At 49.8% G+C, this 54,083-nt stretch overlaps 3 protein-coding genes and 2 long non-coding RNA genes across 5 annotated transcripts; 3 read left to right on the top strand and 2 right to left on the bottom strand.

The window, feature by feature from the left end:
• The first annotated feature begins 1,534 nt into the window (after positions 1-1,534).
• On the top strand, positions 1,535-2,147 carry LOC309622334. Its single transcript, XR_014240720.1, has 2 exons — positions 1,535-1,610; positions 1,803-2,147. It is a non-coding gene; the product is annotated as an uncharacterized lncRNA (long non-coding RNA).
• A 15,545-nt stretch (positions 2,148-17,692) lies between these two features.
• On the top strand, positions 17,693-19,440 carry LOC309622333 (uncharacterized protein). Its single transcript, XM_082409438.1, has 3 exons — positions 17,693-18,455; positions 18,776-18,904; positions 19,096-19,440. Exons 1-3 carry the CDS (start codon positions 18,184-18,186, stop codon positions 19,205-19,207), a joined length of 513 nt encoding a protein of 170 aa, XP_082265564.1. The 5' UTR covers positions 17,693-18,183; the 3' UTR covers positions 19,208-19,440.
• Positions 19,441-34,986: 15,546 nt separating this feature from the next.
• On the top strand, positions 34,987-36,734 carry LOC309622332 (uncharacterized protein). The gene is made up of 3 exons (XM_082409437.1): positions 34,987-35,749; positions 36,070-36,198; positions 36,390-36,734. Exons 1-3 carry the CDS (start codon positions 35,478-35,480, stop codon positions 36,499-36,501), a joined length of 513 nt encoding a protein of 170 aa, XP_082265563.1. The 5' UTR covers positions 34,987-35,477; the 3' UTR covers positions 36,502-36,734.
• Positions 36,735-40,444: 3,710 nt separating this feature from the next.
• LOC309622331 lies at positions 40,445-43,326 on the bottom strand. The gene is made up of 2 exons (XR_014240719.1): positions 42,559-43,326; positions 40,445-41,011 (listed from the first exon to the last, which is right to left on the bottom strand). It is a non-coding gene; the product is annotated as an uncharacterized lncRNA (long non-coding RNA).
• Positions 43,327-43,345: 19 nt separating this feature from the next.
• Positions 43,346-53,975, bottom strand: LOC309622330 (GRB2-associated-binding protein 3-like; the record flags this gene model as incomplete). Its single annotated transcript, XM_082409436.1, has 4 exons — positions 53,720-53,975; positions 52,622-52,724; positions 44,778-44,894; positions 43,346-43,462 (listed from the first exon to the last, which is right to left on the bottom strand). The coding sequence occupies exons 1-4, from the start codon at positions 53,827-53,829 to the stop codon at positions 43,346-43,348; spliced, it is 447 nt and encodes a 148-aa protein (XP_082265562.1). The 5' UTR covers positions 53,830-53,975.
• Positions 53,976-54,083: the final 108 nt, after the last annotated feature.

Below are 54,083 nucleotides of genomic sequence, written 5' to 3'. Positions count from 1 at the left end.
GCCCGTGTCACCTCCTGGCCCTGGGACGCGAGGGGCCGGGCCGGCCCAGGGGGGACCCTGTGAGGCCTTGGCTGGCGCATCTCTCAGGACAGCTGACGTGGATCAGCTCTCCGGCAGGAAAGATGCTGTTTCTGGGTTCGGTCAGGTAAGTCAGTGGCTCCCCGCTAAGAGTACGCACGGGAACCTAGCCCGGGTTAGCTGAGCAGCGCTGGCCTATGGCCTGAGGCGTCCAGTCCCTCCCCCTCCCCCAGCTCACCCATGGAAGCCCTAACCCCCCCCACGGGATGGACTCTGGAGGCGGGCCTTTGGGAGGTAATAGGGCCTGGACGAGGTCATGCGGGTGGCACCTCCATGATGGGGTCAGTGAAGACGCCCACCAGCCCTGACCTCCCCCGCTCGGCGGAGACCCCGCTGCTTGGAGGTCCTACGCTTTCCTTGCTGTTTTGCGGTTTACTCTGGGCTTTACCGGGGGGCAGGGTCGGAGGGCTATGGGGGTGCGTGGGTGGCCCTTATTGCCTGGAGCAGATGGTTTGGGAGACGGGGCAAGGCCTCGGGAACGAAAGGCGGCGTTCCCGGCTCGGTGGTGACTCCGTGGGCACTCGGCGCCCGCCCCACGCGCCCGGCCCCGGACAGGAGGGGCCGGTCTGCGCAGGCGCATCCGGGGCACCCGAAAGGAGCGGGGCTTCACGCCGGAGCTGAGTCTGTGCAGCCCGACGGGGCCTCCGGGGCGGCCTGCGGGGGGCAGGGTGGCAGCCAATCCGGAGCCGGGAGGCGTCGTCAGGGGTGTCTGCGCAGGCGCCCTGGGCGTCCCGGGGCCGAAGGGGCGGGGCCGCGTGAGGCGCGCAGGCTCCTCCTCGGCTCTCAGAGGGACGCGCGGCGGCCATGCAGGCCCCGGGGGACGGCAGCGCGGCAGGCGCAGGGGGCCGAGGTGGCCAGCAAAGCTCCGGGACTCCTGGTTGCCAGAGAAGATCAGGTAGCCCTGAAGGCGAGGGTGGTCCCCGGCGCCCGGAAGCCCGGCGTGGGCCTGGCCGGGAGGAGGAGCAGCGATGAGAGGCCCTGCTGCAGGCCGTCAGGGTGGGCGGGCGTCACGTGCCCTAAGACGTGGTGGAGGTGCAGCGCTCGTGGCTGACAGGCCTGGAAGAAGACAGCTGGTGCTGTATCCTTTCCGTGGAGCCTCCCTGGGGCTGGGGCAGCGCTGCGGTGGCCGGGTACGTGGCGGCCGCCTGCGGAGGGGGCGGAGGGGACGGAGGGGAGCGCAGGGCGCAGTCAGGGGCAGCAGGGCGGGCAGCCTGGCAGGAAAGGGGATTGTCAATGCCTGAGGAGCCTGGAGCCTGGAGGGTGGGGAAGGGACCGAAGGGTTAGGGAGGCGGGCTCCGGGCGGGGTCTCATCCTGGGGTAAAAACGGGCCTCTGGAGGTGTGGGCAAGCCCGAGATACCAGCAGATTCAGTAGCGGGTGGTGCCTTAACCACGTCTCCCCCAGCAACCTCACAGTGCCTTTCCGATCCCTCCTGGAGGCAACACGGCCCACAGAGGCTCTGATCGCAGGTGCCCAGCGTGACCCAGGCGTGATTCGGGAGGAATATACAGTGGATGGCAGTGCCCTAACTATGTGAGTTCTAGGAAGAGTCTGCCGTGGGCGGGGGTCGGTGGCAGGTGCTGGGATCTGATCTCTGTCTTAAGAGTGCTGTGATGGGGCCGCCCATATACGGGCTTGGTATAAGGAGGGGGCTGGGGGCTGGTGCCCTGGACCTACGTGAGCGATCTCCCCTTTAACCTGATTTCCCTTTTCCCTCACTTGTAGTAGATGGACTGCTGAAGACCTTGATCTCTTCCGAATTTCCATCGACTCCATCTTCGATCAGCTTTCCCGGGTGATTGGGAATATTCAGCACCTTTGGCTCCCGCCTCCCTAAAGGCTACGCGAAGGAAAGGGGGCTGAGGGCTAACCTTGTGTCCCCTACTAGGCAAGGCTTAGGGAATTCAAACTTGAGTAATCACCACTTTGTTATTTGGGTTTAATGTTTTGCCAGTACTGGCCCTTGGTATCTCTTGGTTCACTTGTTTGGTTTCCCTGCGGCTCGAGGAGTGGGATGCTTCAATGTGTATTACTGCAGAAAATAAAACTAGGCTACTGTTTTGTGTCACAGTTTCTTTTCAGCTGATGCATTTCTGGATTTTTTATCTTTGTCCTCGTGTTGGAGGGAAGGTTCTGGAATTCAGATATTCCAGTAGTACAAGGTAATTGAAGACAGTTTAGGAAAATGAAAATCAAGCCCGATGTTCAGCACTAACTACTGTCAACATTTTAGAACTATTTTTTGAGTTGTACTTGCACGCTAAATGTATAACGGTATGCGATGTAGAAGTCATCAAGTTTAGCATTCAATTTTTTCCTGACTTTTTTTCATTTAACATACTAGCTTCTCCACATTCTAAAAACTCTTCAAAAATATGTTATTGAGTGAAGGTATATAAGATGCATCATAATGTAATCATTGAACATTTACGTTGTTTTCAGTTTTTTCATCGCTACGGTTAACGATTCAATGGAATTCATGTATGTAATTCTTTCCATGAATGGTTATTTCCTTAAAGTATATTCCAAAAGTTAGAAATATTGATCTAAATGTTTACTTTTCTATTTCTTTTTTGAGACTCTTGATCACAGGGAATTCCCTGTCAGTCCAGTGGTTAGGACACCGTGCTTCCACTGCAGGGGGCACGGGTTCGATCCCTGGTTGGGGAACTAAGATCCTGTAAGCCACGCGGCATGGAAAAAAAAGAGAGAGAGAGAGAGAGAGAGAGAGAGAGGAAACAGACTGTCTTTAAAAAAAAAAAACAAAGACTCTATCACAATTTCTCTTCAGAAAATACACCTACTACCAGATTTCTGGTTTCCTAACATCCTTGTCACAATTGGCTTGGTTTCCTACTAAAATTGAAAACTTGGTTTGCACAAGAATAGAAAAGCCCTAGGCACAGTAAAATAGCAGTGTTGTGGCTGACTGGACTTGTTTCAGATCAGTGCAGAAAAGTGCTGGTACAAGAACAATTAGTTGAGCGTTTGGGCAGGCGGAGTTAGCTCCCTCTGATATCCTTTACCCTGTGATCGTGCTAAACTCACTGACTGGTTCTCCTCACTCTTGTACATTGCATTCGGTTTTCTACATAGACAATCACGTTGTCTGCAGAGAAAATTTTGCTTCTTCCTTTCCGATTGGGATGTCTTTTATCAATTGATCTGTCTCCTCATAACGGGCTGGAGTTTTCTGAATCTTAGCATACCCTTTTCCTTGGGTGCTGGGTATTTTTTTTCCTAAGTATCTTCCAGAACTTCAAAAAAATCTAATATTGTTAACTTACTTGGAAACAGTTTGATCCTTTTGAGTCTTGCCTTGAGACTTTATGGGTGGGAGCAGAGCAGCTTTTAGTTTTCCACACTACTGAGACAAGATCCCTCTGAGTACTGTATATGATGTCACCCGAATTCGGAGTTTGGACTAGCGGACCCTCCGCCCTTGGGCACGGTTCTCCCCCTGTGCCGCTGTGTCCTCTCCGGTCCTCCACCCGCCAGCTCCGGCTGCCTGCGCTCTGCGATCCACCCCCGAGACCTGGGGAGGCGGCTGGACTCGGTCCGGACAGTCCGTGTAGACAGCAAGCTGGGGCAGCTGCACGGCTCACCTCTTCGGGGTCTCAGCTCCCAGAGGTCACTGAGGGTCCTCCCTCGCCTGAGGCCCAGTTTCTTCACAGCCTGTGTTTCATATCTTTTGGCTGCATTTAGGGGATTCTTGCCAGCCAGTGGCGGGGAGATCCGGTCCCTGTTCCTGCACGTGCGTGAGCGGAGTCTGCCGGGACAGAACCCAGAGAGCTCTGGCCGCGTGGGCTGGAGGGAGGGGGACGCTGGTGCTGGGGATGGTGGCGGTGGGCATGGCGATGACGGTGATGAAGGAGCATCTCCCCCGCCGGCACGCAGCAGCTCTGGTGGCTACAGTTATCCTGCCTTTCAAAATATAAGTCAGATCACGTCTCCCCTGCCTAAGTCCCGTCACGGGCTCCATTCTCACCCAGAACATAAGCCAGAGGCCCTTGTAACGGCCAGCAAGCCCCCACACTCTAATCTGTGAATCCCCCATCGCCCCTCTCACCTCCTCTGCTCTCTCTTGCTCACTCCACGCCAGCCACGCTGGCCTCTTGCCTGTGCCCTCAACATTCCGGGTTTTCTACTGACTTAGGGCTTCTGCACAGTCTGTTCTCCCTGCCTTGAATGTGCTCTCCAATACTGCGCCTGGCTGACTCTCTCATCTCCTGCGAGTCGGCCCGGGTCTCATCTTCTCACCCTACTTCTTCCTGCGGCCACCAACAGCGCAGCGTGCAGCCAATCCTCTTCATGCTGTTCTTTTCCACACCACTCATCACCTTCTCTAATACAGTAGAATTTACAAGTTGACTTTTTATTTCCTGCCTCTTCCCCATAGAGATAACCACTATTCTGACTCCTACCACCGTAGAGTATGAAAGTGAATTAAAAGTCTCATGTTGAAGACCTAAACAATGGAAATGATTTAACATTTCAAGACAGATATGAAACAGTTAGGATGCAATTGTTCATACAAAGGTAAGCAAAAGATAAAACTCATGGAAATGGAGGTTTCGACCATGAAACCAAGACCAAAACAACAGTGCTGGACAGAAGCCAAATGGCTCTGATAAGGCAGAGGGGACGCGTGCCATGGATCGTTCTGCCTTCCCCATGGAGCTCCCCCAGGAACCGATGTCTGTACGCGGCGGCAGAGTGGGGTCAGGTTCGTTCCCATCCCCGTGGAGCTCCAGTGACCTGGCAGCCTTGACTGTCCCCGCGGCTCTCCAGCCCCCCTCTGCCGTCGGTGAAGTGCCCGTGGCGGGGAGTGTGCGTCTCGGCTCTGCTGTCTCCCGTCGGGCCCCCTGCTCCAGCCTCCACCACTGCCACTCGCTCTCAGTTGCAGAAAATAAAAACTAAATTTATAACAACAAATGACAATTAAAATAAGGAAATGATAACGATAAATGCAATTTAAGATCAAGGAAAATAAAGAAGTAGAAAGCTGGCAACTTAGGGAGCTGTCTGCTGAAGTAAAGAGGCCAGAGCACGAGGGGCCTGGGGCTCAGAGACCTTTAGGTCAGGTTTCCCGGCCCCTGCTTCTGAGGTTAGCCCTGTGGGCCGACCTGCTCTCCTTTAGGTCAAGGGCTCGGTCTGGAGTGTGTGTCAGGAAAAAGCGTTCATGGTAATCAGCCTCGTACTTGACCAGGGGGAGGAATTTCACGTGGCTTCTCCTCCTTCCTCTCAGCACCAGGACTCCCGTTGGCTGTAGGGTCTCTGCTTTTGGCCTGTTTTCCCCAGACCTGAGCCCCTGCTATTCTGGTGGTCTCTGCCTCACATCGTGGCCTAGAGATGCTGCTGACCTGGCAGCCAGGGCAACTGGGAGTCTCAGCCATAGGGAAAAGGGAGGCGGTGGCACAAGAGACCCCCTCTGGGGAGAAGCAAGCTGGGCGCTGTTGCTTTTTAATGTCACTAATGACAAAGGTGGTGTTATACGTGGTATCTGGCAGAGCCGGTAACTTTACTGCCAATGATCGGAGCTAGTTGCTGACCCAGGTGTCAAGATGTGGTTTGGCTGAGCAGGAGCGGCGCTGCTTACAGCCACCCGCTCACCTGTTTGCAGCGAAGCAACATGGATGCAGGTCATGCCATGGGAGTCAGGTGAAGTCTGTTGTACTTGAAAATGGCAGTGAAGTCTACTTCCGCTTATTCAGGTTTCAGAATGCGTCCCGTAGTTTTTCAGATGTCGTCACTTAAATAAGAGGGCACTTAGGTCACGATTCCTCTCCTTGTAAGACTTTTATTAGTGCCAGACATGAAATAGTAAAGGCATAGTGAATTGTGAAACATCTGCACGGTTGTGGATACAAAGGTGGTTTGAACGGGGCCCGAGGAGGAGGCCTTGAGAGGGGGGAGGCCAGGCCTAAGGGGAGCCATCAGTCTCGACCCGGACCCAACGGCCACGACTCAGCTGCTGTTTGCTGCGTGGTGAAGTGGCCTGGACACTGAGTCCCCAGGGTCACACCATGCGCTTGTAGCCAGGCTGTGTGCTGGGCCTCAGGGCTCCTCCCTCCCCGAGGAAAGCTTAACTCCCAACGTTCCTGGGCCTGTGGACTTAGGCTTGAGACCCTTCGGTCCCCCTTTCTGCATGACAAAACCCCTGATCTGGAAGTATTTCCTAATGAAAGGAGACGGAAGGAAACGGAGCAAAAAGGAGCTACAGAAAATAATGCGAGATTAATTGCTGCACTGTCCTGTTGATTCCCAGATCTTCTAGAAAGGTGTACTCTGCGCAGTGTACAGACATGCCATGTGTACTTGACTTGGAGTGGTATCTGGGATCATTTCTGGTAAAAAAAAAAAACACACAAAAATCCCTCAGACCCCATCAGAATCATAGCCCTCCATTACACGTGGATTACCTCTGCCGGAAAACAAGATTTGGCCGGCATCGTTGTGATTTACGGTGCCTTTCCCAGGAGCATATGCTGCCGTCAGCTCAAAACTATCTGTATTTTGTGTCCCTGAATCATCATGCCTTTGTGTAGCTATCCATTGGCAGTGTTATCAAAGCAAGGCATAATCCCATACACCCTGGGAATCCCATACACCCAAGACATAATCCTATACGCCCTGGCGAAGTCATATTTTTTTAAATCCCTAATCACTTCCAAACAAGTCACACTGCTCGAGTGTCTATTGTTTCGTGCAGTAAGCATGTCCCTGGAAACGTTTTGTAGAAACAGATTTTTGTTTTTTGGTCAACTGGATGACATTTCACTGCCGACAAAATTTCAGCTGCCTTTACTATTCCAATCTATCCTCAATCTGCTGAGGTACTTGACACTTGGACGAACAGTTTTTCTGCACTGGCCTTTGTCAGGCAATCAGTGACCTAAACACAGGTGGCCCACACATAGGGAAGCCACCATCTATGGGAACTGGCAGTCCGTAGCCCTGGATTCCTGCCTGAGGCTCTGTGACTCCTTGCAAGTCACAGAAGGAAGAAGGCAGCTCCTTACAGGCTCTGGCCGGGGAGCAGGCCGTGGGCTCAGGGAGCCCTCTCGTGGCTCCATCCAGGCTCACTAAGGACTCTTAACTCAGTCCAAGCCCTTGGCAATTGCCCCCCGTCTTGCTCTGGGAAGAAAATGATGTCACCAGACCGTGCTGCTTTGAACACCAAAATTACTTCTTTTCTGGTCTGAAAAACCAAGATTTTGGCACTTACCTTCGGAGCAGTTCGAGACCCTGAAACCCTGCAGCAAAGCTTACAGTTGCCCTGCCTAACCCTGGCTGCCGCAGACCTGCCCGCCTACGTGATCCGTCCCCGTATATGAGACACCGTGGCCGAACAGTGGGCCAGAACCTGCCGACTACCCAGTTGTTCAGATTTGTCTTCTGGCTGCAGGTGCTCAGAAGGATCAGGTAGGGGCATTAAGTAAAACTCCGTGCCCAATCGAGCCTGTCGTCTGGGTCCCCTGAACCCCAGTGCCCCAGGAAGGAAGGGGTGACAAGATGCCCTCATTGCATGGTGGGAACGTGTGCACGCTCCAGAGCTAGTCACCACTAAAGCAGAAGGGAAACATTAGCCGGGAAACCCGAGACTTGAAGTCACCGGTTTTCGGTTGGTTGGTTTGTTGTTGTTGTTTGGGTCATAACAATCACTCAGAAGCTTGAGTCCAGCACAGTGTGGCCAGGGATAGCTTTCCCCGGGGTGGCAAAGGTTCTTCTGCCAGCACTAGCCAGCTCATGGGACACACATGGCAAGGGGACCACGTGAACCAAGCATGGATTTCACACTGATTGTCGGGAGGTGTCTCTAATGGTAACTGCTGATTACGCTAGAGTGCCCCGTTTGGACACCACACAAAGAAACCCTGGCTCGACAGGCATACCTTTCAAGTGGAAAAGCACCTGCTCAAAATCCTATGAAAGGGAGAGGAGATGATGAGTCATCCCGTGTCTGCACGTGTCTCCCACGCGTCTCCGAAGTTACCCTAAGTGACTGAGGCAGCAGTAGACGGCGGAAGGAGCCGGACTCGCTGTCTCACTCCATGAGTCATCCTGGGCCAAGCGTTCCCTTCTCTGGTTCTTGGTATTGTTTTCCTCGAAGTGGGAGCAGTGATCGCCGCCAAGCCTAGCTTCCGAGGTCTTTGAGGGGAAGAGATGAGACGGTGCGTGTGAAAGCATGCCGGGAAAAGGCCAACAGCAAAGGGACACCCGGCCACAGGCGGCTGCTTAAGCACAACGATGTCCCTAGAGCCACCGGGGGTCATCTGATCTGCTCATGCCGGACCTCGGGACTCAATGCTCCTGTCACTGGCATTGTCTTCCTGCCACCATCCCTAGGCTTGGTGTCTTGCACTGTGTCCTCAGGGGTGGGGACAAGATGGTGTCCAGGCGCGTCTCTCCTCGGATCATTCATGATTCCAGCGGAAGCACAGGACAGAGGTCGAGACTTCAGGCGCTGGAGTCAAAAGATGTCATCCCGTTGGCTCCAATCTGCACGTCAAAGGCTCCACTGGAGAAGATTTCTGACGCCTCTTTTGCTTTGGTGGCTCCCACCCTGCCGGGATGGAGCTGTCTACGTCCCGGCGCACCGGCCTGAGGCTCGGCAGGGGCGAGCGCGGCCGCTGACGAGGGCCGGCCCCGCTCAGAGCCCCTGCCCGCAGCCCAGCGCCGTCACGCTTTGGACTGCCTCTCGTCCGTCCACTCCTGCTTTGTGCTCTGCAGAGCTTGCGTCTTCTGCTCGTCCACTTGCACGTAGTCTACTCTCTGCTCCTCTGAGAAGAGGAGTTTCTGAAGGGGGAGAACAGAAAGCTTTCGTTACATCCAATTTAAAAATTCGGCACAATGTCAGTCAGTCTCTGGTGGCTTACAGTGTCGAGTATTGGCTGGCCCTCCCTCCTGGGTCGTCACTTGCAGAAGTGTCACGCTGCGTGTGAATGTGCGTGAATCTCTCCTCACCTCTGCTCCCTTCAACTTGGCCCTAGCCAGCTGACTCGCCTTGACCAGTATAACGTGAGTGGGGTGACGGGTGCCCCTCCTAAAGAGAAGAGAGGCGTCCTGCGATCCTGCACTCTCCCTTTTTCCCCTGCCAGGACGCCGGCCGGCATGCCTCACGTGGGGACCGTGACGGACTGTCCCACAGGCGACAACTGAGAAGCCTTTGCGGTCGAAAGCCGCAGAGATTCGGGGCTTGTCTTCACTGCACAGCCGACCAGAACTGGCTAATGCACCGTCTGTGCTTCTCTGTCTATCCCGCTGACCAGCTTTGCTGGACTATCATTTTAGGTTTGTGGAATGAAACGAAAGGTAAAGGGCAAGTGGGAGCTCATTCAGCAAAAGGGAAGGGAAGCCTCCCAGACTCTTCTTTTCTCCACACACACAAAATGAAATTACACTGTATATTCTGTTCAGCAAGTGATTTTTCTCATCAAACAATAATACACTGGTAGCGCAGTCTAGACTACGACCATCCCTTGCTAAGAAATATTTAGCCGTTGTCCACTGCTTACCAGCCACTCATTCCATGGCTTCCCCTGTGCAGTGAGTGACAACAGTCAATGGCTAAGGTCCCTTACACGTATTGACTCACTGAATCCTCACGACAGGCTTCAACGTAGGCGTTATTTCTGCTGACCACTCCACAGACAAGAATACTACTCAGAGGAGTCAAAACTGCCCAACCTGGCACTTGAGGCCCTTGACGGAGCTGTTTCAAAGCCAGCTGACAGCTCCCGTCACCACTCCCCAGAGTCTAGCCAAACGGGGCTGTTACTTCTTCCCTCAGCAGGCCCTTCCTATGCCTGGACTACACTTTACCCCACCCTCATCTCTGCCAGAGCAATTTCTCAACAAACCTTGTGGTCCGAATTTTGAAGAGCACGAAGACTACGTCCATTTACACATAGACGTGCAAAGAACGTTCCCCCCGAGGGAAATACACCAGGGCTTCTGGGCGGCAGAATTAGGGCTGATTTTAAGACTCTTCACTGTACGTGTCTGTATGTCTCAGACTTTGCAAAGAGAACATCCATGGTGGAATCATCGAAACAAAATCCAAACCGAAATGGAATCTCCTGGGAATTCTCAGACACAGAGTACTTCCTACCTGCTGCACAGGGGCTGGTGACGCTGAGTTGAAGTCCAGGGCTAAATAATCCAGGCTGAATTTCCTCGTCCACGTCAGGGCTCCACTGCTCAGCAAGTTGGCTTCTCCGTGCTCCTCCTAGAAACCAACGTCACAGGATGCGCGTTACCGATTTCGGGCCGGGCCGCCCAGGGGAAGAGCAGCTGCCATCGGACAACAGCGGCCCGACGAGTCCTGTGCAGCTCGCGGCCTGCACCTCGGAAGGAGAGCTGGCTTTGAAATACAGTACAGCCCATTTGGCCTTCACATGAAGCTATGCCTTCATTCACCATTGAAGCAGCTGGCCAAAATCTCCCCCAAGAAGAAATCATTTCACGGATCTGACAGGCCCACGATACCTTAGAGACTTGAAATCCTGAAAAGGTCAATCACACTTACGAAAGCTTTCGTAAAGACATCCCAAGTGCATTTAAAGATACTTTATACAATACAAACAGGGATAACGTGTGCAGCACACAGCCATGGCATCTCCATCCGGCTTCAGACTACACCACCGCTACACGACACACACGGCACATGCCGAGGGCCCCCTTCTACTGCTGCCTTCTTGCCCCCCAAGGGGGTGAGTGCTATCCTGAACTTGGTGTTTACCACTTTTGTTTTTAAAGATGGTTTTATGAATGTGTGAGTGTCCTTAAGTGACATACTGTTTTGTTTTGCCTGTTTTGAACTTTTATCAATAGAACCGTATTGTATGCATTTTTGGTGACTTCAATTTGCGCTCCATTTACATACTTCACATTCACCCATGTCAGTGCCCTATTTCATTCATTTTCATTAGCATACATGATTCCATCGCATAATTTATTTAACTGTTCCACCAACAACAGACATTTGAGTTGTTTCCAGTTTGGAGGCTCTTACAAGCAATGCTGCTGTGAGCATTCATGCACCTGTGGAAGAACTTCTAGGGCGTGTCCCTGGGATGGGGGCCCCTTCAACTTGACTATCACCAGCCTGATATGAGGAAAATGGTACTTTACTGTGATTTGATTTTCCACGCCCTTGAGAACTGAATTAATTGGCCATCCTTTCATATGTTTACGGGTCATTTCTTTTTTTCTCTTCTGTGAATTATCTGTTTTAGGTTTGTTTTTGTTTTGCTAATTTTTACACTGAAGTGTTTGTATTTTTCTGATTTTTCTCAGTACTCCCTCACATACCTAAGAGACTAATAATTTGTTGGTTATGTGTGTTGCTAATAGCCCATCACAGTCTACAGTGGGTTTTTCTTGGTGTTTTTTAAGTTAAGAATTGTTCTCGCTTTTAATGTAACATATCAAGATTTTCCTGAGTAGCTTCTTGCTCTTGTATTTTGTTTAAAGCGTTCTTCCTATGCTGAGGTTGTAATTTGTTTTCCCACACCTTCTTCTAAGTTATAACGTTTTTTCCTTTACATTTAAGTAATAATCTAGCCTCAACTGATTTTGACATGTGGTGGTGACACAGGGATACAATTAATTGCCTTTTGTTCTGTTTGTACCCCACGTGGGCAGCCCTCCTTTCCCCAGGAGTGCAGCCTCTGTTCACACATCACGTTCCCATATGTGACTGGCTGGTCAGTCCTGCTGACTGTTTTTGCTGCACCTGAGACACTCACATGGCTTTTCTCCTTTAACGTGTTAATGAGCTTGACTGACTTGATAAGATTCCTTTAATTTATGGCCCTGACAGCTCACCTCTCAGGGGGTATTTGTAACAATAAGAGACTTGAAAAAAAATGTTTCTCCTTCTGGCACAGTTTTTGTTTCTTCCAACCCGTTTGTTTGGTTTCTGTCTTTATGCTAGAGCTTCCCTGAGATGTCTGATAAAATCATTGGCTGTCTGCTCATATTTAAGAGTGAAAGGCCAAAACGCTGATCCGAAGCTCCGACTACATGGGTGGTGCTTGTCAGCTGTGGGGTTCACTGCAAGGTGACCTTGCCGGACGATTTTCTTGGGGTGCCCCTAATATTATGACCCATGTCTTGCCTCTTGGGCTGCTCAAATAGGTCAGAGAACTGTCTTCGAATCTCTAGACCCAATTGTAAAGGTCTGGTTGTCAACATTCTGGAAGAGAGCCGCTGGAAAAGGGCTCGGGAAAGGCTCGCGTATCTATTGTGCATATTTACTTACGTTGTTTTTAGCCTAGTATGCTCGGTCAGATGTGTCTAGCATCCCCCAGGGCAGAGACCCCTTGTTTTACTCTCTCCAGAGACTACACTTCATCTTTTGTGTGAAGCAGGAGAGGGGAAGTCACAGAGGCCAGCCTCCGGGGAGTGGGGGTCTTGCCTTCCCCCGCAGTGTATTTAGGATTCAACTCTCTTGGGTCTGATAAATCATTTACTACAAATCCACCTGCTTTCCAGTTTCCAATACGTTACTGTGTTGTCTTCTTCAGTTCTTCACAGCCGCGTGGGTTTATGCCTTTAACAAATCCTTCACTGTGATTTTAGAGGATGGTTTGGGACGCAGGGAAAACAGAAGTCCGTGGTCAATCTGCCGTCTTTACCGAGATGTCCATGAACAGGTTCTCAAATGTTAAACCCACTTTGCGTACCTGGAAAAATTCCGACTTGTTCGTGCGTATTTTTTAAATTAATTAATTAATTTATTTATCTTTGGCTGCGTTGGGTGTTCGTCGCTGCGTGCGGGCTTTGTCTAGTTGAGGCGAGCTGGGGCTACTCTTCGCTGCGCTGCACGGGCTTCTCATTGCGGTGGCTTCTCTTGTTGGGGAGCACGGGCTCTAGGAGCGTGGGCTTCAGTAGTTGTGGCACAGCGGCTCAGTAGTTGTGGCACGCGGGCTCAGTAGTTGTGGCGCACGGGCTTCGTTGCTCCGCGGCATGTGGGATCTTCCCCGACCAGGGCTCGGACCCGTGTCCCCTGCATTGGCAGGCGGATTCTTAACCACTGCGCCACCAGGGAAGCCCGTTCATGCACATTTTCAGTTTTATAAAGTGCTGAACTTATTTTACTAAAATCTTTAGGATTCCTTTTGTAAACAGCTTTACTGAGATAGAATTCCATACCATGCAATTCGCTCACTTAAAGTGTACAATTCGGTGGTGCTTAGGATATTCACATGTTTGTGCAATCATCACCTACCTCAATTTTAGAATATTTTCATCACCCCAAAACGAAATCCTGCACCCCTTAGCCGTCATCCCCTAGTCCCAGTCTCTCCCCAAGCTCTAGGCAACCACCACGAATCTAATTTCTGTCTCTATAGGTTTGCTATTCTAGACATGTCATACAAATGGAATCATACAATACGTGGTTGTGATACTGTGATTTACAAGAAATATATATTTGGTCGTTCAGATGACCAAATATTTATTTCTCATATATAGTTGGTCTTCAGTCCACAATTCCTGGGTCACAGCTCCCAAAACCCTTCGAATTTCCTACGTGTTGAGAATGACAGAGATGTCGCTTATGACAGGAACGAGGTGACTTTTAGGTGGCGCCTAACAACGTGCCTCCTACTCGCCAGGAGAACCAACCATGTGGTCGGAAGCTTGGAACTTTCAGCCCCACTCCCCGGCCCCACCCGATCTCCGGGGAGTGGGGAGGGGCTGGAGCTTGACTCCATCACCAACGGCCAATGATTTCACCAGTCACACTGTATCATGAAGCCTCCATAAAACCCAGGAGGACTGGGTCCAGAGGGCTCCCGGGTTGGTGAACACGTGGGGGTGCTGGGAGAGTGGCCCCTGGTGACGGCGTGGAAGCTCCGGGCCCTTTCCTCATGCCTCGCCCTGTGCCTCTCTTCCATCTGGATGTTCATCTGCATCCTTTATCATACCCTTTTAGAATAAACTGGTAAACGTAAGTAAGTGCTTCCCCGAATTCTGTGAGCTGCCCTAGCGAATGAGTCAAACCCAAGGAGGGGGACGTGGGGACCTCCCATCTGTAGCCAGCCAGTCAGAAGCACAGATAACAACCTGGGACGGTGACTAGCAGCTCAAGTTGGAAGGGGTGGGCGGTCCTGTAGGACTGAACCTGTAACCTGTGGAATCGGATGCTATCTCCCGGGAGAAAGGGTCAGAATGGAGTTGACTCCTCGGACACCCTGCCGGTGTCCGAGAATTGCTTGGTGTTATGTGGGAACCCACCCCAGCCGACACACACACATCCTGGAATTGGGTCCAGAAATCCAAAGGAGTGGTCTTTTGTGACTGGCTTCTTTCACTCAGCGTATTGTTTGCAAGGTTCATCCTTGTTGTTTCATGGATCTGATTTCATGGTATGGCTGCATAACACTCCATTGTGTAGCCATACCACATTTTATTCACCCGTTCAGCATTTGGTGAACACTTCGGTTGCTTTCGCTCGTTGGCCATTATGAAGAATGATGCTATGAACATTCACGTGCAAGATTTGGTTGGACTTATTCTTGCTTAGGAATTTTAACCTGCGTGAATGAGTGAGATTGATATATAATTTTCTACTTGTGTTAGTGCTCTTTGTTTTGGTATCAAGTTATTGTAGCCTTACGAAATAAGCTGTGTAGTATTTCCTCTTTTTGCCTTTCCCTGGAGGTGCTTGTGTAAGACTGCAATGATCGCTCCCTTTTGATAGAAGGTTTCTGTAAAGTTTTGGGGGCCTCGTGATCCTTTGTAGTAAAAACTTCCCTACGTATTCAGTTTCTCTAATAATTTGTGTTTTCTGTTTTTACTTGAGTCAGTTTTTAATAATATTTTTCTGAGAATTTGCCTGTTTTCACTAAAGTTTTCAAATTCACTCAATATGAAGTTGTTCATACTATCCTCACGTCATTAATCTCTGATGTATTTGCAATTATTACCTCCTTTGCATTCTTAATATTGTTTATTTGCATGCATTGCTTTCTCTTGATTGGTTGCGTTCAATTTTAATCTCTTAAAAGAGCAAATTAGGTCGGTGGTGATTCTAATTTTGCTGTTTATTTTGTTAATTTCTGTTCTCACTTTTATTCATTTTCCTTTCATGGGGTTTATTTCTTCAATTTATTATTATGAAAACTTTCTAATAATCAGCCAAATTGAAGAAGATATGCTATGAACACCCATATACCTACCATCCACATTCTACCACTAACATCTGACTACAGTGAACTATTTGTGAGTCTTTGGACTGAGGATTGGTGTCTTTCATGAACTGTGAGAAACTGACATTATCCCTTCACATACTGCTTCTCTATTTTTTCCCTACTATCTCCTTCTGTAAGGCCGACTGGACAAATGTTTGACCTTCTCATGCTATCTTCCATTTCTCAACTTTGTTTATGTTTTTATCTCCTCGTCCTGACTTATCAGTAACTTCAAAACTATATTCTGGTTCACTACATTACTCTTTGGGTTTAGTCTGTTTAACTCACCCATTGAGTTTCTAATTACATCCCTATTTTTATGTCTAGAAGTTCTAAATGGTCTTTTCTAATCCACCTGGTCATTTTTAAATAGTATCTTGTGACTCAGTCCAACTTTCAACTCCTCATCTTCTTTTTTAAATATATAAAACATAGTTATTTTATATGTGAAATCTAATATTTCTAATAACGACTTACTTCTATATGTGATTTTACTTTTTGTAATTCCTATTGATCCTCAGGATTCGCAATTTCTCAATACTTTTGGCCCGAGAGATCCCCTTTCCTTTCTTGGCAGTTGAGTTTTAGATTTAAAAAAATACATTTAAAACTATATTCTCTACCATTTTAAGATGATTTTTATATGGTGGTCATGTGGTTTTCACGGTACCCTGCCTACTGAAGTGCTTCATCAAATTTTAAAAAATAGAACAGGGACTTCCCTGGTGGCGCAGTGGTTAAGAATCCACCTGCCAATGCAGGGGACACGGGTTCGAGCCCTGGTCCGGGAAGATCCCACGTGCCGCGGAGCAACTAAGCCCGTGCGCCACAACTGCTGAGCCTGCGTGTCACAACTACTGAAGCCCGCGAGCCACAACTACTGAAGCCCTTGCGCCTAGAGCCCGTGCTCCGCAACAAGAGAAACCACCGCAATGAGAAGCCCGTGCACTGCAACGAAGAGTAGCCCCCGCTCGCCGCAACTAGAGAAAGCCCGCGCACAGCAACGAAGACCCAACGCAGCCAAAAAGAAATTAATTAATTTTAAAAAAGGAATATGTTTTTAAAATATCCTGCTGGTCATCAAGAAGATAACAGCAATACCAATGTTTTTGGAAATGGGCGAAGGATATGAATAGGCTAGTTACAGGAAAGGAAATCCCCAAAGGTCGCAAGAATATAGTAGGAGTGCAGAACGGGTACAGCCATAGCAGAGAGCAGCGTGGCGCGACTGAATCCAATGACGGCTGCCCATCCCTAAAGCCCAGCAATTCTGCTCCTGGGAACTTGCCACTGGTCCCCTTAATGGGTATGTATGAGGATGTCCATCAGGTATTTTTCGCGGAGGCGGGAGTCAGAGCCCCCTAGACGTCCCACTGACCCTCCTTCTGCCCTTATTTCAGACCCTCAGGTGGGTCTGGTTAATTCATGAGCTTCCTCTTGTGATATGGACGACAGCAGAAGCCAACATGCTAGACCCTTGCTCAGTACGTTCTCTGGGCTTTTCCCGCACACGTCCAACCAGTGTCCACGCCTACTCACTACCTACCCATGTGAGTCCGGTTCTGCACTGATGGTTTTTTTTTCTTTTTCCAGTGATGATGATTAAAACCTATTTGCTAAACCTAAAACTAAAAAACTATAAGAATGTCTGCTCATGGCTGCCCCTCTGCAACTCCCACAGGGGAACCTGGGACAGAGAGCTCATTGAGTCTTCCGTAAGTGACTGTGAGGCTTTAATTCCCACTTGGCTTTCGTACAGGACCGCGGCTCGGCCTCCCTAGTCAGTCGGCTGTGGTGGGAGTGGGTACAGCGTGGAGATCAGCAGATGCAGGGCCCCTGCTGCGTCTGGAGAGCCAGTGTTAAAGCTTCACCAGTGCAGCACTGGCAGCCCGGGCGAGGGCGCCTGCTGAGTGAGCGCCCACCTCGGGGCAGCCTCTGGGGCCGAGGGCAGGGCTGCGGAAGGACGGTGACCAGCCCAGCAGGTGGAGGAGTGGCCTGCAAACAGCCGAGAGGAAGCCAGACCGGCCCGTGTCACCTCCTGGCCCTGGGACGCGAGGGGCCGGGCCGGCCCAGGGGGGACCTGTGAGGCCTTGGCTGGCGCATCTCTCAGGACAGCTGACGTGGATCAGCTCTCCGGCAGGAAAGATGCTGTTTCTGGGTTCGGTCAGGTAAGTCAGTGGCTCCCCGCTAAGAGTACGCACGGGAACCTAGCCCGGGTTAGCTGAGCAGCGCTGGCCTATGGCCTGAGCGTCCAGTCCCTCCCCCTCCCCCAGCTCACCCATGGAAGCCCTAACCCCCCCCACGGGATGGACTCTGGAGGCGGGCCTTTGGGAGGTAATAGGGCCTGGACGAGGTCATGCGGGTGGCACCTCCATGATGGGGTCAGTGAAGACGCCCACCAGCCCTGACCTCCCCGCTCGGCGGAGACCCCGCTGCTTGGAGGTCCTACGCTTCCCTTGCTGTTTGCGGTTTACTCTGGGCTTTACCGGGGGGCAGGGTCGGAGGGCTATGGGGGTGCGTGGGTGGCCCTTATTGCCTGGAGCAGATGGTTTGGGAGACGGGGCAAGGCCTCGGGAACGGAAAGGCGGCGTTCCCGGCTCGGTGGTGACTCCGTGGGCACTCGGCGCCCGCCCCACGCCGCCCGGCCCCGGACAGGAGGGGCCGGTCTGCGCAGGCGCATCCGGGGCACCCGAAAGGAGCGGGGCTTCACGCCGGAGCTGAGTCTGTGCAGCCCGACGGGGCCTCCGGGGCGGCCTGCGGGGGGCAGGGTGGCAGCCAATCCGGAGCCGGGAGGCGTCGTCAGGGGTGTCTGCGCAGGCGCCCTGGGCGTCCCGGGGCCGAAGGGGCGGGGCCGCGTGAGGCGCGCAGGCTCTCCTCGGCTCTCAGAGGGACGCGCGGCGGCCATGCAGGCCCCGGGGGACGGCAGCGCGGCAGGCGCAGGGGGCCGAGGTGGCCAGCAAAGCTCCGGGACTCCTGGTTGCCAGAGAAGATCAGGTAGCCCTGAAGGCGAGGGTGGTCCCCGGCGCCCGGAAGCCCGGCGTGGGCCTGGCCGAGGAGGAGCAGCGATGAGAGGCCCTGCTGCAGGCCGTCAGGGTGGGCGGGCGTCACGTGCCCTAAGACGTGGTGGAGGTGCAGCGCTCGTGGCTGACAGGCCTGGAAGAAGACAGCTGGTGCTGTATCCTTTCCGTGGAGCCTCCCTGGGCTGGGGCAGCGCTGCGGTGGCCGGGTACGTGGCGGCCGCCTGCGGAGGGGGCGGAGGGGACGGAGGGGAGCGCAGGGCGCAGTCAGGGGCAGCAGGGGCGGGCAGCCTGGCAGGAAAGGGGATTGTCAATGCCTGAGGAGCCTGGAGCCTGGAGGGTGGGGAAGGACCGAAGGGTTAGGGAGGCGGCTCCGGGCGGTCTCATCCTGGGGTAAAAACGGGCCTCTGAGGTGTGGGCAAGCCCGAGATACCAGCAGATTCAGTAGCGGGTGGTGCCTTAACCACGTCTCCCCCAGCAACCTCACAGTGCCTTTCCGATCCCTCCTGGAGGCACACACGGCCCACAGAGCTCTGATCGCAGGTGCCCAGCGTGACCCAGGCGTGATTCGGGAGGAATATACAGTGGATGGCAGTGCCCTAACTATGTGAGTTCTAGAAGAGTCTGCCGTGGGCGGGGGTCGGTGGCAGGTGCTGGGATCTGATCTCTGTCTTAAGAGTGCTGTGATGGGGCCGCCCATATACGGGCTTGGTATAAGGAGGGGGCTGGGGGCTGGTGCCCTGGACCTACGTGAGCGATCTCCCCTTTAACCTGATTTCCCTTTTCCCTCACTTGTAGTAGATGGACTGCTGAAGACCTTGATCTCTTCCGAATTTCCATCGACTCCATCTTCGATCAGCTTTCCCGGGTGATTGGGAATATTCAGCACCTTTGGCTCCCGCCTCCCTAAAGGCTACGCGAAGGAAAGGGGGCTGAGGGCTAACCTTGTGTCCCCTACTAGGCAAGGCTTAGGGAATTCAAACTTGAGTAATCACCACTTTGTTATTTGGGTTTAATGTTTTGCCAGTACTGGCCCTTGGTATCTCTTGGTTCACTTGTTTGGTTTCCCTGCGGCTCGAGGAGTGGGATGCTTCAATGTGTATTACTGCAGAAAATAAAACTAGGCTACTGTTTTGTGTCACAGTTTCTTTTCAGCTGATGCATTTCTGGATTTTTTATCTTTGTCCTCGTGTTGGAGGGAAGGTTCTGGAATTCAGATATTCCAGTAGTACAAGGTAATTGAAGACAGTTTAGGAAAATGAAAATCAAGCCCGATGTTCAGCACTAACTACTGTCAACATTTTAGAACTATTTTTTGAGTTGTACTTGCACGCTAAATGTATAACGGTATGCGATGTAGAAGTCATCAAGTTTAGCATTCAATTTTTTCCTGACTTTTTTTCATTTAACATACTAGCTTCTCCACATTCTAAAAACTCTTCAAAAATATGTTATTGAGTGAAGGTATATAAGATGCATCATAATGTAATCATTGAACATTTACGTTGTTTTCAGTTTTTTCATCGCTACGGTTAACGATTCAATGGAATTCATGTATGTAATTCTTTCCATGAATGGTTATTTCCTTAAAGTATATTCCAAAAGTTAGAAATATTGATCTAAATGTTTACTTTTCTATTTCTTTTTTGAGACTCTTGATCACAGGGAATTCCCTGTCAGTCCAGTGGTTAGGACACCGTGCTTCCACTGCAGGGGGCACGGGTTCGATCCCTGGTTGGGGAACTAAGATCCTGTAAGCCACGCGGCATGGAAAAAAAAGAGAGAGAGAGAGAGAGAGAGAGAGAGAGGAAACAGACTGTCTTTAAAAAAAAAAAACAAAGACTCTATCACAATTTCTCTTCAGAAAATACACCTACTACCAGATTTCTGGTTTCCTAACATCCTTGTCACAATTGGCTTGGTTTCCTACTAAAATTGAAAACTTGGTTTGCACAAGAATAGAAAAGCCCTAGGCACAGTAAAATAGCAGTGTTGTGGCTGACTGGACTTGTTTCAGATCAGTGCAGAAAAGTGCTGGTACAAGAACAATTAGTTGAGCGTTTGGGCAGGCGGAGTTAGCTCCCTCTGATATCCTTTACCCTGTGATCGTGCTAAACTCACTGACTGGTTCTCCTCACTCTTGTACATTGCATTCGGTTTTCTACATAGACAATCACGTTGTCTGCAGAGAAAATTTTGCTTCTTCCTTTCCGATTGGGATGTCTTTTATCAATTGATCTGTCTCCTCATAACGGGCTGGAGTTTTCTGAATCTTAGCATACCCTTTTCCTTGGGTGCTGGGTATTTTTTTTCCTAAGTATCTTCCAGAACTTCAAAAAAATCTAATATTGTTAACTTACTTGGAAACAGTTTGATCCTTTTGAGTCTTGCCTTGAGACTTTATGGGTGGGAGCAGAGCAGCTTTTAGTTTTCCACACTACTGAGACAAGATCCCTCTGAGTACTGTATATGATGTCACCCGAATTCGGAGTTTGGACTAGCGGACCCTCCGCCCTTGGGCACGGTTCTCCCCCTGTGCCGCTGTGTCCTCTCCGGTCCTCCACCCGCCAGCTCCGGCTGCCTGCGCTCTGCGATCCACCCCCGAGACCTGGGGAGGCGGCTGGACTCGGTCCGGACAGTCCGTGTAGACAGCAAGCTGGGGCAGCTGCACGGCTCACCTCTTCGGGGTCTCAGCTCCCAGAGGTCACTGAGGGTCCTCCCTCGCCTGAGGCCCAGTTTCTTCACAGCCTGTGTTTCATATCTTTTGGCTGCATTTAGGGGATTCTTGCCAGCCAGTGGCGGGGAGATCCGGTCCCTGTTCCTGCACGTGCGTGAGCGGAGTCTGCCGGGACAGAACCCAGAGAGCTCTGGCCGCGTGGGCTGGAGGGAGGGGGACGCTGGTGCTGGGGATGGTGGCGGTGGGCATGGCGATGACGGTGATGAAGGAGCATCTCCCCCGCCGGCACGCAGCAGCTCTGGTGGCTACAGTTATCCTGCCTTTCAAAATATAAGTCAGATCACGTCTCCCCTGCCTAAGTCCCGTCACGGGCTCCATTCTCACCCAGAACATAAGCCAGAGGCCCTTGTAACGGCCAGCAAGCCCCCACACTCTAATCTGTGAATCCCCCATCGCCCCTCTCACCTCCTCTGCTCTCTCTTGCTCACTCCACGCCAGCCACGCTGGCCTCTTGCCTGTGCCCTCAACATTCCGGGTTTTCTACTGACTTAGGGCTTCTGCACAGTCTGTTCTCCCTGCCTTGAATGTGCTCTCCAATACTGCGCCTGGCTGACTCTCTCATCTCCTGCGAGTCGGCCCGGGTCTCATCTTCTCACCCTACTTCTTCCTGCGGCCACCAACAGCGCAGCGTGCAGCCAATCCTCTTCATGCTGTTCTTTTCCACACCACTCATCACCTTCTCTAATACAGTAGAATTTACAAGTTGACTTTTTATTTCCTGCCTCTTCCCCATAGAGATAACCACTATTCTGACTCCTACCACCGTAGAGTATGAAAGTGAATTAAAAGTCTCATGTTGAAGACCTAAACAATGGAAATGATTTAACATTTCAAGACAGATATGAAACAGTTAGGATGCAATTGTTCATACAAAGGTAAGCAAAAGATAAAACTCATGGAAATGGAGGTTTCGACCATGAAACCAAGACCAAAACAACAGTGCTGGACAGAAGCCAAATGGCTCTGATAAGGCAGAGGGGACGCGTGCCATGGATCGTTCTGCCTTCCCCATGGAGCTCCCCCAGGAACCGATGTCTGTACGCGGCGGCAGAGTGGGGTCAGGTTCGTTCCCATCCCCGTGGAGCTCCAGTGACCTGGCAGCCTTGACTGTCCCCGCGGCTCTCCAGCCCCCCTCTGCCGTCGGTGAAGTGCCCGTGGCGGGGAGTGTGCGTCTCGGCTCTGCTGTCTCCCGTCGGGCCCCCTGCTCCAGCCTCCACCACTGCCACTCGCTCTCAGTTGCAGAAAATAAAAACTAAATTTATAACAACAAATGACAATTAAAATAAGGAAATGATAACGATAAATGCAATTTAAGATCAAGGAAAATAAAGAAGTAGAAAGCTGGCAACTTAGGGAGCTGTCTGCTGAAGTAAAGAGGCCAGAGCACGAGGGGCCTGGGGCTCAGAGACCTTTAGGTCAGGTTTCCCGGCCCCTGCTTCTGAGGTTAGCCCTGTGGGCCGACCTGCTCTCCTTTAGGTCAAGGGCTCGGTCTGGAGTGTGTGTCAGGAAAAAGCGTTCATGGTAATCAGCCTCGTACTTGACCAGGGGGAGGAATTTCACGTGGCTTCTCCTCCTTCCTCTCAGCACCAGGACTCCCGTTGGCTGTAGGGTCTCTGCTTTTGGCCTGTTTTCCCCAGACCTGAGCCCCTGCTATTCTGGTGGTCTCTGCCTCACATCGTGGCCTAGAGATGCTGCTGACCTGGCAGCCAGGGCAACTGGGAGTCTCAGCCATAGGGAAAAGGGAGGCGGTGGCACAAGAGACCCCCTCTGGGGAGAAGCAAGCTGGGCGCTGTTGCTTTTTAATGTCACTAATGACAAAGGTGGTGTTATACGTGGTATCTGGCAGAGCCGGTAACTTTACTGCCAATGATCGGAGCTAGTTGCTGACCCAGGTGTCAAGATGTGGTTTGGCTGAGCAGGAGCGGCGCTGCTTACAGCCACCCGCTCACCTGTTTGCAGCGAAGCAACATGGATGCAGGTCATGCCATGGGAGTCAGGTGAAGTCTGTTGTACTTGAAAATGGCAGTGAAGTCTACTTCCGCTTATTCAGGTTTCAGAATGCGTCCCGTAGTTTTTCAGATGTCGTCACTTAAATAAGAGGGCACTTAGGTCACGATTCCTCTCCTTGTAAGACTTTTATTAGTGCCAGACATGAAATAGTAAAGGCATAGTGAATTGTGAAACATCTGCACGGTTGTGGATACAAAGGTGGTTTGAACGGGGCCCGAGGAGGAGGCCTTGAGAGGGGGGAGGCCAGGCCTAAGGGGAGCCATCAGTCTCGACCCGGACCCAACGGCCACGACTCAGCTGCTGTTTGCTGCGTGGTGAAGTGGCCTGGACACTGAGTCCCCAGGGTCACACCATGCGCTTGTAGCCAGGCTGTGTGCTGGGCCTCAGGGCTCCTCCCTCCCCGAGGAAAGCTTAACTCCCAACGTTCCTGGGCCTGTGGACTTAGGCTTGAGACCCTTCGGTCCCCCTTTCTGCATGACAAAACCCCTGATCTGGAAGTATTTCCTAATGAAAGGAGACGGAAGGAAACGGAGCAAAAAGGAGCTACAGAAAATAATGCGAGATTAATTGCTGCACTGTCCTGTTGATTCCCAGATCTTCTAGAAAGGTGTACTCTGCGCAGTGTACAGACATGCCATGTGTACTTGACTTGGAGTGGTATCTGGGATCATTTCTGGTAAAAAAAAAAAAACACACAAAAATCCCTCAGACCCCATCAGAATCATAGCCCTCCATTACACGTGGATTACCTCTGCCGGAAAACAAGATTTGGCCGGCATCGTTGTGATTTACGGTGCCTTTCCCAGGAGCATATGCTGCCGTCAGCTCAAAACTATCTGTATTTTGTGTCCCTGAATCATTATGCCTTTGTGTAGCTATCCATTGGCAGTGTTATCAAAGCAAGGCATAATCCCATACACCCTGGGAATCCCATACACCCAAGACATAATCCTATACGCCCTGGCGAAGTCATATTTTTTTAAATCCCTAATCACTTCCAAACAAGTCACACTGCTCGAGTGTCTATTGTTTCGTGCAGTAAGCATGTCCCTGGAAACGTTTTGTAGAAACAGATTTTTGTTTTTTGGTCAACTGGATGACATTTCACTGCCGACAAAATTTCAGCTGCCTTTACTATTCCAATCTATCCTCAATCTGCTGAGGTACTTGACACTTGGACGAACAGTTTTTCTGCACTGGCCTTTGTCAGGCAATCAGTGACCTAAACACAGGTGGCCCACACATAGGGAAGCCACCATCTATGGGAACTGGCAGTCCGTAGCCCTGGATTCCTGCCTGAGGCTCTGTGACTCCTTGCAAGTCACAGAAGGAAGAAGGCAGCTCCTTACAGGCTCTGGCCGGGGAGCAGGCCGTGGGCTCAGGGAGCCCTCTCGTGGCTCCATCCAGGCTCACTAAGGACTCTTAACTCAGTCCAAGCCCTTGGCAATTGCCCCCCGTCTTGCTCTGGGAAGAAAATGATGTCACCAGACCGTGCTGCTTTGAACACCAAAATTACTTCTTTTCTGGTCTGAAAAACCAAGATTTTGGCACTTACCTTCGGAGCAGTTCGAGACCCTGAAACCCTGCAGCAAAGCTTACAGTTGCCCTGCCTAACCCTGGCTGCCGCAGACCTGCCCGCCTACGTGATCCGTCCCCGTATATGAGACACCGTGGCCGAACAGTGGGCCAGAACCTGCCGACTACCCAGTTGTTCAGATTTGTCTTCTGGCTGCAGGTGCTCAGAAGGATCAGGTAGGGGCATTAAGTAAAACTCCGTGCCCAATCGAGCCTGTCGTCTGGGTCCCCTGAACCCCAGTGCCCCAGGAAGGAAGGGGTGACAAGATGCCCTCATTGCATGGTGGGAACGTGTGCACGCTCCAGAGCTAGTCACCACTAAAGCAGAAGGGAAACATTAGCCGGGAAACCCGAGACTTGAAGTCACCGGTTTTCGGTTGGTTGGTTTGTTGTTGTTGTTTGGGTCATAACAATCACTCAGAAGCTTGAGTCCAGCACAGTGTGGCCAGGGATAGCTTTCCCCGGGGTGGCAAAGGTTCTTCTGCCAGCACTAGCCAGCTCATGGGACACACATGGCAAGGGGACCACGTGAACCAAGCATGGATTTCACACTGATTGTCGGGAGGTGTCTCTAATGGTAACTGCTGATTACGCTAGAGTGCCCCGTTTGGACACCACACAAAGAAACCCTGGCTCGACAGGCATACCTTTCAAGTGGAAAAGCACCTGCTCAAAATCCTATGAAAGGGAGAGGAGATGATGAGTCATCCCGTGTCTGCACGTGTCTCCCACGCGTCTCCGAAGTTACCCTAAGTGACTGAGGCAGCAGTAGACGGCGGAAGGAGCCGGACTCGCTGTCTCACTCCATGAGTCATCCTGGGCCAAGCGTTCCCTTCTCTGGTTCTTGGTATTGTTTTCCTCGAAGTGGGAGCAGTGATCGCCGCCAAGCCTAGCTTCCGAGGTCTTTGAGGGGAAGAGATGAGACGGTGCGTGTGAAAGCATGCCGGGAAAAGGCCAACAGCAAAGGGACACCCGGCCACAGGCGGCTGCTTAAGCACAACGATGTCCCTAGAGCCACCGGGGGTCATCTGATCTGCTCATGCCGGACCTCGGGACTCAATGCTCCTGTCACTGGCATTGTCTTCCTGCCACCATCCCTAGGCTTGGTGTCTTGCACTGTGTCCTCAGGGGTGGGGACAAGATGGTGTCCAGGCGCGTCTCTCCTCGGATCATTCATGATTCCAGCGGAAGCACAGGACAGAGGTCGAGACTTCAGGCGCTGGAGTCAAAAGATGTCATCCCGTTGGCTCCAATCTGCACGTCAAAGGCTCCACTGGAGAAGATTTCTGACGCCTCTTTTGCTTTGGTGGCTCCCACCCTGCCGGGATGGAGCTGTCTACGTCCCGGCGCACCGGCCTGAGGCTCGGCAGGGGCGAGCGCGGCCGCTGACGAGGGCCGGCCCCGCTCAGAGCCCCTGCCCGCAGCCCAGCGCCGTCACGCTTTGGACTGCCTCTCGTCCGTCCACTCCTGCTTTGTGCTCTGCAGAGCTTGCGTCTTCTGCTCGTCCACTTGCACGTAGTCTACTCTCTGCTCCTCTGAGAAGAGGAGTTTCTGAAGGGGGAGAACAGAAAGCTTTCGTTACATCCAATTTAAAAATTCGGCACAATGTCAGTCAGTCTCTGGTGGCTTACAGTGTCGAGTATTGGCTGGCCCTCCCTCCTGGGTCGTCACTTGCAGAAGTGTCACGCTGCGTGTGAATGTGCGTGAATCTCTCCTCACCTCTGCTCCCTTCAACTTGGCCCTAGCCAGCTGACTCGCCTTGACCAGTATAACGTGAGTGGGGTGACGGGTGCCCCTCCTAAAGAGAAGAGAGGCGTCCTGCGATCCTGCACTCTCCCTTTTTCCCCTGCCAGGACGCCGGCCGGCATGCCTCACGTGGGGACCGTGACGGACTGTCCCACAGGCGACAACTGAGAAGCCTTTGCGGTCGAAAGCCGCAGAGATTCGGGGCTTGTCTTCACTGCACAGCCGACCAGAACTGGCTAATGCACCGTCTGTGCTTCTCTGTCTATCCCGCTGACCAGCTTTGCTGGACTATCATTTTAGGTTTGTGGAATGAAACGAAAGGTAAAGGGCAAGTGGGAGCTCATTCAGCAAAAGGGAAGGGAAGCCTCCCAGACTCTTCTTTTCTCCACACACACAAAATGAAATTACACTGTATATTCTGTTCAGCAAGTGATTTTTCTCATCAAACAATAATACACTGGTAGCGCAGTCTAGACTACGACCATCCCTTGCTAAGAAATATTTAGCCGTTGTCCACTGCTTACCAGCCACTCATTCCATGGCTTCCCCTGTGCAGTGAGTGACAACAGTCAATGGCTAAGGTCCCTTACACGTATTGACTCACTGAATCCTCACGACAGGCTTCAACGTAGGCGTTATTTCTGCTGACCACTCCACAGACAAGAATACTACTCAGAGGAGTCAAAACTGCCCAACCTGGCACTTGAGGCCCTTGACGGAGCTGTTTCAAAGCCAGCTGACAGCTCCCGTCACCACTCCCCAGAGTCTAGCCAAACGGGGCTGTTACTTCTTCCCTCAGCAGGCCCTTCCTATGCCTGGACTACACTTTACCCCACCCTCATCTCTGCCAGAGCAATTTCTCAACAAACCTTGTGGTCCGAATTTTGAAGAGCACGAAGACTACGTCCATTTACACATAGACGTGCAAAGAACGTTCCCCCCGAGGGAAATACACCAGGGCTTCTGGGCGGCAGAATTAGGGCTGATTTTAAGACTCTTCACTGTACGTGTCTGTATGTCTCAGACTTTGCAAAGAGAACATCCATGGTGGAATCATCGAAACAAAATCCAAACCGAAATGGAATCTCCTGGGAATTCTCAGACACAGAGTACTTCCTACCTGCTGCACAGGGGCTGGTGACGCTGAGTTGAAGTCCAGGGCTAAATAATCCAGGCTGAATTTCCTCGTCCACGTCAGGGCTCCACTGCTCAGCAAGTTGGCTTCTCCGTGCTCCTCCTAGAAACCAACGTCACAGGATGCGCGTTACCGATTTCGGGCCGGGCCGCCCAGGGGAAGAGCAGCTGCCATCGGACAACAGCGGCCCGACGAGTCCTGTGCAGCTCGCGGCCTGCACCTCGGAAGGAGAGCTGGCTTTGAAATACAGTACAGCCCATTTGGCCTTCACATGAAGCTATGCCTTCATTCACCATTGAAGCAGCTGGCCAAAATCTCCCCCAAGAAGAAATCATTTCACGGATCTGACAGGCCCACGATACCTTAGAGACTTGAAATCCTGAAAAGGTCAATCACACTTACGAAAGCTTTCGTAAAGACATCCCAAGTGCATTTAAAGATACTTTATACAATACAAACAGGGATAACGTGTGCAGCACACAGCCATGGCATCTCCATCCGGCTTCAGACTACACCACCGCTACACGACACACACGGCACATGCCGAGGGCCCCCTTCTACTGCTGCCTTCTTGCCCCCCAAGGGGGTGAGTGCTATCCTGAACTTGGTGTTTACCACTTTTGTTTTTAAAGATGGTTTTATGAATGTGTGAGTGTCCTTAAGTGACATACTGTTTTGTTTTGCCTGTTTTGAACTTTTATCAATAGAACCGTATTGTATGCATTTTTGGTGACTTCAATTTGCGCTCCATTTACATACTTCACATTCACCCATGTCAGTGCCCTATTTCATTCATTTTCATTAGCATACATGATTCCATCGCATAATTTATTTAACTGTTCCACCAACAACAGACATTTGAGTTGTTTCCAGTTTGGAGGCTCTTACAAGCAATGCTGCTGTGAGCATTCATGCACCTGTGGAAGAACTTCTAGGGCGTGTCCCTGGGATGGGGGCCCCTTCAACTTGACTATCACCAGCCTGATATGAGGAAAATGGTACTTTACTGTGATTTGATTTTCCACGCCCTTGAGAACTGAATTAATTGGCCATCCTTTCATATGTTTACGGGTCATTTCTTTTTTTCTCTTCTGTGAATTATCTGTTTTAGGTTTGTTTTTGTTTTGCTAATTTTTACACTGAAGTGTTTGTATTTTTCTGATTTTTCTCAGTACTCCCTCACATACCTAAGAGACTAATAATTTGTTGGTTATGTGTGTTGCTAATAGCCCATCACAGTCTACAGTGGGTTTTTCTTGGTGTTTTTTAAGTTAAGAATTGTTCTCGCTTTTAATGTAACATATCAAGATTTTCCTGAGTAGCTTCTTGCTCTTGTATTTTGTTTAAAGCGTTCTTCCTATGCTGAGGTTGTAATTTGTTTTCCCACACCTTCTTCTAAGTTATAACGTTTTTTCCTTTACATTTAAGTAATAATCTAGCCTCAACTGATTTTGACATGTGGTGGTGACACAGGGATACAATTAATTGCCTTTTGTTCTGTTTGTACCCCACGTGGGCAGCCCTCCTTTCCCCAGGAGTGCAGCCTCTGTTCACACATCACGTTCCCATATGTGACTGGCTGGTCAGTCCTGCTGACTGTTTTTGCTGCACCTGAGACACTCACATGGCTTTTCTCCTTTAACGTGTTAATGAGCTTGACTGACTTGATAAGATTCCTTTAATTTATGGCCCTGACAGCTCACCTCTCAGGGGGTATTTGTAACAATAAGAGACTTGAAAAAAAATGTTTCTCCTTCTGGCACAGTTTTTGTTTCTTCCAACCCGTTTGTTTGGTTTCTGTCTTTATGCTAGAGCTTCCCTGAGATGTCTGATAAAATCATTGGCTGTCTGCTCATATTTAAGAGTGAAAGGCCAAAACGCTGATCCGAAGCTCCGACTACATGGGTGGTGCTTGTCAGCTGTGGGGTTCACTGCAAGGTGACCTTGCCGGACGATTTTCTTGGGGTGCCCCTAATATTATGACCCATGTCTTGCCTCTTGGGCTGCTCAAATAGGTCAGAGAACTGTCTTCGAATCTCTAGACCCAATTGTAAAGGTCTGGTTGTCAACATTCTGGAAGAGAGCCGCTGGAAAAGGGCTCGGGAAAGGCTCGCGTATCTATTGTGCATATTTACTTACGTTGTTTTTAGCCTAGTATGCTCGGTCAGATGTGTCTAGCATCCCCCAGGGCAGAGACCCCTTGTTTTACTCTCTCCAGAGACTACACTTCATCTTTTGTGTGAAGCAGGAGAGGGGAAGTCACAGAGGCCAGCCTCCGGGGAGTGGGGGTCTTGCCTTCCCCCGCAGTGTATTTAGGATTCAACTCTCTTGGGTCTGATAAATCATTTACTACAAATCCACCTGCTTTCCAGTTTCCAATACGTTACTGTGTTGTCTTCTTCAGTTCTTCACAGCCGCGTGGGTTTATGCCTTTAACAAATCCTTCACTGTGATTTTAGAGGATGGTTTGGGACGCAGGGAAAACAGAAGTCCGTGGTCAATCTGCCGTCTTTACCGAGATGTCCATGAACAGGTTCTCAAATGTTAAACCCACTTTGCGTACCTGGAAAAATTCCGACTTGTTCGTGCGTATTTTTTAAATTAATTAATTAATTTATTTATCTTTGGCTGCGTTGGGTGTTCGTCGCTGCGTGCGGGCTTTGTCTAGTTGAGGCGAGCTGGGGCTACTCTTCGCTGCGCTGCACGGGCTTCTCATTGCGGTGGCTTCTCTTGTTGGGGAGCACGGGCTCTAGGAGCGTGGGCTTCAGTAGTTGTGGCACAGCGGCTCAGTAGTTGTGGCACGCGGGCTCAGTAGTTGTGGCGCACGGGCTTCGTTGCTCCGCGGCATGTGGGATCTTCCCCGACCAGGGCTCGGACCCGTGTCCCCTGCATTGGCAGGCGGATTCTTAACCACTGCGCCACCAGGGAAGCCCGTTCATGCACATTTTCAGTTTTATAAAGTGCTGAACTTATTTTACTAAAATCTTTAGGATTCCTTTTGTAAACAGCTTTACTGAGATAGAATTCCATACCATGCAATTCGCTCACTTAAAGTGTACAATTCGGTGGTGCTTAGGATATTCACATGTTTGTGCAATCATCACCTACCTCAATTTTAGAATATTTTCATCACCCCAAAACGAAATCCTGCACCCCTTAGCCGTCATCCCCTAGTCCCAGTCTCTCCCCAAGCTCTAGGCAACCACCACGAATCTAATTTCTGTCTCTATAGGTTTGCTATTCTAGACATGTCATACAAATGGAATCATACAATACGTGGTTGTGATACTGTGATTTACAAGAAATATATATTTGGTCGTTCAGATGACCAAATATTTATTTCTCATATATAGTTGGTCTTCAGTCCACAATTCCTGGGTCACAGCTCCCAAAACCCTTCGAATTTCCTACGTGTTGAGAATGACAGAGATGTCGCTTATGACAGGAACGAGGTGACTTTTAGGTGGCGCCTAACAACGTGCCTCCTACTCGCCAGGAGAACCAACCATGTGGTCGGAAGCTTGGAACTTTCAGCCCCACTCCCCGGCCCCACCCGATCTCCGGGGAGTGGGGAGGGGCTGGAGCTTGACTCCATCACCAACGGCCAATGATTTCACCAGTCACACTGTATCATGAAGCCTCCATAAAACCCAGGAGGACTGGGTCCAGAGGGCTCCCGGGTTGGTGAACACGTGGGGGTGCTGGGAGAGTGGCCCCTGGTGACGGCGTGGAAGCTCCGGGCCCTTTCCTCATGCCTCGCCCTGTGCCTCTCTTCCATCTGGATGTTCATCTGCATCCTTTATCATACCCTTTTAGAATAAACTGGTAAACGTAAGTAAGTGCTTCCCCGAATTCTGTGAGCTGCCCTAGCGAATGAGTCAAACCCAAGGAGGGGGACGTGGGGACCTCCCATCTGTAGCCAGCCAGTCAGAAGCACAGATAACAACCTGGGACGGTGACTAGCAGCTCAAGTTGGAAGGGGTGGGCGGTCCTGTAGGACTGAACCTGTAACCTGTGGAATCGGATGCTATCTCCCGGGAGAAAGGGTCAGAATGGAGTTGACTCCTCGGACACCCTGCCGGTGTCCGAGAATTGCTTGGTGTTATGTGGGAACCCACCCCAGCCGACACACACACATCCTGGAATTGGGTCCAGAAATCCAAAGGAGTGGTCTTTTGTGACTGGCTTCTTTCACTCAGCGTATTGTTTGCAAGGTTCATCCTTGTTGTTTCATGGATCTGATTTCATGGTATGGCTGCATAACACTCCATTGTGTAGCCATACCACATTTTATTCACCCGTTCAGCATTTGGTGAACACTTCGGTTGCTTTCGCTCGTTGGCCATTATGAAGAATGATGCTATGAACATTCACGTGCAAGATTTGGTTGGACTTATTCTTGCTTAGGAATTTTAACCTGCGTGAATGAGTGAGATTGATATATAATTTTCTACTTGTGTTAGTGCTCTTTGTTTTGGTATCAAGTTATTGTAGCCTTACGAAATAAGCTGTGTAGTATTTCCTCTTTTTGCCTTTCCCTGGAGGTGCTTGTGTAAGACTGCAATGATCGCTCCCTTTTGATAGAAGGTTTCTGTAAAGTTTTGGGGGCCTCGTGATCCTTTGTAGTAAAAACTTCCCTACGTATTCAGTTTCTCTAATAATTTGTGTTTTCTGTTTTTACTTGAGTCAGTTTTTAATAATATTTTTCTGAGAATTTGCCTGTTTTCACTAAAGTTTTCAAATTCACTCAATATGAAGTTGTTCATACTATCCTCACGTCATTAATCTCTGATGTATTTGCAATTATTACCTCCTTTGCATTCTTAATATTGTTTATTTGCATGCATTGCTTTCTCTTGATTGGTTGCGTTCAATTTTAATCTCTTAAAAGAGCAAATTAGGTCGGTGGTGATTCTAATTTTGCTGTTTATTTTGTTAATTTCTGTTCTCACTTTTATTCATTTTCCTTTCATGGGGTTTATTTCTTCAACTTATTATTATGAAAACTTTCTAATAATCAGCCAAATTGAAGAAGATATGCTATGAACACCCATATACCTACCATCCACATTCTACCACTAACATCTGACTACAGTGAACTATTTGTGAGTCTTTGGACTGAGGATTGGTGTCTTTCATGAACTGTGAGAAACTGACATTATCCCTTCACATACTGCTTCTCTATTTTTTCCCTACTATCTCCTTCTGTAAGGCCGACTGGACAAATGTTTGACCTTCTCATGCTATCTTCCATTTCTCAACTTTGTTTATGTTTTTATCTCCTCGTCCTGACTTATCAGTAACTTCAAAACTATATTCTGGTTCACTACATTACTCTTTGGGTTTAGTCTGTTTAACTCACCCATTGAGTTTCTAATTACATCCCTATTTTTATGTCTAGAAGTTCTAAATGGTCTTTTCTAATCCACCTGGTCATTTTTAAATAGTATCTTGTGACTCAGTCCAACTTTCAACTCCTCATCTTCTTTTTTAAATATATAAAACATAGTTATTTTATATGTGAAATCTAATATTTCTAATAACGACTTACTTCTATATGTGATTTTACTTTTTGTAATTCCTATTGATCCTCAGGATTCGCAATTTCTCAATACTTTTGGCCCGAGAGATCCCCTTTCCTTTCTTGGCAGTTGAGTTTTAGATTTAAAAAAATACATTTAAAACTATATTCTCTACCATTTTAAGATGATTTTTATATGGTGGTCATGTGGTTTTCACGGTACCCTGCCTACTGAAGTGCTTCATCAAATTTTAAAAAATAGAACAGGGACTTCCCTGGTGGCGCAGTGGTTAAGAATCCACCTGCCAATGCAGGGGACACGGGTTCGAGCCCTGGTCCGGGAAGATCCCACGTGCCGCGGAGCAACTAAGCCCGTGCGCCACAACTGCTGAGCCTGCGTGTCACAACTACTGAAGCCCGCGAGCCACAACTACTGAAGCCCTTGCGCCTAGAGCCCGTGCTCCGCAACAAGAGAAACCACCGCAATGAGAAGCCCGTGCACTGCAACGAAGAGTAGCCCCCGCTCGCCGCAACTAGAGAAAGCCCGCGCACAGCAACGAAGACCCAACGCAGCCAAAAAGAAATTAATTAATTTTAAAAAAGGAATATGTTTTTAAAATATCCTGCTGGTCATCAAGAAGATAACAGCAATACCAATGTTTTTGGAAATGGGCGAAGGATATGAATAGGCTAGTTACAGGAAAGGAAATCCCCAAAGGTCGCAAGAATATAGTAGGAGTGCAGAACGGGTACAGCCATAGCAGAGAGCAGCGTGGCACGACTGAATCCAATGACGGCTGCCCATCCCTAAAGCCCAGCAATTCTGCTCCTGGGAACTTGCCACTGGTCCCCTTAATGGGTATGTATGAGGATGTCCATCAGGTATTTTTCGCGGAGGCGGGAGTCAGAGCCCCCTAGACGTCCCACTGACCCTCCTTCTGCCCTTATTTCAGACCCTCAGGTGGGTCTGGTTAATTCATGAGCTTCCTCTTGTGATATGGACGACAGCAGAAGCCAACATGCTAGACCCTTGCTCAGTACGTTCTCTGGGCTTTTCCCGCACACGTCCAACCAGTGTCCACGCCTACTCACTACCTACCCATGTGAGTCCGGTTCTGCACTGATGGTTTTTTTTTCTTTTTCCAGTGATGATGATTAAAACCTATTTGCTAAACCTAAAACTAAAAAACTATAAGAATGTCTGCTCATGGCTGCCCCTCTGCAACTCCCACAGGGGAACCTGGGACAGAGAGCTCATTGAGTCTTCCGTAAGTGACTGTGAGGCTTTAATTCCCACTTGGCTTTCGTACAGGACCGCGGCTCGGCCTCCCTAGTCAGTCGGCTGTGGTGGGAGTGGGTACAGCGTGGAGATCAGCAGATGCAGGGCCCCTGCTGCGTCTGGAGAGCCAGTGTTAAAGCTTCACCAGTGCAGCACTGGCAGCCCGGGCGAGGGCGCCTGCTGAGTGAGCGCCCACCTCGGGGCAGCCTCTGGGGCCGAGGGCAGGGCTGCGGAAGGACGGTGACCAGCCCAGCAGGTGGAGGAGTGGCCTGCAAACAGCCGAGAGGAAGCCAGACCGGCCCGTGTCACCTCCTGGCCCTGGGACGCGAGGGGCCGGGCCGGCCCAGGGGGGACCTGTGAGGCCTTGGCTGGCGCATCTCTCAGGACAGCTGACGTGGATCAGCTCTCCGGCAGGAAAGATGCTGTTTCTGGGTTCGGTCAGGTAAGTCAGTGGCTCCCCGCTAAGAGTACGCACGGGAACCTAGCCCGGGTTAGCTGAGCAGCGCTGGCCTATGGCCTGAGCGTCCAGTCCCTCCCCCTCCCCCAGCTCACCCATGGAAGCCCTAACCCCCCCCACGGGATGGACTCTGGAGGCGGGCCTTTGGGAGGTAATAGGGCCTGGACGAGGTCATGCGGGTGGCACCTCCATGATGGGGTCAGTGAAGACGCCCACCAGCCCTGACCTCCCCGCTCGGCGGAGACCCCGCTGCTTGGAGGTCCTACGCTTCCCTTGCTGTTTGCGGTTTACTCTGGGCTTTACCGGGGGGCAGGGTCGGAGGGCTATGGGGGTGCGTGGGTGGCCCTTATTGCCTGGAGCAGATGGTTTGGGAGACGGGGCAAGGCCTCGGGAACGGAAAGGCGGCGTTCCCGGCTCGGTGGTGACTCCGTGGGCACTCGGCGCCCGCCCCACGCCGCCCGGCCCCGGACAGGAGGGGCCGGTCTGCGCAGGCGCATCCGGGGCACCCGAAAGGAGCGGGGCTTCACGCCGGAGCTGAGTCTGTGCAGCCCGACGGGGCCTCCGGGGCGGCCTGCGGGGGGCAGGGTGGCAGCCAATCCGGAGCCGGGAGGCGTCGTCAGGGGTGTCTGCGCAGGCGCCCTGGGCGTCCCGGGGCCGAAGGGGCGGGGCCGCGTGAGGCGCGCAGGCTCTCCTCGGCTCTCAGAGGGACGCGCGGCGGCCATGCAGGCCCCGGGGGACGGCAGCGCGGCAGGCGCAGGGGGCCGAGGTGGCCAGCAAAGCTCCGGGACTCCTGGTTGCCAGAGAAGATCAGGTAGCCCTGAAGGCGAGGGTGGTCCCCGGCGCCCGGAAGCCCGGCGTGGGCCTGGCCGAGGAGGAGCAGCGATGAGAGGCCCTGCTGCAGGCCGTCAGGGTGGGCGGGCGTCACGTGCCCTAAGACGTGGTGGAGGTGCAGCGCTCGTGGCTGACAGGCCTGGAAGAAGACAGCTGGTGCTGTATCCTTTCCGTGGAGCCTCCCTGGGCTGGGGCAGCGCTGCGGTGGCCGGGTACGTGGCGGCCGCCTGCGGAGGGGGCGGAGGGGACGGAGGGGAGCGCAGGGCGCAGTCAGGGGCAGCAGGGGCGGGCAGCCTGGCAGGAAAGGGGATTGTCAATGCCTGAGGAGCCTGGAGCCTGGAGGGTGGGGAAGGACCGAAGGGTTAGGGAGGCGGCTCCGGGCGGTCTCATCCTGGGGTAAAAACGGGCCTCTGAGGTGTGGGCAAGCCCGAGATACCAGCAGATTCAGTAGCGGATGGTGCCTTAACCACGTCTCCCCCAGCAACCTCACAGTGCCTTTCCGATCCCTCCTGGAGGCACACACGGCCCACAGAGCTCTGATCGCAGGTGCCCAGCGTGACCCAGGCGTGATTCGGGAGGAATATACAGTGGATGGCAGTGCCCTAACTATGTGAGTTCTAGAAGAGTCTGCCGTGGGCGGGGGTCGGTGGCAGGTGCTGGGATCTGATCTCTGTCTTAAGAGTGCTGTGATGGGGCCGCCCATATACGGGCTTGGTATAAGGAGGGGGCTGGGGGCTGGTGCCCTGGACCTACGTGAGCGATCTCCCCTTTAACCTGATTTCCCTTTTCCCTCACTTGTAGTAGATGGACTGCTGAAGACCTTGATCTCTTCCGAATTTCCATCGACTCCATCTTCGATCAGCTTTCCCGGGTGATTGGGAATATTCAGCACCTTTGGCTCCCGCCTCCCTAAAGGCTACGCGAAGGAAAGGGGGCTGAGGGCTAACCTTGTGTCCCCTACTAGGCAAGGCTTAGGGAATTCAAACTTGAGTAATCACCACTTTGTTATTTGGGTTTAATGTTTTGCCAGTACTGGCCCTTGGTATCTCTTGGTTCACTTGTTTGGTTTCCCTGCGGCTCGAGGAGTGGGATGCTTCAATGTGTATTACTGCAGAAAATAAAACTAGGCTACTGTTTTGTGTCACAGTTTCTTTTCAGCTGATGCATTTCTGGATTTTTTATCTTTGTCCTCGTGTTGGAGGGAAGGTTCTGGAATTCAGATATTCCAGTAGTACAAGGTAATTGAAGACAGTTTAGGAAAATGAAAATCAAGCCCGATGTTCAGCACTAACTACTGTCAACATTTTAGAACTATTTTTTGAGTTGTACTTGCACGCTAAATGTATAACGGTATGCGATGTAGAAGTCATCAAGTTTAGCATTCAATTTTTTCCTGACTTTTTTTCATTTAACATACTAGCTTCTCCACATTCTAAAAACTCTTCAAAAATATGTTATTGAGTGAAGGTATATAAGATGCATCATAATGTAATCATTGAACATTTACGTTGTTTTCAGTTTTTTCATCGCTACGGTTAACGATTCAATGGAATTCATGTATGTAATTCTTTCCATGAATGGTTATTTCCTTAAAGTATATTCCAAAAGTTAGAAATATTGATCTAAATGTTTACTTTTCTATTTCTTTTTTGAGACTCTTGATCACAGGGAATTCCCTGTCAGTCCAGTGGTTAGGACACCGTGCTTCCACTGCAGGGGGCACGGGTTCGATCCCTGGTTGGGGAACTAAGATCCTGTAAGCCACGCGGCATGGAAAAAAAAGAGAGAGAGAGAGAGAGAGAGAGAGAGAGGAAACAGACTGTCTTTAAAAAAAAAAAACAAAGACTCTATCACAATTTCTCTTCAGAAAATACACCTACTACCAGATTTCTGGTTTCCTAACATCCTTGTCACAATTGGCTTGGTTTCCTACTAAAATTGAAAACTTGGTTTGCACAAGAATAGAAAAGCCCTAGGCACAGTAAAATAGCAGTGTTGTGGCTGACTGGACTTGTTTCAGATCAGTGCAGAAAAGTGCTGGTACAAGAACAATTAGTTGAGCGTTTGGGCAGGCGGAGTTAGCTCCCTCTGATATCCTTTACCCTGTGATCGTGCTAAACTCACTGACTGGTTCTCCTCACTCTTGTACATTGCATTCGGTTTTCTACATAGACAATCACGTTGTCTGCAGAGAAAATTTTGCTTCTTCCTTTCCGATTGGGATGTCTTTTATCAATTGATCTGTCTCCTCATAACGGGCTGGAGTTTTCTGAATCTTAGCATACCCTTTTCCTTGGGTGCTGGGTATTTTTTTTCCTAAGTATCTTCCAGAACTTCAAAAAAATCTAATATTGTTAACTTACTTGGAAACAGTTTGATCCTTTTGAGTCTTGCCTTGAGACTTTATGGGTGGGAGCAGAGCAGCTTTTAGTTTTCCACACTACTGAGACAAGATCCCTCTGAGTACTGTATATGATGTCACCCGAATTCGGAGTTTGGACTAGCGGACCCTCCGCCCTTGGGCACGGTTCTCCCCCTGTGCCGCTGTGTCCTCTCCGGTCCTCCACCCGCCAGCTCCGGCTGCCTGCGCTCTGCGATCCACCCCCGAGACCTGGGGAGGCGGCTGGACTCGGTCCGGACAGTCCGTGTAGACAGCAAGCTGGGGCAGCTGCACGGCTCACCTCTTCGGGGTCTCAGCTCCCAGAGGTCACTGAGGGTCCTCCGTCGCCTGAGGCCCAGTTTCTTCACAGCCTGTGTTTCATATCTTTTGGCTGCATTTAGGGGATTCTTGCCAGCCAGTGGCGGGGAGATCCGGTCCCTGTTCCTGCACGTGCGTGAGCGGAGTCTGCCGGGACAGAACCCAGAGAGCTCTGGCCGCGTGGGCTGGAGGGAGGGGGACGCTGGTGCTGGGGATGGTGGCGGTGGGCATGGCGATGACGGTGATGAAGGAGCATCTCCCCCGCCGGCACGCAGCAGCTCTGGTGGCTACAGTTATCCTGCCTTTCAAAATATAAGTCAGATCACGTCTCCCCTGCCTAAGTCCCGTCACGGGCTCCATTCTCACCCAGAACATAAGCCAGAGGCCCTTGTAACGGCCAGCAAGCCCCCACACTCTAATCTGTGAATCCCCCATCGCCCCTCTCACCTCCTCTGCTCTCTCTTGCTCACTCCACGCCAGCCACGCTGGCCTCTTGCCTGTGCCCTCAACATTCCGGGTTTTCTACTGACTTAGGGCTTCTGCACAGTCTGTTCTCCCTGCCTTGAATGTGCTCTCCAATACTGCGCCTGGCTGACTCTCTCATCTCCTGCGAGTCGGCCCGGGTCTCATCTTCTCACCCTACTTCTTCCTGCGGCCACCAACAGCGCAGCGTGCAGCCAATCCTCTTCATGCTGTTCTTTTCCACACCACTCATCACCTTCTCTAATACAGTAGAATTTACAAGTTGACTTTTTATTTCCTGCCTCTTCCCCATAGAGATAACCACTATTCTGACTCCTACCACCGTAGAGTATGAAAGTGAATTAAAAGTCTCATGTTGAAGACCTAAACAATGGAAATGATTTAACATTTCAAGACAGATATGAAACAGTTAGGATGCAATTGTTCATACAAAGGTAAGCAAAAGATAAAACTCATGGAAATGGAGGTTTCGACCATGAAACCAAGACCAAAACAACAGTGCTGGACAGAAGCCAAATGGCTCTGATAAGGCAGAGGGGACGCGTGCCATGGATCGTTCTGCCTTCCCCATGGAGCTCCCCCAGGAACCGATGTCTGTACGCGGCGGCAGAGTGGGGTCAGGTTCGTTCCCATCCCCGTGGAGCTCCAGTGACCTGGCAGCCTTGACTGTCCCCGCGGCTCTCCAGCCCCCCTCTGCCGTCGGTGAAGTGCCCGTGGCGGGGAGTGTGCGTCTCGGCTCTGCTGTCTCCCGTCGGGCCCCCTGCTCCAGCCTCCACCACTGCCACTCGCTCTCAGTTGCAGAAAATAAAAACTAAATTTATAACAACAAATGACAATTAAAATAAGGAAATGATAACGATAAATGCAATTTAAGATCAAGGAAAATAAAGAAGTAGAAAGCTGGCAACTTAGGGAGCTGTCTGCTGAAGTAAAGAGGCCAGAGCACGAGGGGCCTGGGGCTCAGAGACCTTTAGGTCAGGTTTCCCGGCCCCTGCTTCTGAGGTTAGCCCTGTGGGCCGACCTGCTCTCCTTTAGGTCAAGGGCTCGGTCTGGAGTGTGTGTCAGGAAAAAGCGTTCATGGTAATCAGCCTCGTACTTGACCAGGGGGAGGAATTTCACGTGGCTTCTCCTCCTTCCTCTCAGCACCAGGACTCCCGTTGGCTGTAGGGTCTCTGCTTTTGGCCTGTTTTCCCCAGACCTGAGCCCCTGCTATTCTGGTGGTCTCTGCCTCACATCGTGGCCTAGAGATGCTGCTGACCTGGCAGCCAGGGCAACTGGGAGTCTCAGCCATAGGGAAAAGGGAGGCGGTGGCACAAGAGACCCCCTCTGGGGAGAAGCAAGCTGGGCGCTGTTGCTTTTTAATGTCACTAATGACAAAGGTGGTGTTATACGTGGTATCTGGCAGAGCCGGTAACTTTACTGCCAATGATCGGAGCTAGTTGCTGACCCAGGTGTCAAGATGTGGTTTGGCTGAGCAGGAGCGGCGCTGCTTACAGCCACCCGCTCACCTGTTTGCAGCGAAGCAACATGGATGCAGGTCATGCCATGGGAGTCAGGTGAAGTCTGTTGTACTTGAAAATGGCAGTGAAGTCTACTTCCGCTTATTCAGGTTTCAGAATGCGTCCCGTAGTTTTTCAGATGTCGTCACTTAAATAAGAGGGCACTTAGGTCACGATTCCTCTCCTTGTAAGACTTTTATTAATGCCAGACATGAAATAGTAAAGGCATAGTGAATTGTGAAACATCTGCACGGTTGTGGATACAAAGGTGGTTTGAACGGGGCCCGAGGAGGAGGCCTTGAGAGGGGGGAGGCCAGGCCTAAGGGGAGCCATCAGTCTCGACCCGGACCCAACGGCCACGACTCAGCTGCTGTTTGCTGCGTGGTGAAGTGGCCTGGACACTGAGTCCCCAGGGTCACACCATGCGCTTGTAGCCAGGCTGTGTGCTGGGCCTCAGGGCTCCTCCCTCCCCGAGGAAAGCTTAACTCCCAACGTTCCTGGGCCTGTGGACTTAGGCTTGAGACCCTTCGGTCCCCCTTTCTGCATGACAAAACCCCTGATCTGGAAGTATTTCCTAATGAAAGGAGACGGAAGGAAACGGAGCAAAAAGGAGCTACAGAAAATAATGCGAGATTAATTGCTGCACTGTCCTGTTGATTCCCAGATCTTCTAGAAAGGTGTACTCTGCGCAGTGTACAGACATGCCATGTGTACTTGACTTGGAGTGGTATCTGGGATCATTTCTGGTAAAAAAAAAAAAACACAAAAATCCCTCAGACCCCATCAGAATCATAGCCCTCCATTACACGTGGATTACCTCTGCCGGAAAACAAGATTTGGCCGGCATCGTTGTGATTTACGGTGCCTTTCCCAGGAGCATATGCTGCCGTCAGCTCAAAACTATCTGTATTTTGTGTCCCTGAATCATTATGCCTTTGTGTAGCTATCCATTGGCAGTGTTATCAAAGCAAGGCATAATCCCATACACCCTGGGAATCCCATACACCCAAGACATAATCCTATACGCCCTGGCGAAGTCATATTTTTTTAAATCCCTAATCACTTCCAAACAAGTCACACTGCTCGAGTGTCTATTGTTTCGTGCAGTAAGCATGTCCCTGGAAACGTTTTGTAGAAACAGATTTTTGTTTTTTGGTCAACTGGATGACATTTCACTGCCGACAAAATTTCAGCTGCCTTTACTATTCCAATCTATCCTCAATCTGCTGAGGTACTTGACACTTGGACGAACAGTTTTTCTGCACTGGCCTTTGTCAGGCAATCAGTGACCTAAACACAGGTGGCCCACACATAGGGAAGCCACCATCTATGGGAACTGGCAGTCCGTAGCCCTGGATTCCTGCCTGAGGCTCTGTGACTCCTTGCAAGTCACAGAAGGAAGAAGGCAGCTCCTTACAGGCTCTGGCCGGGGAGCAGGCCGTGGGCTCAGGGAGCCCTCTCGTGGCTCCATCCAGGCTCACTAAGGACTCTTAACTCAGTCCAAGCCCTTGGCAATTGCCCCCCGTCTTGCTCTGGGAAGAAAATGATGTCACCAGACCGTGCTGCTTTGAACACCAAAATCACTTCTTTTCTGGTCTGAAAAACCAAGATTTTGGCACTTACCTTCGGAGCAGTTCGAGACCCTGAAACCCTGCAGCAAAGCTTACAGTTGCCCTGCCTAACCCTGGCTGCCGCAGACCTGCCCGCCTACGTGATCCGTCCCCGTATATGAGACACCGTGGCCGAACAGTGGGCCAGAACCTGCCGACTACCCAGTTGTTCAGATTTGTCTTCTGGCTGCAGGTGCTCAGAAGGATCAGGTAGGGGCATTAAGTAAAACTCCGTGCCCAATCGAGCCTGTCGTCTGGGTCCCCTGAACCCCAGTGCCCCAGGAAGGAAGGGGTGACAAGATGCCCTCATTGCATGGTGGGAACGTGTGCACGCTCCAGAGCTAGTCACCACTAAAGCAGAAGGGAAACATTAGCCGGGAAACCCGAGACTTGAAGTCACCGGTTTTCGGTTGGTTGGTTTGTTGTTGTTGTTTGGGTCATAACAATCACTCAGAAGCTTGAGTCCAGCACAGTGTGGCCAGGGATAGCTTTCCCCGGGGTGGCAAAGGTTCTTCTGCCAGCACTAGCCAGCTCATGGGACACACATGGCAAGGGGACCATGTGAACCAAGCATGGATTTCACACTGATTGTCGGGAGGTGTCTCTAATGGTAACTGCTGATTACGCTAGAGTGCCCCGTTTGGACACCACACAAAGAAACCCTGGCTCGACAGGCATACCTTTCAAGTGGAAAAGCACCTGCTCAAAATCCTATGAAAGGGAGAGGAGATGATGAGTCATCCCGTGTCTGCACGTGTCTCCCACGCGTCTCCGAAGTTACCCTAAGTGACTGAGGCAGCAGTAGACGGCGGAAGGAGCCGGACTCGCTGTCTCACTCCATGAGTCATCCTGGGCCAAGCGTTCCCTTCTCTGGTTCTTGGTATTGTTTTCCTCGAAGTGGGAGCAGTGATCGCCGCCAAGCCTAGCTTCCGAGGTCTTTGAGGGGAAGAGATGAGACGGTGCGTGTGAAAGCATGCCGGGAAAAGGCCAACAGCAAAGGGACACCCGGCCACAGGCGGCTGCTTAAGCACAACGATGTCCCTAGAGCCACCGGGGGTCATCTGATCTGCTCATGCCGGACCTCGGGACTCAATGCTCCTGTCACTGGCATTGTCTTCCTGCCACCATCCCTAGGCTTGGTGTCTTGCACTGTGTCCTCAGGGGTGGGGACAAGATGGTGTCCAGGCGCGTCTCTCCTCGGATCATTCATGATTCCAGCGGAAGCACAGGACAGAGGTCGAGACTTCAGGCGCTGGAGTCAAAAGATGTCATCCCGTTGGCTCCAATCTGCACGTCAAAGGCTCCACTGGAGAAGATTTCTGACGCCTCTTTTGCTTTGGTGGCTCCCACCCTGCCGGGATGGAGCTGTCTACGTCCCGGCGCACCGGCCTGAGGCTCGGCAGGGGCGAGCGCGGCCGCTGACGAGGGCCGGCCCCGCTCAGAGCCCCTGCCCGCAGCCCAGCGCTGTCACGCTTTGGACTGCCTCTCGTCCGTCCACTCCTGCTTTGTGCTCTGCAGAGCTTGCGTCTTCTGCTCGTCCACTTGCACGTAGTCTACTCTCTGCTCCTCTGAGAAGAGGAGTTTCTGAAGGGGGAGAACAGAAAGCTTTCGTTACATCCAATTTAAAAATTCGGCACAATGTCAGTCAGTCTCTGGTGGCTTACAGTGTCGAGTATTGGCTGGCCCTCCCTCCTGGGTCGTCACTTGCAGAAGTGTCACGCTGCGTGTGAATGTGCGTGAATCTCTCCTCACCTCTGCTCCCTTCAACTTGGCCCTAGCCAGCTGACTCGCCTTGACCAGTATAACGTGAGTGGGGTGACGGGTGCCCCTCCTAAAGAGAAGAGAGGCGTCCTGCGATCCTGCACTCTCCCTTTTTCCCCTGCCAGGACGCCGGCCGGCATGCCTCACGTGGGGACCGTGACGGACTGTCCCACAGGCGACAACTGAGAAGCCTTTGCGGTCGAAAGCCGCAGAGATTCGGGGCTTGTCTTCACTGCACAGCCGACCAGAACTGGCTAATGCACCGTCTGTGCTTCTCTGTCTATCCCGCTGACCAGCTTTGCTGGACTATCATTTTAGGTTTGTGGAATGAAACGAAAGGTAAAGGGCAAGTGGGAGCTCATTCAGCAAAAGGGAAGGGAAGCCTCCCAGACTCTTCTTTTCTCCACACACACAAAATGAAATTACACTGTATATTCTGTTCAGCAAGTGATTTTTCTCATCAAACAATAATACACTGGTAGCGCAGTCTAGACTACGACCATCCCTTGCTAAGAAATATTTAGCCGTTGTCCACTGCTTACCAGCCACTCATTCCATGGCTTCCCCTGTGCAGTGAGTGACAACAGTCAATGGCTAAGGTCCCTTACACGTATTGACTCACTGAATCCTCACGACAGGCTTCAACGTAGGCGTTATTTCTGCTGACCACTCCACAGACAAGAATACTACTCAGAGGAGTCAAAACTGCCCAACCTGGCACTTGAGGCCCTTGACGGAGCTGTTTCAAAGCCAGCTGACAGCTCCCGTCACCACTCCCCAGAGTCTAGCCAAACGGGGCTGTTACTTCTTCCCTCAGCAGGCCCTTCCTATGCCTGGACTACACTTTACCCCACCCTCATCTCTGCCAGAGCAATTTCTCAACAAACCTTGTGGTCCGAATTTTGAAGAGCACGAAGACTACGTCCATTTACACATAGACGTGCAAAGAACGTTCCCCCCGAGGGAAATACACCAGGGCTTCTGGGCGGCAGAATTAGGGCTGATTTTAAGACTCTTCACTGTACGTGTCTGTATGTCTCAGACTTTGCAAAGAGAACATCCATGGTGGAATCATCGAAACAAAATCCAAACCGAAATGGAATCTCCTGGGAATTCTCAGACACAGAGTACTTCCTACCTGCTGCACAGGGGCTGGTGACGCTGAGTTGAAGTCCAGGGCTAAATAATCCAGGCTGAATTTCCTCGTCCACGTCAGGGCTCCACTGCTCAGCAAGTTGGCTTCTCCGTGCTCCTCCTAGAAACCAACGTCACAGGATGCGCGTTACCGATTTCGGGCCGGGCCGCCCAGGGGAAGAGCAGCTGCCATCGGACAACAGCGGCCCGACGAGTCCTGTGCAGCTCGCGGCCTGCACCTCGGAAGGAGAGCTGGCTTTGAAATACAGTACAGCCCATTTGGCCTTCACATGAAGCTATGCCTTCATTCACCATTGAAGCAGCTGGCCAAAATCTCCCCCAAGAAGAAATCATTTCACGGATCTGACAGGCCCACGATACCTTAGAGACTTGAAATCCTGAAAAGGTCAATCACACTTACGAAAGCTTTCGTAAAGACATCCCAAGTGCATTTAAAGATACTTTATACAATACAAACAGGGATAACGTGTGCAGCACACAGCCATGGCATCTCCATCCGGCTTCAGACTACACCACCGCTACACGACACACACGGCACATGCCGAGGGCCCCCTTCTACTGCTGCCTTCTTGCCCCCCAAGGGGGTGAGTGCTATCCTGAACTTGGTGTTTACCACTTTTGTTTTTAAAGATGGTTTTATGAATGTGTGAGTGTCCTTAAGTGACATACTGTTTTGTTTTGCCTGTTTTGAACTTTTATCAATAGAACCGTATTGTATGCATTTTTGGTGACTTCAATTTGCGCTCCATTTACATACTTCACATTCACCCATGTCAGTGCCCTATTTCATTCATTTTCATTAGCATACATGATTCCATCGCATAATTTATTTAACTGTTCCACCAACAACAGACATTTGAGTTGTTTCCAGTTTGGAGGCTCTTACAAGCAATGCTGCTGTGAGCATTCATGCACCTGTGGAAGAACTTCTAGGGCGTGTCCCTGGGATGGGGGCCCCTTCAACTTGACTATCACCAGCCTGATATGAGGAAAATGGTACTTTACTGTGATTTGATTTTCCACGCCCTTGAGAACTGAATTAATTGGCCATCCTTTCATATGTTTACGGGTCATTTCTTTTTTTCTCTTCTGTGAATTATCTGTTTTAGGTTTGTTTTTGTTTTGCTAATTTTTACACTGAAGTGTTTGTATTTTTCTGATTTTTCTCAGTACTCCCTCACATACCTAAGAGACTAATAATTTGTTGGTTATGTGTGTTGCTAATAGCCCATCACAGTCTACAGTGGGTTTTTCTTGGTGTTTTTTAAGTTAAGAATTGTTCTCGCTTTTAATGTAACATATCAAGATTTTCCTGAGTAGCTTCTTGCTCTTGTATTTTGTTTAAAGCGTTCTTCCTATGCTGAGGTTGTAATTTGTTTTCCCACACCTTCTTCTAAGTTATAACGTTTTTTCCTTTACATTTAAGTAATAATCTAGCCTCAACTGATTTTGACATGTGGTGGTGACACAGGGATACAATTAATTGCCTTTTGTTCTGTTTGTACCCCACGTGGGCAGCCCTCCTTTCCCCAGGAGTGCAGCCTCTGTTCACACATCACGTTCCCATATGTGACTGGCTGGTCAGTCCTGCTGACTGTTTTTGCTGCACCTGAGACACTCACATGGCTTTTCTCCTTTAACGTGTTAATGAGCTTGACTGACTTGATAAGATTCCTTTAATTTATGGCCCTGACAGCTCACCTCTCAGGGGGTATTTGTAACAATAAGAGACTTGAAAAAAAATGTTTCTCCTTCTGGCACAGTTTTTGTTTCTTCCAACCCGTTTGTTTGGTTTCTGTCTTTATGCTAGAGCTTCCCTGAGATGTCTGATAAAATCATTGGCTGTCTGCTCATATTTAAGAGTGAAAGGCCAAAACGCTGATCCGAAGCTCCGACTACATGGGTGGTGCTTGTCAGCTGTGGGGTTCACTGCAAGGTGACCTTGCCGGACGATTTTCTTGGGGTGCCCCTAATATTATGACCCATGTCTTGCCTCTTGGGCTGCTCAAATAGGTCAGAGAACTGTCTTCGAATCTCTAGACCCAATTGTAAAGGTCTGGTTGTCAACATTCTGGAAGAGAGCCGCTGGAAAAGGGCTCGGGAAAGGCTCGCGTATCTATTGTGCATATTTACTTACGTTGTTTTTAGCCTAGTATGCTCGGTCAGATGTGTCTAGCATCCCCCAGGGCAGAGACCCCTTGTTTTACTCTCTCCAGAGACTACACTTCATCTTTTGTGTGAAGCAGGAGAGGGGAAGTCACAGAGGCCAGCCTCCGGGGAGTGGGGGTCTTGCCTTCCCCCGCAGTGTATTTAGGATTCAACTCTCTTGGGTCTGATAAATCATTTACTACAAATCCACCTGCTTTCCAGTTTCCAATACGTTACTGTGTTGTCTTCTTCAGTTCTTCACAGCCGCGTGGGTTTATGCCTTTAACAAATCCTTCACTGTGATTTTAGAGGATGGTTTGGGACGCAGGGAAAACAGAAGTCCGTGGTCAATCTGCCGTCTTTACCGAGATGTCCATGAACAGGTTCTCAAATGTTAAACCCACTTTGCGTACCTGGAAAAATTCCGACTTGTTCGTGCGTATTTTTTAAATTAATTAATTAATTTATTTATCTTTGGCTGCGTTGGGTGTTCGTCGCTGCGTGCGGGCTTTGTCTAGTTGAGGCGAGCTGGGGCTACTCTTCGCTGCGCTGCACGGGCTTCTCATTGCGGTGGCTTCTCTTGTTGGGGAGCACGGGCTCTAGGAGCGTGGGCTTCAGTAGTTGTGGCACAGCGGCTCAGTAGTTGTGGCACGCGGGCTCAGTAGTTGTGGCGCACGGGCTTCGTTGCTCCGCGGCATGTGGGATCTTCCCCGACCAGGGCTCGGACCCGTGTCCCCTGCATTGGCAGGCGGATTCTCAACCACTACGCCACCAGGGAAGGCCCTCCTTTGCATTCTTAATACTGTTTATTTGCATGCATTGCTTTCTCTTGATTGGTTGCGTTCAATTTTAATCTCTTAAAAGAGCAAATTAGGTCGGTGGTGATTCTAATTTTGCTGTTTATTTTGTTAATTTCTGTTCTCACTTTTATTCATTTTCCTTTCATGGGGTTTATTTCTTCAATTTATTATTATGAAAACTTTCTAATAATCAGCCAAATTGAAGAAGATATGCTATGAACACCCATATACCTACCATCCACATTCTACCAGTAACATCTGACTACAGTGAACTATTTGTGAGTCTTTGGACTGAGGATTGGTGTCTTTCATGAACTGTGAGAAACTGACATTATCCCTTCACATACTGCTTCTCTATTTTTTCCCTATTATCTCCTTCTGTAAGGCCGACTGGACAAATGTTTGACCTTCTCATGCTATCTTCCATTTCTCAACTTTGTTTATGTTTTTATCTCCTCGTCCTGACTTATCAGTAACTTCAAAACTATATTCTGGTTCACTACATTACTCTTTGGGTTTAGTCTGTTTAACTCACCCATTGAGTTTCTAATTACATCCCTATTTTTATGTCTAGAAGTTCTAAATGGTCTTTTCTAATCCACCTGGTCATTTTTAAATAGTATCTTGTGACTCAGTCCAACTTTCAACTCCTCATCTTCTTTTTTAAATATATAAAACATAGTTATTTTATATGTGAAGTCTAATATTTGTAATAATGACTTACTTCTATATGTGATTTTACTTTTTGTAATTCCTATTGATCCTCAGGATTTGCAATTTCTCAATATTTTTTGCCCGAGAGATCCCCTTTCCTTTCCTGGCAGTTGAGTTTTGGATTTAAAAAATACATTTAAAACTATATTCTCTACCATTTTAAGATGATTTTTTTATGGTGGTCATGTGGTTTTCACAGTACCTTGCCTACTGAAGTGCTTCATCAAATTTTAAAAAATAGAACAGGGACTTCCCTGGTGGCACAGTGGTTAAGAATCCACCTGCCAATGCAGGGGACACGGGTTCGAGCCCTGGTCCGGGAAGATCCCACGTGCCACGGAGCAACTAAGCCCGTGCGCCACAACTGCTGATCCTGCTTGTCACAACTACTGAAGCCCGCGAGCCACAACTACTGAAGCCCTTGCGCCTAGAGCCCGTGCTCCGCAACAAGAGAAACCACTGCAATGAGAAGCCCACACACCACAACGAAGAGTAGCCCCCATTCGCCGCAACTAGAGAAAGCCAGCGTGCAGCCAAAAAAATAAAAAGAAAGAAAGAAAAAGAAAATAAAGAACAAAGCTGGAGGAATCACACTCCCTGATTTCAAACTATACTCTAATCAAAGTAGTGTGGTACTGGCACAAAAACAGACACATAGATTAATGGAACAGAATAGACCCCATAAATAAATCCATACTTATATGGTCGATTAATCTACGACAAAGGAGGCAAGAATATACAACGGAGAAAAGACAGCTTCTTCAATAAATGGTGTTGGGAAAACTGGACAGATACATGCAAAAGAATCAAACAGGACTACTTTCTCACACCATATACAAAAACAAATTCAAAATGGATGAAATTCAAGTACAAGACCTGAAACCATAAAACTCCCAGAAGAAAACATACACAGTATATTCTTTGACATGGGTCTTAACAATATTTTTTGGTTATGTCTCCTCAGGCAAGAGAAAGAAAAACAAAAATTAAATGAAAGGGACCACATCAAACTAAAAAGCTTTTGCACAGCAAAGGGAACTATCAATAAAACAAAAGGGTAGCCTACTGAATGGGAGAAGATATTTTCAAATGATACATCTGACAATAGGTTCATATCCAAAATATACAAATAACAAATACAACTCAACAGCAAAAAAACAAACAACCTGATTAAAAAATGGGCAGAGGACCTTAATAGACATTTTCCCAAAGAAGACATACAGGTGTCCAACAGATAGATGAAAAGATGCTCAACATCACTAATCAGCAAGTAAATGCAAATCAATACCACAATGAGACATCACCTCACACCTGTTAGAATGGCCATCATCAAAAGAACACAAGTAACAAATTTGGTGAGGATGTGGAGAAAAGGGAACCCTCTTACACTGTTGGTGAGAATGTAAATTGGTGCAGCTGCTATGGAAAACAGTATGGAGGTTCCTCAAAAATTAAAAATATGATTCAGTAATTTCACTTCTGGGTATATATTCCCCCCCCCCAAATACAAAAACACTAATTCGAAAAGATACATGCACTCTCATGTTCATTGCAGCACTATTTACAATAGCCAAGACATGGAAGCAACCTCAGTGCCCATCAATAGATAAATGGATAAAGATGTGGTATATGGATGTGTATATATATGTGTGTGTGTGTGTGTACATGTGTATATATATGTATATATACACACACACACACAATGGAATGTTACCCAGCAAAAAAAAAAAAAAGAAATCTTGCCATTATGACAACATGGGTGGATCTAGAGGCTGTTATGCAAAAGTTAAATAAGTCAGAGAAAGACAAATGCTACATGATCTTACTTATACGTGGAATCTAAACAAAACAATAACAAAAACCAAACAACAGGGGCTTCCCTGGTGGCACAGTGGCTAAGAGTCTGCCTGCCAATGCAGGGGACACGGGTTCGAGCCCTGGTCCGGGAGGATCCCACATGCTGCAGAGCAACTAAGCCCACACGCCACAACTGCTGAGCCTGTGCTCTAGAGCCCACAAGCCAAAACTACTGAGCCCACGAGCCACAACTACTGAGCCCGCGAGCCACAACTACTGAAGCCCATGCGCCTAGAGCCTGTGCTCCACAAGAGAAGCTACCACAATGAGAAGCCCGCGCACCACAACGAAGAGTAGCCCCCACTCACTGCAACTAGAGAAAGCCCGCGCGCAGCAATGAAGACCCAACGCAGCCAAAAAAAAAAAAAGCCAAAAACAAAAAATGAAAACAGACTCATAGATACAGAGAACAAATGGGTGGTTGCCATAAGGGAATGGGTGAAGAGTGGGCGGAATAAGTGAAGGGGATTTGGAGGTACACACCTCCATTATATAATAAGTAACCCATGGGAATATACTCTACAGCATAAGGAACAGGATCAATAATATTGTAGTGTCATAGAGGGACAAATGTTTACTAGACTTATCATGGTGATCATTTCATTCATGTATGCAAATGTCAGTCATTATGTAGTACACCTGAGACGAACACAATGTTGAACGTCAACTATATTTCATTAAAAAATAAAGTAGCTAAAGAAGGATAGGTGACTTTAATAAAACAAAACTTGTATTTCAGCCCGTAGCCTAATTTTTACATTCAGATAAGAACTTGTCCTCAAAGAGAAAAAACTTATGCATATGATTATGTACAAAATCGAAACTGAATTATATTAGTTCTGTCCACCAAATGGGTTGTTTTGTGGAACAACTGAAATAATGTAAATCAAAGTCATTTGAAAATATCATATTACTGAATTTAAAACACACAACTGAATGAGATGGGATAGGCTTTAAATTCATTTATGTGGTGGTTCCCTCAGAGCTACCTTCCTTCAGCCAGTTTTCTGGGCTCTTAATCTACTGTGTCATATTGCCTAGTAATGTACAGAGACAGTCATTAATCAATGATTATAAACAGGCAAGAAACCAATCCTGAATTATGTTGTTAACGAAACACTGGTCTTTCTCACAACCTCAAAGATCAGAAATAACTGCTAGTGTCTGGAATGACTCTGCACTTGCTTCTATGAGGCTATAGATTCACTTCCCTTCTCTGTTCTCTGGAGACAAAGCACAGCTGGGCAGTATCTTTTATAAGAGTGTTTTCTTCTAGAAGTTTCCCAAGGGCCATTACTAAGTGTGAAAAATATTGGGTATACCACAGCAGACTGGATATGAGCCACTTTCCACCTGCATATGGATACTCACAGCACTTTCTAATCTGTCAAATAGAAAGGCAAAATGAAGCATTTAATTGCTGCTTCACTGGAGATGACTGTTTTGAGAATTTTAAATGCCTGTTACTGTCACGTATAGGAAGGCAGAGTTCTCTTCTCGAAAGTATATAGTCTCAGTGCCTTGAACACTGTCCTTCTAAGATCTCTTTTTCAAAATTTCATAGTTTAAACAGAGATTCTCTCTAGAGTTCCCTACATTTTAAACATCTGGCTAAAGGGCCTGATAATTGCCAGAGGTGCTAAAAGACCCTCTTTCTCTTCAGTAACCCATTCTCAACAGAATCCAAAGTAGAGAGAATGGAAGGGACAACAGAGGGCAGGAGGAGAGATTGAACCATAAATCGTTCATCAAAGGATCGAGATGTCGGGTCTCTGTGCACTCTGGGCCACAGAAAGACTCTACCAGGAGTCTCCAGAGACTAGACCCATCCATGACGTGGGACACTGGGCCACCCTCCCAACAGGACTCTCAGTGACTGATCTTTGGTAAAGGTTCGGAGGCAGTCAGGGCAGGGCTACCCGGTGGTGGGGAACATCCAGTGTGTGAGTTTTCACAGCTTAGACTCTGGGCACCCAGGGAGCTACAGACCTACTGGGGTCAAACACGATATCCCAGCCACGGTGAAAAGAATTGCTAGCATTTCCATTTTCCCATTACACGTTGCAGCCCTGGGTATACTTAAAACTGTGGCCTCAAAATGGTACGAGGAGCTGAATATTGCAGGAAAGAAAACCGACTTCATAACAACTTGTTCCCAGTCTGGAAAACACTGTAAGCTGGTATTACAGTCAAGTAATTGTTTTAAGATTTTACGGGACTTTCTGAACGCTATGTTTCCTTTACAATGAACTGATAAGAATATAGATTGGGGTGAAGAATAAGAAGAGTGTGAAAAATATAGGATTACCATTTGCATGTAGCTTTGTTCCTCTTCTCTGGAAACAGAATTGGCAAAAAATCTTGCAGAATTAATACCATTTCTTTCTGGAGAGAGAAAGCTGGTTCGATTGCTAAGAACAGAAATATAGATGAGGTCAAAGCAATGTCTTACAGCTGCTCTGAAAGCCAGCCAAGAACTGACATGGCCCCTCTGGGGTTTCGGCCCTCGCCCCTCGCCCCCGCTTCCCCATGCAACTTCCTTCTGGCCAAAGCAATTCCTGAACCAGGAGAGAGACTACCCCGCAGCTGCCGTCCTGCTATGGGGCAAAGGGTTCCCAATTCTCAAAGGCTATTTTTTTCCAGGCCCTCCATGTGACACAGCTCATGAGCTTTCTAGAAAGAGACCAAGGCATCATATCATTTAGAGAAAAACAAAACAAAACAAAAACGCTCCTTTGAGGCTCTTGTTTCCATTCAAAGCAACCAGGAAAAGTAAGGAAGTGTGGTCATTCCTTTGATAGGATGAGACCAAGACTACGAATCCACTTTCATCCTACTCCCAAGTTAGAAGCAGAGGCCAAGGCTCTGCAGTTCTGTCTGGAAATGTAGTTCACTGCAGAATTCTGCTTTACAGAGCCATTGTGTCCTGCGGCATATAGGGTGAACTAAGAAACTCCCAGGCCAGGCTCAGGACTCTGAAATTCCTACAAGGACTGAAATTGCTACAAGGTGAGATGAGAGAGTGCAGATACATTTGGGGGTTTGTCTACTGAGTCCATGTGAATTGGGATTGAAAAAGAACCTTTCTCTGTTGGTACTAGGGTTGTAGCATGTAAATAAGGATCTAAGGGACAGCTATCTCAGGCCGTGAGGATTGTGCAACAGAGAAGCAGACGTGAGAGAGAGGTTCCCAGCAGCACTCTCGTTCCCGATCCCATTGTTCTGGGAGATTCACTTATGGTCCTTCCTCTGTGACCTACAAAACACTTCCGGCTCGGGATAATAAATCCCATCCCTCGTTCGGCTTAAGCTAGATCGAGTGGGCTTCGACTACCTTTAACCACCGAGGCCTGAGTAACGCTGGGAGTGCACCAGATGAGGGCCCTGTGAGCAATCAAAGACTCACCAAGGCACAGTGCGGGTTCTGGTGAGAGACGTGTGTTCCCGGATGGTTGAGAGGCTTTTCAGGTCCAGGGGAGGTGACCGTGCTACAAGATAACACATGACAACCAACATGGTAAGTTCTCAGGGGTTCAAGGCCAGAAACTGAAGACTATAAAACTATGCCATTCCATCAGATCCACATTTACTTACGAGCAGTACTGGTGATGATGGTGCTTTTCGCTGTCCTACCCTTCCCTGCCTCACTGGGAGCAGAGGGGACGACCACCGAGCCAGTGGCCACGTGAGCAGCTGGGCTTACATCCAGTCACTACACACTTACTGAGAACTCACTGTCAGGCGTGGCTCTAGGTGTCCCAAACTGCAAC

The sequence above is a fragment of the Balaenoptera borealis genome (genome assembly GCF_965194805.1).
Source record: "Balaenoptera borealis genome assembly, contig: HAP1_SCAFFOLD_2156, whole genome shotgun sequence".
NCBI lineage: Eukaryota > Metazoa > Chordata > Mammalia > Artiodactyla > Balaenopteridae > Balaenoptera > Balaenoptera borealis.
This window is presented reverse-complemented; position numbering and strand designations above follow the sequence as displayed.

Excerpts from the sequence above, each read along its gene's own strand:
- LOC309622332 (XM_082409437.1), top strand. The coding sequence starts at position 35,478 with ATGCAGGCCCCGGGGGACGGCAGCGCGGCAGGCGCAGGGGGCCGAGGT. Across the intron at positions 35,750-36,069 it reads GGAAGAAGACAGCTGGTGCT|CAACCTCACAGTGCCTTTCC; the intron begins GTATCCTTTCCG and ends CGTCTCCCCCAG. Across the intron at positions 36,199-36,389 it reads GATGGCAGTGCCCTAACTAT|TAGATGGACTGCTGAAGACC; the intron begins GTGAGTTCTAGA and ends CCTCACTTGTAG.
- LOC309622333 (XM_082409438.1), top strand. The coding sequence starts at position 18,184 with ATGCAGGCCCCGGGGGACGGCAGCGCGGCAGGCGCAGGGGGCCGAGGT. Across the intron at positions 18,456-18,775 it reads GGAAGAAGACAGCTGGTGCT|CAACCTCACAGTGCCTTTCC; the intron begins GTATCCTTTCCG and ends CGTCTCCCCCAG. Across the intron at positions 18,905-19,095 it reads GATGGCAGTGCCCTAACTAT|TAGATGGACTGCTGAAGACC; the intron begins GTGAGTTCTAGA and ends CCTCACTTGTAG.